General features: G+C 36.7%; 1 protein-coding gene across 3 annotated transcripts; it reads left to right on the forward strand.

Moving 5' to 3' along the window:
- Window positions 1-10,816: 10,816 nt before the first annotated feature.
- LOC149570903 (uncharacterized) lies at window positions 10,817-44,465 on the forward strand. Of its 3 annotated transcripts, XM_089812465.1 has the most exons (15): window positions 10,817-10,954; window positions 11,037-11,152; window positions 11,675-11,836; window positions 11,942-12,079; window positions 40,253-40,334; window positions 40,420-40,496; window positions 40,655-40,770; window positions 40,924-41,041; window positions 41,225-41,341; window positions 41,446-41,537; window positions 42,544-42,610; window positions 42,698-42,779; window positions 43,030-43,121; window positions 43,745-43,888; window positions 44,053-44,465. In XM_089812465.1, the coding sequence occupies exons 3-15, from the start codon at window positions 11,684-11,686 to the stop codon at window positions 44,197-44,199; spliced, it is 1,425 nt and encodes a 474-aa protein (XP_089668591.1). In that variant the 5' UTR covers window positions 10,817-10,954; window positions 11,037-11,152; window positions 11,675-11,683; the 3' UTR covers window positions 44,200-44,465. The 3 variants fall into 3 exon arrangements, with proteins under 3 accessions (XP_089668591.1, XP_089668589.1, XP_089668590.1); XM_089812463.1 differs by lacking the exon at window positions 11,037-11,152 and having other exon boundaries at window positions 10,835-10,954; XM_089812464.1 differs by lacking the exon at window positions 10,817-10,954 and having other exon boundaries at window positions 11,016-11,152.
- The last annotated feature ends 27,624 nt before the right edge of the window (window positions 44,466-72,089 follow it).

Genomic DNA, 72,089 nt, shown 5'->3' on the forward strand with positions numbered 1-72,089 from the left:
TTTCCTTATTTGTTCATCCCACTAAAAAAAAAACATCCTTCAAACTTTTGTTTATTAATTACTCTATTGTTTATTCCTTCTATTGTGGTTTCTTCCATTTTATTGATAAGAATAGGAATTTTCATCCTTGTTCCTTTAAATAATCTTTTGTTTCTTTCTTTCTATAATTCCCAAGCCACTATTGAGGCAACTATTATCCAAATGATATTATACAAAGAATAACTATGTGGATTAGGTTGTGTTATAAGGAAGTTAGTGAGTTGTTGTAGATTTATTGATTTTCATCTTAATTTTTGTTAAGTCATTTCCATTATTTTTGTGGGAAGAGACATTGCTAGAGATTATGATCCACATCTTCTTCACCATTCTCACATAATAAACATCTTGAGGACCCTTAAAAACCAACCTTCGTAAACTAGTCTAGAGTTAAAATTATGTGTTGTATTCCTGCCCATAAGAAGAACCATATTATTGGCAAACCACTATTATCCCAACAAAGATGTAAAGGGAGTAATAGGTTATAAGGAGCATAATTTTGATTAATCAGATTATAGCCTTCTTTTACTACATATTCTCATGTTTTAAATTTAACCCATTTGGTTTTGTCTTCCCTATCCTTAATCAAAATATTTCCAAGTTAAAGGATCTTTTGATGGCCTTCTCTTTCTTTTGGGCTTAAAGGCATACCTTCTAATGATTTCCAATCCCATCCCACAATTGGGTTGCCTGTAGACATTTTTGTTTAATGATTAAGAGTGTCTCCCTAGAGGTCTTTGAGGAAGTTTTAAATTCTTTGATATTTAATTTGTTATTCTAATACTATATATCCTTCCCAGGAGTCTTTCCAAAACAATGTTGAATTGCCCCTTCCTACATCCTAGCTTATATTTAATGATATAATATTTTGTCATTCCAACATGAAGTTCTATACCTTGGAGACCTTAGGAGGGTTGTTAGTTTTAAATATACTTTTTGGATCATTAGGATATATATATTTATTGGAGATAATCCTTACCCATTTCCTATTATGTTCCTTACATAATTGTTAGAAATGCTTTAGAATAACTGAGAGGGTGGGGGGGGGGGGGGGGGGGGTGTTGGTGAATCAGTTATTCAAGGTCCAAATGTCCTATTCAAACTTTTCACTAAGTATAGTGAGCCCATTCAATCATTCATTCATCCAAGCTTTAACTTTTCTAACCAAAAAGTTACTGTAAATTAACATGCAAGCATAACACATAAGAAATCAACACATAACACAATGATTAACGTGGAAACCAAATTTGGGAAAAACCACTAGTAACATGCTACTCAATTCTCACTCTTCTGAAGTGATGCCCTATGAAAGGCCTGCCCTGTTAAAGGCTTACAACACACTATTAAATGTGACCTTATTAGAGGATTTAACCACCATGTTAGAATTGGGCCTAGTTAGAGGACTTTAAAACATTCACTTGGAATGCTATCCTGTTAAAGGATTTACAAATGGCTGTCAGGCCAACCTAAGTCCATAGGATTTCCATATCTAATACAATTGCTAGAGAGTATTAGAAAATCCTTGACTTGACTACAACATACAACTTATCTTGCAGATCTCAGATCACTTCTCAGCTCATACCCTTGCCTGGCCTTCAATCTCTGCAACTCTGACACCTTGCCCTCCTTTCAAGCTTAGTCTTCTTAAGTTTCCATACTCAATGTACTAGTGCATTCATCTCTTCATGACCACTTATAGAAGCAGAGTCTCTGTGCTCTTCCTTCTCCTAGACACCCTTCTAACCACTTCATAGATTTGGTTCTTTAGCAGCAACAATATCAACATCATTTGCTTCTTGGTCTATGACTCCTTAAATAGAAGTCTTGGAGTTCTTTTCCCACTCGATTCTTCCATCCTTTAATTGCAATTCATATGGATTAGGTAGGATTCATTGCATATAACCCATATTCTGTTTCCTCTAAAAACTTCTTGAATAATCCTCTTAAATTCGCTCAAAAATGGTTTACATAGAATTCTGTGCCACCAACTCATCATCCTTATCTTACAACTCATTCACAAAATTCAAGGTAACCACTTTGGCAGCTTAGATTTGGCAAATCTTTGTCATTTGAAATAATGCAGCAGCTCGACACTATTGAAATACTAGTGCTTGGCACATACTGTGTTACTTGGCATCAATTGTGTTTTGTGTTTTTCCTGGTGCTTAGCATCTAAAGATCACTCGGCACCGACTAAGATTTTCTGATGCTCAACACTTGATCTTCACTCGACACTTGAAGATCACTCAACACACACTAGAATTTCCCATTACTCGGCTCCAACTAAGAATTTATTCGGCTTCAACTAATTTGCTCGACACCCACTAATGATCTTAGTTCAAAATTTCCAATCAACCTTGTTACAACTTATTCCTCCAATGTTTCTAACTGTGACCAACCTCTGTATCTTTAAGTATGTTATCAATACATCATTTAACTATTGTCTTAATTGATCCTTGCACTTAATTACAACATCATAACTCAACCTTTCCTTTAGGTATTCTTGTTACATCTTGTTCATCAAATCCTCCTCATCAATCAACTAAGTGATAATACTTGGATCTTATAAGAAAATGTCATTCCTACAAATAGCAGGTTTGACATCAATGAAAAAACAATGATTAAAAACAACAATCTTCCTATTTTGCAACAATATCCCTCTTTGATCTTCATCAATGAGCTTTTCAATCAGATTTCCAACAATAATATGCATACTAGTTTGGCCCCTAGAGCCAAGTTTTGCAAACTTATATCCTTCGTCCCTAACCCTCCTTGATTAGTGGTTGGCAAATTCTATCTTGAATGATAAGAGAAATTTTACATTGGTCAGAGGTACCTTTCCGAAAGAAGGTTCTTAGTTTTTTAGTTAGTTTAGTTCTAGTTGTTTGAGATAGAGGGAGAAAAGACATTTGATAGATTGGGACAACTGATAAAATCGCCTTAATCATTATTGTGTGTAATGTGTTAGAGGGTCATTTCCCTTTCTAGCTATTTATCCTCTTATCTAATTTATATATTATTTTATTCCAACATTTTAAAGGAATGAGCCTTTTTTTCTATAGGCATACCTAAATATTTACAAGGGGAAGTACCTTTATTAAATCTTAATACCCGATAAAGTCTAGTTTCTAACCTTATTAGGGTGTTTAAAAAGAAGATTTCATATTTTTCTCCATTAAATTTTTGCCCAGATTCTCTTTGGTACCAATTGAGAATATTTTTGTATTCCTTGTATTCTAAAACATTGCACTTGGTTGGGAGTATAGTGTCATCTGAAAATTGTTGAAGAGTTCTATCATCTACTCCATTTTTAACCTTAATTCTTGAGGTTCTTCCTTTCGAATGTGTCTTTTTAATCATTCTTCGAAATGTCTTTGCCACAATGAAAAAGAGAAAGGGCGAGATAGGGTCACCTTGCCTCAATCTCCTTGAAATGCCAAAGTATCCTTCTAAGATCCCATTTATCAATGTAGATATTTCTGGTTTGGAAATTGTACAAGGCAAAATGTGAATCATGGATATAAAACCCTAAGTTAATCATATAACCACACTTACATAACTCAAAGAGGGAGTCAAGGAGATTGATCCTTGTAGTCCCAACTCTAAGGTAATTAGATCTAAGAAGATTAGTGTCAACTAAATGATAAAGAAGCACTAATGCAAATAGAGATGTAATGGTTATAGGGTTGGAGAAAGAATATAAATATCCTTAAAATCCTAATGTAGAAAAAGCTATGAAGAGAAATCAAGTAGATGTACAATGTAAGATTTAAAGATAGGGAAAGGGAAATGTGCATTGAAATGAAGAGGGAAAGAAAACTCACCTTATGAATACAAATTTGCAATAAGGCTGTCAACCAGCCTCTAGAAGGATTGATTCCTAAAATTTAGAATAAAAATTGTGCTACATACAAAACTCAGTTATTGTTGGGCAATTTGGCAAGATCAACCACCCTAATCAGGATCGAACAAGAGCATCAGGGTAGATATGGAGCATCAAAGTCAACCTAGTCGGTCCTAAAGGAATGGGTGCAACATTGATTTTGATTTCATAGTTCTGTAAAAATTCAAAATGGGTACTCAGATCTACAACCTATTTGCCAATTTGAGATCCACAACATATAATTAAAAAGGGGTTTTTGTTATTGATGAGGGGTTTTCCTTGGTCAAGACTAACCTTAAATTGAAATAATTGAATTGTAGAAATGTAAAGTAAATGTACAAATTCCCCTTACAATAGTAAAATCTCTTGAGCGTGCTTACTTCACCAATTGATTTGGATAAAAAAGATGAAGATGAATGTATGTAGAAGATACAACAAAGGATCTTGAAGAATATCTTGCTAGATAAGCTCCTTCAATGGATTGAATGCTTGAATCCTTGATCTTCAGTGGAGGAATTTCTTGAATGATACTTGAAGGCTTCAATACTTGAATGCTTGAGCGTGAGTGCTTAATCTTGTGAATGTGTGACCATAGAAAATGCTTGGATGAGAGATGGAGCAAATGGAAGGGCTTATATAGGGCTTAAAATTGACTAACTCCTCTAGACCGACCTACCTAAAGATTAATGCTCCAAAGCTATCTAGACATGGGAACCAAACATAGGATCCAAAATAAGGTCTAATCAAGGATGTAGTTCATGTTAGAAATATGAAATATTGAGAGAGGGGGGGTGGGGGGTGAATCAACATTTCAAAAAGTTTTTCCCAACTATGAATATCCTTTGATTCACTAATCAAAAGTATTTTGTGAAAGATATTGACCTTGTTAGAAGTCTATTACATTTGTATAGTGTCTTGGTCCTTATTAGAGGACTTGGCTTTGTTAGAAACCTCAAACCTGTTAGGAGTTGTTAATACAATTACAAAATGTATGCAAGATGATCCCATTGCCCAAATATGTAATTACAATGATATATGTTGTACACAAAAGGAATATATATATAAATCTTTTCATAATGTTGATATCTACAATATCTGATTTGTCCTTTGTAGCACTCGGTACATAACTTCACATATAATAATCTTTTTCTCTGCTCTAGTATAAAACTCACATCACAAATAAGTACATATCAATGTTACAATCATCACTAAAATATTACACAACTTCACATCCAAAACTCTATCCTTTATATCAAGTTATTTTGTCTTGTCGGTCTTCATGTCTTCACATGTACTCCAAAATACAAAACTAACTCTTGTCCACTTAGGTTTAACATCTACGATGTCATCCCCAATTAGTTAAGTAATTTTTTTGGCAAAAAAAATGTTTCCTTAACATAAATTACCAATTTCTTTAACTTTGTCTCATTCTGCCTGCGCAAACCTATGACTGTTAAACCTTTAATATCTTAGTATGTACTACTCATAGTGAATCGTGTACATAGGTACAATATTATAACACTCTTTTATTCTTTCTAGTAACTATGCACATGCCAAAACTTCATCTGTAAAGTGCACCAACCAAAAAGGTGTCTGTGTTGATAGATAAACTCTGTGACAGACAATTTTCTAAGTCTTCATAACATGTTGACTTAATGTAGAAGATATGTTTCCGCAAATGACAACCTTAACACATTTCCATACTCACCTCTTAGCTAAATTGCCAACAATCTCCCCCTTTTGCATTGATGACAACATATGGAAAAATTGGCTAAGTTCCAAAATTGAAAAAAAATAAAATTGTGAAGTTCTTCACATAGCCATACAAATTTTTTAAAAACGTGGATAATTTCCATTATACACCATGTTTATATAATATATACTCCTTCTTAGTCTATATTTTACTGTATATCTACTCATACATATAATTTTCCATACATTACACTCCCCCTTTGACATCAATGACAAAGGTGAGTCAACACTATTTACAAGCCAAAATTTTGATTTTACCTTTATTCTTTTAGAAATGTGATACAATCAAAACAACTACTCTTTGAGTTGATCAAACCTTTATTCCAAGCATCTTTGACTAAATCTGAAATAGTGATAAGTATGCACAAACCATAAGATGCCAATTCTATAGCTTGAAAGTCTGGATAAGCAAAATGTTCATATGAGATATTTGCCTTTAGATAATCATCAAGTTGTTTCTAGATTGGATCAATTTCCAACGACAAATGTTCTCTTAATAAAGAGACTGTTTGCAATATCTTCTTGTTGGATTCCTCCAAAAATACATGCACATCCAAATCTTATTTATTATCTTCTCCAAGTCAATGACTTAAGCATCTGGTTCCTTATCTCGCTTACCACATTCTTCAATTCATCTTCTTTGTCTTTGATCTTAGCGATGAAGGTCTAAATATAATTATGTGACAAAACACATTCATATAGTTCCTTAACTTCAATGGAGGGTGTACATAAGTAACATGGAAGACTTGCAACACCACATATAGCTCTAGAGGACTACAAAATCAATCAATGGATCAAAAATACTCGTAGGACTAAAGATAGAGCCAAAGAATACAGCATAAATATTTCTCGACACAAAATAGAAACTTTCCTAACTCAATTTAGTCATAGTTTACTATCTGAATGTTCAAAGACAATTGGGCATATTTGTTTGTATTTATAAAGTTTTCATGCTTAATCCTTGTTATTTGATTAGTTAAGGCAATTGATTTGCAATAAAAACATTTTAGAATATAAGTTGTAATGAAAAGTAATCATTTTTTCATATTTTAGGTGAAAGGGTAAGAATACAATGCTTGGAAGCTTTTAGATACCTTTTTACCCATGACCATTTAAGGTGGTATCATCAAGATTTTATCTTTTGAAAATATAAACATATACTATAAATTATTTATTGAAACTAAGTATTAGATATAATGTACAAAATTTACGTTCAACTTATAGTTTCAATTGTGGAATTGTATTTTGATGATCAATGTTATTCAATTGTTTCCGATTTAAATGTTTTCTAGTAATATAAATCTGAATAACATGTATATCTCTATTTTGTGTCTTCTTCCATGTAGTTTATTTATTTAATTGCTTTCTTGAAGAGATTATTAAATTCATTTAGATAAGTCACCCTATTTAAAGCCAAATAACTAGATTGTTTGCACATTTATTTAATACATAAATAAAGTAGTGTCTAACAATTTGAATTGAAGATGGTAAGGAGACACGTATATCTTGTGTAGTTCACTCGAGTACCCACTGGAAGAAAGACGCTCATCATTGATCTCCAAATGGAAAAAAATTGTAGAAAATTTATGCATATCTTCTCATTTCCACATTACGATTGTATAGATTTTGCAATACCACATTACAAGAATCAAGGATATACGATATAAAATACACGTTTTACTCGCATTTATATTTATTAATTACGTCGTAGGCATTTTCTCTATGAAGTTGAGAGGCTTAGTTTGACATCCAACGGTTTGCAGCCATGGAGAGCAAATGACTGCCATTGAGACGCTTTCAACCGTTGATCTTTTTGGCTTTTGTCTCTTTCCGAGTTTAATAAAAGGCAGTTGCATTGACAACGATGGTAAAAGAGCCCTTTGTCCACTTTCCACGTCACAACAGAATCAACTTCTCCTATGCCATTTTGTCATGTTGCGCTTTTACCATGTTGAGATCCAACATATCCTTCTTTGAATTGGTCTGTAAAACGCTTTGGTAGGCAAGGCATGCAGTTCACGTTAACGAAAGTTGTTTGGTGAAAGTGCACATATTCAAATTTTAAACGCAAGCTGCTCACTGTAGAAATGATCTGTCAGAGGAGGACTACAATACATACTACACATCGACATAAAATCAGCTTCTTACATGCTGTCCAATGCACACTGGGGTACGCATGGTCTGTAATGGATGTATACTGCGTCATGAGAATTTGAGCTGCGTTGATCAGGTTTTAGATGTCGACTACCCAAAAGTCTGCATCAAATCTTGACATTTTTAATGAAACTTTCCAGAAATGTTAATTCAGACCAATCCACCACAAAGTAATGGGCAAAGGCACAAAAGAATCTATCAAACCGTGATCTATTGCCACAACCTTTTTTTTAAACAAAATGTTGGGTACTTAAGAGCCCAATAAACCACTTATTGTCACTTCCCACATATAATTTTATTTTCATTGAATGTGTTTTTTCATTTTATAGAAAGTGTTATTTCACAAATGCATGCTACACTCATTGGCAAAACCAATTGCTCTTTCTGATGCAGAGATACTTAAAGGTTTACGATGTTCAAATCCAGATTAAGAACAACTTCAGTCAAGACTCCTCTTATGCGCTGACCAAAAATGGCGCACTTGGACAAGTAAAAGAAATTGCCTATAATGTTGGTGAAAAGCCACCTCAACTCCCTTTATTTGTAGTTGTTGACTTCCCAAACTACATTAGGCCACCCTGGGACCATAACAACCCACAAAATATTTCAGTTCTACCAATAAGTCGTGGCATTCATAGACAAATACCTTTAAAAATGGCATGGGCCCTAACAATCCACAAGTCGCAAGGACTGACACTACAAAGAGCGACAATCGACATTGGGAAAACAGATCGGCAAGGGCTAACATTCACAGCAATATCAAGAGTACGTGAGGCTACTGACCTCTGCATTCAACCCACATTCACATTTGAAAGATATGCACAAATGCAAACAAACCCATTTGTTGCACGAAAGCAAGAATAAGAGAAGTGCCTTCAAGGATTATCAAATACAAGTCCTCCAACAATCTCAAATTTGACACATATACTATAGGTAAGCTTGAATTACTTTTTTTTACACATACATTACAAATTAGACTCTACAAATTCAAAGCTCATAAAAATACTATAATCTACGCAGGTGTAAATTATCTATGTGCTTGTTCATTACCAAACATATTGTATTAAATGTAAAGAACAATTAAAATGTCTCCTTTGTTGTAGTCAGGCAAAACAAATTACACCAAAATACGGCGTACCTATTGCACACTAAGATGCAATTGCTAGTAATTAATAATATAAAAATATAAATTTGGCAGCCATAGCTAGCATCGCGAGATTCTTCCTACATCACGAGAGGGACAATGGCCGCAAAAGTTGACTGACTCATCCAAAACTATTTGGAGCTTGTGATTGCAAAATCTGTAGAGATACCTGAAATCAAACTCAAAAAAAATCAACACATTATTCAAACAAAAACATAGCAAGGCATTTAATGAATAATCTCCTACTTATCAATTGATGAGCTTAAGGGGCTTTCTAATGAATGGTTTATAAGGCACAACACTTGGTGAAGGTTTTGCAAATGGGGTTGCAAGCTTTGGGTTTAACTGTGGAGGAAACTCCGTAGTTAAGCGCGCTCAGGTTGGAGTAGTACTGGGATGGGTGACCTCTCGGGAAGTCCCGGTGCTTCACCCCTGTGAGCATCACCTAGATCCAATGAGTGCTAAGTGTTCCATTTATTCTCATGAGAGATGGATTCATGTTGAATCACTACTCATGAAACATGGGTCATCGAGTTTGACTCAAAATCACACAGTTAAATCCTGATATTCACATCACAATTTGACTAGCTGTGGAAATCATCTCCTACTTATCAATTGATGAGCTTAAGGGGCTTTCTAATGAATGGTTCATAAGGCACAACACTTGGTGAAGGTTTTGCAAATGGGGTTGCAAGCTTTGGGTTTAACTGTGAAGGAAACTCAGTAGTTAAGCGCGCTCAGGTTGGAGTAGTACTGGGATGGGTGACCTCCCGGGAAGTCCCGGTGCTTCACCCCTGTGAGCATCACCTAGATCCAATGAGTGCTAAGTGTTCCATTTATTCTCATGAGAGATGGATTCATGTTGAATCACTACTCATGAAACATGGGTCATCGAGTTTGACTCAAAATCACACAGTTAAATCCTGATATTCACATTACAATTTGACTAGCTGTGGAAATCATCTCCTACTTATCAATTGATGAGCTTAAGGGGCTGTCTAATGAATGGTTCATAAGACACAACACTTGGTGAAGGTTTTGCAAATGGGGTTGCAAGCTTTGGGTTTAACTATGGAGGAAACTCCGTAGTTAAGCGCGCTCAGGCTGGAGTAGTACTGGGATGGGTGACCTCCCGGGAAGTCCCGGTGCTTCACCTCTGTGAGCATCACCTAAATCCAATGAGTGCTAAGTGTTCCATTTATTCTCATGAGAGATGGATTCATGTTGAATCACTACTCATGAAACATGGGTCATCGAGTTTGACTCAAAATCACACAGTTAAATCCTGATCTTCACATCACAATTTGACTAGCTGTGGAAATCATCTCCTACTTATCAATTGATGAGCTTAAGGGGCTTTCTAATGAATGGTTCATAAGGCACAACACCTGGTGAAAGTTTTGCAAATGGGGTTGCAAGCTTTGGGTTTAACTGTGGAAGAAACTCCGTAGTTAAGCGCGCTCAGGCTGGAGTAGTACTGGGATGGGTGACCTCCCAAGAAGTCTCGGTGCTTCACCCCTGTGAGCATCACCTAGACCCAATGAGTGCTAAGTGTTCCATTTATTCTCATGAGAGATGGATTCATGTTGAATCACTACTCATGAAACGTGGGTCATCGAGTTTGACTTAAAATCACACAGTTAAATCTTGATATTCACATCACAATTTGACTAGCTGTGGAAATCATCTCCTACTTATCAAAGCATTTAATGTTCCATGTCTTAAAAGTCATACAACAAACAATAATTTTATACTTGACGTCCAAAAAAACATTAAATAATTGTCTTATTTATATCAGCTATAGTGATCCGGGAGAATGAAAATCCATCTGCTCCCAGATTTTAAACTCTGGTCCTTTTCTTCCTAGAATTTTATTTTATTTTAAATTACCTTTTTCAAATGCAAGATTCTCCCTTTTTCCCAATTATAAAATTCAATGACTGCTCTCTGATCGGATGACAAACGTCGGGATCCAAGCAACTAAGGTCAGTTGCTTCTGTAGGGTACTACATAATGGCTTGTGCTCTCAGAATTGCCACTTGAACTAACATTCGTACAATCATGCAGATGGAATTACATTGATCGAGGAATATAGTTTTCCATTCTCACAGAGCAAAAATAAAATGTCCTACTGTGGAAGTGAAGTAGTCTATAAAATATTCCTGTTTAGCTCTTTTGGATAGGTAAATTTTTTAAGTTTTTCAAATTATAGATGAGATTCAAGGGATCCAAGGAACGACTTCAACTACAATTATAGATGTAGGACAAAAGAACTTCTGATTACTAAAATTTTATGCAGTCGAGAACCAGATTTTGGGGTGTGTCGTAAGATTGAGATGTGCTGTGTACTCTCTCTCCCTTTGATCATTCATCGTAAAAGTTGCAATCCAAAAACTGAACCTCGTGATTTGCTACTCTTGTGTTAGAACTTTCTTCTTGTTGTTTTTCCCGCTTCAACGCTTATTGGCTTTATACAGTTGTTGCCCTGCAATAAGTCCACTATAAAGTTGCCATTTTAGGAGGTAGCATCATAGGTTTCAAAATGATTTAATGGTGCTTGTGGGCTTTGTGGGTGCCCTCATCTTGGGATTATTTTCCAAGAACACATGTTTTCTTCAAAGATTGCTGCAATTTATCCTTTTTAGGATTAACACCCTCCTCCTTGAGTTATATATTTGCCAAATAATTGTGGAAGGATGGCACAGGAAAAACTGATGGAAGAAGGCAAGGTACTTAAAGATGGGGAGATTGATGACAAGCAGATGACTACGCGGAAAGAAGAAGTCGGAGTACAAGATGGTGGTCAGTCTTTGCAGAAAACCAAGCGAGTGGCTACTTTGGATGTTTTCAGAGGCCTTACTATTGTGGTACTTGTACTAAAACTATAAGGTGTAATCCAAGATAAAGATTGAAGACACTGTATTTGATATGCATAATAATGAACTGAAAACATGGTGGTACATATTGTGCAGATAATGATTCTAGTGGACGATGCAGGAGATGCATTCGCGCGTATAACCCATGCTCCTTGGAATGGCTGCAATTTAGCAGATTTTGTCATGCCCTTTTTCCTCTTCATTGTGGGAGTTGCTATAGCCCTTGCTCTCAAGGTATATAAATATCTTTGCTTTGGTCCGTCTATATTCAACCGTAGGCTAGGAGTTTGCTTTTCGCTTTGATCCATCCAATTATATGCATAAATTGTAGACTTGAATTCTGTTTTGGTGGATTCTTCTGAATTCAAATTTCTTCTGCTTTGAAGTATTTGTGCCGGAAGTTGTGTAGATTTCCATAAATTTTATTCTGAAAATTAGAAGATGGCTTTAAATTCAGTGGCATATCTCCGGGTTAGGATTTGGTTATATATAACAACGTTTAAATGGGCGAAACATTTGAGGGTTTAATAGTTTTTTCAAGCAAGGGTACCTTGGAAAAGAGTCAGAACTACTGTAATTTATCTCCGTGGTTGCTGGTAAGGTAATCTAGGCAGCAATTGTCCGTTAAACAATGAAATTGCTAGCTACAGCTACAGTTGTTCACAATTCTGCATCCAACTTACGGATTTCTGAGAAAATTATAAACTAGGCAGAGGCCTGACCCTTAGAAATCCTTAGCTTTATATAGGGCGGCTGCTGTAGATTTGCAGCCCTTTCTTTCGGGCATTAGCTTAATTTTTCCTGTGTTAAGATAGTGGCTCCACTTTTGAGCATTCCAGATTCCAATTATTTCCGCATACTCTGTTTGAAATGTTTCATAGGGCTTTCAGGCTATTTATACGCTGATATGATTGTATTGTTCAGTATTATTACTCTCTCACTCGGCAAATATATTTTCTACATATTTTGTCGCTACAGAAAGGGTTTCTTGTGTTCTCTCTTCTCTTTATCATTCTTCGCTAAGTATCATTACTCTAAATCATTATTTTTTTTATCTAGATTAGTTGCATTGCTTTACTTATAAAATTGATTTGGAAATTTTCTCGTTGAGGTGCATTGTTTCCTTCCATTTAGTATCGAAGCTTGGCTGGCTTCTTAGAACCGTGAGAGGAGTAGAACTTATTTGAAATTTAAACCTAGTTATTTGGGAGTTATGCATAGGAGGATCTATTTTTAAAGTACGGAGCATTGACAAGCTCTAGTGGAGGATTCGAGATCAAAAGCTCTGTGGAACCAACTTTGAGTTTTGAGAGCTCAAGTTGACGGACCAACTTGTAGACAGAGGCAAAGTTTGCAATTTCTGGCTTTAAACCTACAACCATTACCAAATTGGAAAGTATTGGATAAAAAATAAAGATGCCTAGCTAGACTTTGTTTGTTAGATTCGATCCTTTTGAATGTTTTGGGAGAAGCCTTCACTGACCTCCTTTGGAAGAAACTGGGAAACCTAGACTAGACTGGAATCCGTTGTAAATAAGTTTTTTTCTAGGAACAAGTTGTATTACATATGGACGAGTGATATAGACTCTAAACAGATTCCATATTATCATAAGTTAGTTATAATCAATAGTTGTGAAGATGGATGAAGAAGATCAATTCATTACTCCGCTGTCTTTATTGTTAGAATGATGGGACAACCTTGTCATGGTGATCAGTGATACCATCTCCAAATGGAAACTTTAGGAGGCAGTGGGTGCCAAAATGAGTCAAGGTTGGAGTGTCCAACTAGGACTATAAAACCTTGCCAACTTTACTAAAGTGTATTAAGTTAGGTGTATAGGAAATTTAAGAACGTACAAGGAATCCCATGATGAAGAGATTGGTCAAGGCTACCAGAGTCATTGGAAAATGGAATCCAATTTTTCAGCTTAGTCTGGATTTGGAGACAAAATTGCTTTGACAAAGGATGTAGTAAAATGAAATACACAAAACATAACATGATGGGTTAACAGAAAAGATTACACAAATAACAGAATTGTTATTGAGTTGACAAAATAGCTTCATGAACTTGTTGCACAATACACATCAACCTTTTAATTTAAAATGAGTTCAGAGAGATCTCAATACTTTGGTCTACCATTCAGCTGTGCTCCTAGCTGACTGTCCTCAAATGATATCGGTCTTCTCTTTATATAGAGATGTAAAAATGATGCGTTGGCTGGAAATATACTATACCATCAGGGGCAAGTGTGATAAGGACCAGTGGCCCCAAAATTAAATGATTTGATTATTGGTCAGCCTTGAAGCTTTTGGGGCATCATCTCGTGTATGTGTAAGTTTACTGGCGTCATGCATAATGACCATCATTGATGCACATTGAACTAGGATTCTCCAAATTCTATTAGTCTATGCATGTCCCCACTTAGGACTCTTAATGGGGTAGGTAAAATTAAGAATTGGCACAAGGTTTCAAATGTGTAGCACATATTTCAAATAAGTTCTTTTTATGTAGTGATCAGTTCAAAATTGGTCAACTTGTCAAGAGGAAACATGAACATGGTGGTCAGGATCACATGAAATGGATTAGTACACATATGATGCTTTCTTGATCTTATGTTCTCAACTGCAATCAAACATATTCAAAAGCAGCGCTGCATAGCTTGCTAAGTATCCAATGATGGGAACACATAAGTGTGTCCCTGCCAACTTCAGTCCTCTTTGGGTTATGTTGGTTTGAGATAGGGACATGCCCTTGCCATTCCTTGCCACTCCTAGACACTCCCACATGTTCCATGATCTCCAAGTGCAAAAAATAGTCGAAAAGGAAAATAAAAAGCATTTTCAAAAGATTTAAACATTAAATAAAAACCTAAAAATATATTATATTCTTATTTAAAAAAAAAACATATTTTGTCACAAACTCATTCTTGTTTTCCCATTTTTATATTTTGGAAGAGTTATTGTATTTTTCAAGGTAGGACTGAAAATTGCAAGAGGGATGTATCTAGCTTGCAAAAAAGGACTTCTTTTGATCTCTTATAAATATTTTATGCATTCTTTTAGTTGTTCAATAAAGTCTTCTAAATTTTTTATGATTTTTTCAAGTTTTTATTGAAGTCCAACATAAAAAAAAAAAAAAAAAAAAAGGATTTTTCAAAATTTTAGGGAGTTTGTTTTGTTCTTAGATTGGTTTATACATACTATTGTTAAGCAAACACATACACTAAGGAGGGGGCAGGGATGTATTCATATATGCCGATTCCAATTTATCTCAACATTAATTATCATTGATAACTTTTCCGTTCATCACAACTAACTTCAAACTCAATTCATCATCAATAGTATTCATTAATATTTCTTTAACAATTGAGCAACTAATCAAATGATGAACATAAACACACATTTAATCAAAGGAACACTAAATTTATGTGGAAACCCGCCCATGATGAGAAAATTTGCTCGGATCAACTACTTAAATCTAGCCTCACAAAAATACTAAACTACTTACAATGTTTAGTAGCCACCAAACTATTGGAGACACCAAGCCCCAATTACATTTCCAGGCACCAATGGACTAGAGACACCAAGCTCCAATTATATTTGTTGGCACTGACCTACCAATGACACCACTAACCAATTATAGTCATAGGCACCAACTTACAAGGGATACTGATACCCTAATCTAAGATCTGAGCACCATGTCAGAATAAGAGACATTGAACTCAAATACATCAAGAAACAAAATATATGTTATGCAGATCTTTAAGGCTGAACCCAAAACATCTTCCTCTTTTAATCTGCTTTGAAACACTTTCCTACTATGCATGAGACCCTCAATTGTGTTCACACATTGAATGTAAACCCTAACATCTTCCGTAGGAATGACTCCGTTTGGGGTTCTCGATAAACAACCAGCCATATCATTTCAATTGATATATCTGGATACTTCTTTAATTCAGGATGGGGCTGAGATGTTACATCTACTAGAATAGGAGTGGCCATAGCTGAAAATGCAACAAAATAGCAAATCTCAGCAATAAATACCTCTTTCTGATTTACAAACCCTAGGACACAAGTCAATTACCTTTCTTCTCCTTAGTTTTTCGCTTTGAGTGATCAAAATGACTTGTTAGCTTTCCTATTATGCCAATTTCTCAATAAATGCACCTTGTTGCACTAAATATGCCGTAACTCCTTTTTGTGATTAATTTTTCATTGTACAGCTGTGACTTTACCAGATGTCCACAAATAGCCTGTTCACTACTCTTCTTTACTGGAAATCTTTGATCGATTAAATCTATTGTGCTTCCAATCTCTTTACTTTGAAAAGGGAAGAGGCAATTCCTGAACTATCGAACCAGAGAGCTACTGGTTACGGAACTGATGTTTGCACCAGAGCCGGATCCATTATCTTCCATCTTTCTCCATATCTTCTTCATTTCGGCCTTAACATCTTCCTTGTTGGCCTTCTTTGTTGGTTCAGTTGGCTTGATTACATCAGTTTTAGAGAATCTTGCAGTGTGTTGAACTTTATTGCAGTTATAACACCTGTTGGTTCTCTTGTCTTAATCTACACTGATTAGCCTTATGACCAAATGCATAACATGTATAACCATTAAAATAATCGTCTCTATTAGGTTTGCTCCATTAACTAGTGTTGTGACCATAACTATTGCAATTATAACATCTACTGAAGTAAGATCTATCTTTCTGAATCATACTATCTGTACAATTTAATGCTTTATGACCTAATTTATTACAATTAAAACAACGACCAGTAAAAGATACCGGTTTCTTACTTGTTTCTTGACTGGAGACTTACCTTTGTCATCTTTGCCAGTTTTGGTTTTAGATTCTTTTACCTGATGTGGTTCATTGTTTTCTTCAAGTTTACCGATGATATTTGAGCTATTAGTATTTCATCAAGCCTTTGTGAGCTTATTTTGAATTTGTCTTCTGTCTTCTTTGATTCTTCTAGATTTGATTTCTAACATACAACTTCTTGCATTCATCGGAGTTTTCTCTTGATTATATTATTCAGATGTTTCTTGGTCTTTTCATCTTCTTCACTCTTAGCTTTCAAATCAGTCATAGTATCATTTGCAAACTTGAGTTCATTGCTAATGTCTTTTTGTCTTAACTTGAACTTCTGGATCTGATCTTTTAATTTCTGAGTACAATCATCTGCCATTTGAAAATTTTCGGATAGTTCCTTGTTTTCATCTTTAATATTTTCAAGATCTTCAAATATCGACATGAGCTCCATTTGATCCATGGTAGATTTGGGGATAATGTGCAACCTTCTGGATCTCCTTGAGGGATTTGGCTCTGACACCAATTGTTGAGCATCCAGAATATTGAGAGGGGATGGGTGAATCAGTATTCCTGTGAAAAATATTAAAAACTTTTAAACAGCTATCCACATGACATAGTTAAACTTGCAGCAAGGAAATGAACAGAAGCCAAATAACACAACACAACACCGAATTTTATTGCAGAAACCCAAGATGGGGAAAACTTTGGACAGAGTTCACTCTCAAGTATTAAGTAACCAGTTACAGAATACATAGGGGGCTCATTGTTGGGGTGGCTTACTGTCGTGTGGGTCACTTCCCAAAATACAAAAACCAACTATTCCAGCGGAGAGGTGGCTTACTGCTGGAGTATAAGATACAAAATTGAACTGTTACAATTGCTTCTGCATATGCATGATTTCAGTTCATGCTGTAGTACAAAACCTTTCGGTACAATTGCAACACTATAGTGCTATAATACATAAATCAGTTCGCAAGATAATATACATCAACAGATTGCTATAACATTCACATGTCATCTATCATTGTTTTTCTCTTTTGTGTTGATGTTGCTCCTTATATATACCAGATCTGTATATCCATGTCGGCTTGAATCACTACACTATACAATGGAGATGTTGGCTAAGGTAAAAAAGATATCTCACGCTACACCAAATAGGACAGGACCAAAACTTCAGTACACAATTGTATAGACCAAAACTTGTACGGATAACATCGCAAGCAGTAACAGTGCTGATGGATCAAAGGATAGGATGGAAATAAGATGACCAGACCAGTCAATGATATCAATAACAAATATCGACACCAAGGCCATCCTATCTATGGGCAAAATCAACTTTTAAGAACTTAATTTGCTTTCCCCTTTGATTTATTTGTTTCCTTGATGCTTTTTTAGTGCTTTTCTTGCTTTGAAATGACCTTGCATTTGTCCATGCACATGCCACATAAAATTTCCCTCATTCTTGGCTGTTAATTTCCAATTTAAATAATTTCTTAGCATGATTTTTCCGCAGAAATGACCTAGATACATTTGTGTTCATGCCTACTGCCCATGCAAAGGTTTGGCTCTATTTTCATGGTTCTACATGCCATATGTATGACTGGATAAATGGTTCCAAATATTTAACTTTAACCACTCACCTTTGAGATCGATCTGACTTTTAGTTGGGTACTTTAAAAATTAGATTTGTTTTCTCCGAATTCCTACTCAAAATGCACAAACTATTTTGACAATCTGGAAGCACAAAATTATATAATCTGATAAAAAATAATGCCAATTGCCCTTCCAGGGTCACCACCCTCATATGTTACCTCAACTAGCTATCATTTTTATATTATTACTGCTGACTTGAGTTCCGCCCACATATTCTTGTTCCTTTCAAAAATTTGTATGATGTTAAAAAATTCATGTTTCAAGTCTGCCTAAAGAGGTTGTGGCCTCAAGAAGTTTGCTGCTGAAGTACTATTGTGGTGACTTGGTGAGTGCCAACGAGCACAATAGTGGCGACTGCAGCTCAAATAAACTTTTTGTGGAAGATGCAATATAATTCTAAATTGTCGTAGAAGTTAGATTGAAAATTTATTAGACCTTTTTGACTCATCCATTCATGCCAATTCATCAAAAAACCCACACACAATTTCAAAATCTTCTCAACAAGCTCTTATTTTATTTTTGGGTGGTGCAAGATTGTTTTCAAACCCAAATGCTCTTGTATCATATCTTTAGACATTAGATCATCTTTTATTGAAAAACCTAGAGATTGAAGAGAAAGAAATAATGCAGCTGGAGCCAAATATCAAAGAAGTTACACTGGAGACTGAACAAGAAGTTGGGCAAGCACTTATTGATGGAGTTGAAGTAGATGAGAGTTTAGATGAAGTAGAAGAAGAAAAGCCTCCTACTCCTCTGATCAAGAGGTTACTAGGAAAAGGAGGGTGTTTGAAAAGTACAATTATAGTCCATCAGATTTAAAAAATGCTTTTTCTCATTGAATACTAGGGATGACCCCATAAGAATGATGGAGAGATTATAATTTGTTGAAAGTAGTCTTGGAAGAGGGGGCATGGATGAAGAGATGGTTGCAGTAGAGAAGAACAAGACATGGGACTTGATGAAGCTTCCTAAGGAGAGAGAATCTGTTGGCTGCAGATGGATTTCATGAAAAAAATTCAGTTTTAAGGGCAAGATCAAAATATACAAGCAAGTTTGGTGGTGAAAAGTTATTCTCAAATTAAGGGAATAAAATTTGGCCATATGTTCTCTCTAGTTACAAAATTAACTTTATCAATTTATTATTTGTTGTTGCTGGATATAACCTTGAGATTGAGAAAATAGATAATAAGACGACATTTTTGCATGGAGAATTTGATAAGGAAATCTATATGAATTGGCTGAGCCATGTGCTAAGAAAGGCTTAGAAAAACCAGTTTGTAGATTGTAAAATTCTCTCTTTATTGTTTGAAGTAGTTGCCTACGATGTGCTATTAGAAGTTTGATACATATGCTAGAAGTGGGATTTGTTAGAGGAAAAATTGCTTATTGTGTTTATCTTAAGAAAGTTCAGAATTAGTTTATTGTTATTGTTTTATGTGTTGATGATGTGTGAATTGGTAATAATGGATTTGGTGAAGATGCTTAAATATCAATTTCACATAGGACATATGTTGAGATTGAGTATGAGCATAGTTGCCGGAAACTCCTCTCTCTCTCTCTCTCTCTCTCTCCCTGCTTGGGTGCGCGTATCCCTGTATCCAATTTGGAAACGTATCCGGTACTGCCTGGATACACAGAGAATATTGTACTATGGGATTTGATTTTTTTTAAAGATTTGATGTAAATCATCCCAAATTTAATTTTAAAAAAAAACTTTATTAAAGCAATTTATAAAAAAAATAGTATATACTGTAAACAAAATCAGCACCAAATGAGAAAGACAAGTAAAATGTTTTTCTATCGCAGCAACCCGGTTTTTGGGTTATAACTTATATTTTAATGCAAATCTACTATGTTTACATATTGTAAAGTGTTAAATTAACTTATAAATATTTATGTAGCATTTATGTGTCAATGTTGATTTTGGAGTAATGAAAATGTCCTATAATAACTTAGAAAACAGTGTTAAATATATGTATACGTGTTATTTATTAATGTCATGTCCGGCCATATCCATATTGGGGTCTTAAAAAGTGGCCGTATCGGTACCCAATACAGTATCCATATTTGTATCCGTATCCGTATCCATGCAACTTTGAGAATGAGTGATGTTCCTTACACTAGTGCTGTTAAAAGCCTAATGTATGTGATAGTCTTTACAAGACTATATATTGCTAAGTAGTAAGGAGTTCTAATTAAATTTATGTCAATGAAAACGTTCTTTAGATATCTTGATGGCAGTTCAGAGTGTTCAATTTAATACTCAAGAGGACTTAATTTGGGTAAGGACTAGGACACATTGGGTTTTGTTGATGCAAACTATGCTCTAGATATTGATAGCGAAATTTCCATTATAGGCAATGTATTTAATCTGTTTGGTGGTGCAACTAGTTGGATGATCAAGAAGCAAGTTGTCATTGCTCTTTAGACTATTAAAGTTGAATACAAGGCTACTACTCAAGCTTACAAGGAGGCAGTGTGATCTTGAAGAATGTGTTCAGATGTTGGCCTGAAACAAGACGAAATTTGGATTAACAATTATAGCCAGGGTGCAATCAATTTGGCCAAGCACCTTGCTGTTCACACATGCACAAAACACATATGATTTGTAGTATCCTTCAAGAGAAGGTATAAGACAAGCAGCTTTTGATGAAGTCGACACTTTGACAATGTTTCAAATTTTTTGGTGCTGTATTCAAGCATACATAAGTTTTATTGGTGTAGGGAAAGCTATGGATCTTTCAGGTCCTGCCTTGTAATCTCATGGGCATTGCAGTGACCTATGCAATGCTTAGAAGTGGGTGATTGTTGGGAAGGTGTTTTAAACTTTGCATAGCAATACTGATTAGGTATGATAAAATTCAAAATCATGAGGAAATATCAGGAGAAATATGGTTCAGAATAAGGAAATTTTTTAAAGACAAAATCATCTATTTTAATATAGTTGTTGTAATGAGCACACTGTCTGGACACATTTTAAAATAATTCTAAGTGGATGTTAGAACCAAAAGAATGTAACAACCCATAGACCCACTTTACAAGTTTCCATGTTGGTTAGTCCATGCTTTTGAATACCATTAGTATTTTCTAAGTAAGTTAGTTTGTGAAAGGTTTATTCATTAACAATCACAAAGCCATGAGTTAGCTTTGCAAGTTTGAACTTGAAGACAAGCACTGGATTCTTAAAGAGTTTTGAAGATTGCATTGCAAAGTTATGCTGTTGAATTGTCTCCTAAACTGAAGATTGAAGATCTTAGAGTTCATCTGTAGAAGTTTATTGCAATCTTTCTTTGTTGTTAATACATCAAGACTCTCTTATTGCTGGTTTTTTCCTCTCTGTGACTTTCTATGGTATCTCTTCTGCTTTATTTTTCATCTCTTCTTTATTCCTTTCGAAGTATCATTCTCTGCTAAGATTAGTTTTAGATCTGAACTACTTGTTCTGCTTTCTGTTGGTGTACAGTTTATTCTTTTTCTTTCTCCAATCAAGATTTCTGCTCTTTTTGCAATAGGTGAAGAATAACCGACTACCAACAGATGGGAAGCTTTCTATTTTCTACACTTCCCTCTGAATTCAAAGGTACAACTCCCTCTTATATGAGATATGCAATGAATTTTGTTGGATTCCTAAGTAACATGGGTATGCTCTTAACCTGAGAGCAGTAGAGGTAATATCTAGAACATATCTATAAAAGGTTCAGGCAGGAAAATTGGTCTGCAACTGAATTGAAGCCTCATTCACGACTATGAATGAGTTGAATTCCCAAATCTTCTTCTAACTACTCATGCAACTATGATTATTCCACATCCATGATCTGACTAATGTAATTGATTATCTTCTATGCATGCAAACAAGTTGTGAAAGGAAAAAACGAAAACACAACAACACTCTGATTACTATTAGCTTCAGATTCAAAGAAAGTCTCAGCTTTACTTTAAGTTCTAAACCATTAAATTCAATTCATATCCACTTACCATATGCAGAAATTAAAGACAACTAACTATTTGAACAACAAATAATAGTAAAAATTCTCGAGTCTTGCTAAGTTGTCTCAACAACAATGGCAGAATTGGACCCCAAAATTTGTCGATCCTTTCTATTAACTATCAAAATGTTTACATATAGGCCCCATTTCTTGGCCGTTACAAAAACTAAATGTTCGAGAAGATGGGGAGACACAAAAGAGAGCAACACTTGTCACATTACATTGAAAAAGGAGAGAGAGAATTCAAGAAGTGGAAATGTCTCGCCATCATTAGTCTTTTTGGTGCTTTTGAATTTTCCTTGTGAGCTTTCATCGCGGCTATAACGACAACAAGGTCCTCGGTATTTCAAATTTGCACGTTGTCGGTGCATATCATCTAGTAGTCGTGGTCTTCAGATATCTTCTCCACGGAGTTGACTCATGATTGCATCTTTTCTGAAGCCTTCTCTAGCATGCCATCCATGGTAGTCAGCTCATGTAATTCAGAGATCATGAGACTGGATGGGTTCATTGCTTCATCTACGAAATGTTGGAAATTTGTTCAGCACTCCCCTTGAGATTCGTGACAAGGGCTTTACTGCCTCTTGTGTACTATAAGTTGAGTAGTTGTATCGGGCATTGTTAGACCGATCTTTTGGTGCAACGACAACCCCACTCTAACAAGTGGTATCAGAGCTTGGTCATAGGTTCGAATCCTCAGATCCTCGAGTAATGCCGAGGGGGAGATTGTTGGACATTTGTTCAGCGCTTCCCTTGGGATTCGTGACAAGGGCTTAATTGCCTCCTGAATACTATAAGTTGAGTGGTTGTATCGAGCATTGATAGATTGGTCTTTTAGTGCAACGATAACCCCACTCTAACATGAAATTCTGATAAGAAGTCTTCATGCGTTTAATGTTTATGACTTCATTGCCTTTGCCAGTGTGAGACTCAGTATGAAGGGTTGTGAGGTATTTGAAAATGGTTTCTTGCTCCTTTTTAGCGTCTGTTGTGAGGTTCTCACACCATCACCCCAAAATTTTGGGGACCCCCATTTTCGACCTCTGCCTTGACAATTTTTCATGTGATGATTTTTTTTTGGTCGCCTCGACAATTTTAGCCTTGCCCAGATTCGATAGAGTGACAATTCCCCATTAGCCCCCTTAGGCATTTTCGTTTTCTTTTCACCCAGTGTCAACTTAATTTCGATTTTCATGGACTGGCAGTTTCTTCCATAGGCCAGACGAATTCCAAATGACAATTTTTTTTTAATTATATTTTGGCAGGATGAAATTTTGAATTTTGGGACTTAACAGATTTTGGAAATTTGGTAAAATTGAAAAACTTAAAACATTTTCAAAATCAAATTTGGATATCATTGTTTTGAAAATCTTGAAAGTTTTGGTGAAAATTAATTTTTTTGGATGAAATGGATTTCGATTTTAATTTTTTAAAATTGCCTAGATGAATTTATTTTTGCGAAATTTGGATTGAAATTGCAAGTAAAAAATTGGATTTAATGGAAAAAATTCGGCGAAATTTTTAGAGGGCAATTGAGTTGAAATTGAAATGTAGTTTTAGGCTTCTAAATTTTGTTTCAAAGGGATTTTAATTGCAAAATTCATCAAGGGAAGAATTTTGATTCTTAATGGCTATTTATTTCAATTTCCCTTTGCAATTTACAATTTTAGGCAATTCAATTTCCATTTCTTTCAATAAGTTAATCCACTAATGGAACAATTAATTACAATTTAGGCTTAAATGGTCCATTTAATGAGTGTTTAACCCCGTTTAATGTCATGCGGGAGGTTGACTCTTTGGTGAGAGGCGAAAAAGTTCCTATAAAGGAGAACCCCCCTCCCTTTCTCTCCCGCCTTCTCTCTCCTCTCATAATTGTATTCCAAAGTTGGTGTGAACTTCTCCAAGGCAGTACTTGCGATTTTTGGCAGCACTTCTACATTGGCAATTTTGCATGCAAATTAGGGTTTGTGACGACATTTGAAAGGGCATATCAGATCTGTTCATGGGCAGCGAGCTAGGGTTTTGAGGCATGTGTTAGCATCCATTTTTGGCGATAGAGAGGACAATTTTGGCACGTCTTCTTCAGCACTCCATTTTGGCGATTTTGGGCAAGCATCTAGGGTTTTGGTGCCTCCATTGTGGACTGTTTTGGGCAGCATTTGATTCATTTTCAGATCTGATTCTTTGGCGTCAATTCCAGTCTTCATAGGGCAGCAAAATCCATCACATTTGAGCACCTTCATTTTGGGCAATTTGCATGTGCATGTTAGGGTTTTATTGGCGGCAACTTCTAGGGCATTTTGGACAGAATTTGGATAGTGTTTTGGAGGTCTGATTTATATCATTTATGACAAATTTGAGGGCTTGATTTGACAAGTTTTATTGCAGCACTTCATGCCCTAGCTGGGTCATAACCAAACTCTAGCAATTTTCATTGACATCTACTACTATTGGCAACTTTTTTGAAGGATATTGAAGGCAGATTTGAGGACATTGTTTTGTGCCCTAGATCAAGTATTTCAATTACAATTTCCAGAATTTGATCAAGTCTGATTTGGAGAACATAAGAGCAGATTTTCACACATTTTGGTGCCCTAGACAAGGAGTTTCAATAAGCATTTTCAGTATTTGCATAAGGTGGACAGAATTCCAAGGTCTTTTTTCACTTGCCATGACTTCACATTCTTGCTTGGAGGGCTAAATTTTCACATGCCAAACAAATTTCCAAAGGTGCTCTTTGTTAGTAGAAGGACGAACTTCATTCCGTGTTTGGAGGCTGCTCTAAGGGCAAGGTTGTCTCTCTCTTGTTCTTGCTTGGTTTCGTTCCTCTTCTCTTGCTTGTACTTTTCATCCACCACTTCATCATCGCATTGATAGGTTGGAGTTGGGAGATATAAGTGTAGTTTTCATGATAGGTCACTTGGAGAGGCAAAAATAAGCTAGACCACCCTAGGTATTGGAGAGGGAGTCATAAGTGTAGTCCATCCTAAGGCACAAAGAGGCAGAAATAAGTGGTAGTCCCACCCCTAGGTTGAAGATTCGAGATTGATAAGTGTAGTGATAGGACTTGGCTAGGCAGAAATAAGTTAAAATCCATTGATAGAAAGAGGGTTGGAGATCGATAAGGGTAGTCCATATCACTTAGAATGAAGGGGCAGAAATAAGTGTTTACGATGGTAGATGTTAGTGCAAGCAAGAACCCAAGAGGAACGTATACCAAAAAAGACAAGGAAGACATGATGTCAAAGACCGCCTTCTTCTCGAAATTGAAGCAAGTCTGTGAGACAAACAGTGGCACTATAAACATGATACAGTTGAGAGACAAATGATAGATCAGGTTCTCAAGTTCCACCAAGATAATCAAGATGCTTACTTCACTCTCCTAAAACAGATTTGGGTACAGGAAGGCAAGAAGGGAGTCACCAAGGCATTAAGGTTCACCTGATCGGACTTCAAATCAGAGTATGTCGACCTCATTCTGCTGCTCAATTGAGTCATGAGCATCTCACAAGGTATGCAATTCGAGAATTGGATGTATTACTTTATTGATGAAATTGTAAACGGAAAGGGCAAATTTGATTGGGCTAGAATTATAAGTGAAAATCTAGAACTACAACTTAGGGCAGTGCAAAACTAGAAGCAATTCCACATGGGGTCCTAGCCCTTTATTTGATTGCAAGCTGGCCAAGGTTGAAGTGTGAGCTTTGGTGAAGAATGAAATCGGGTGAAGGGCGAATTTGATTGAAGATTGAGATTAGTAGAAGAGATTTGAAAATATTTGAGGCTAGGCAAGGCTTGGCTATTCGTGCAGGCTAGCTTGGTTGGATTCAAATGGGAAGGTTGGAAGATCGGGAAGGTTAAGAAAGGCAAGGATAATGCGGGAGGTTAAGTTCCATTTCAAGATAGTGGCCAAGAGCAAGGCTCTCAAGTTGCAAAGAAGTTCACATCTAGGGAAGCCATTGAGGCCAAGGCAAGATTACCCCAAGTGCATGAAGACCTCATCCTTTCAGGGTCAGGACATCAAGTACAAGCAAGTTTGAGTGGTGATGAGAAAGTTTCTAGGACAAGCTCAAGCATCCAAGGCTTCACCTTATCTCAAGGATTGAATAAATTTATAAGATAAGGTTGATGAGGTGGCACTTTCATGTGCATGCAATCAAATCATGCCAAGTGTCCTATGTTCTCATTGGTTGACAAATTATTGTAATTTTCTCATTGGCCCACAAAGTCGGTGCCCTCATGTAATGGGTTAAATAATGGTAACCCTAATTAGGGTTTGTAAGATATAACCTTGGCCCTTGATTTTGCCTCTTAATTTCGACCATTCATTGTAATTTGGAGCCTCTATATAAGGCCATTTTGCTCTCATTTGTAAGGGAGTTATGTTGGAGAACTGTTGCCAAAATACTATCAAAATTGTTCTTTATTCATTGTTGTGGCTTGCATGGTGGATATACATGATCATTTTGGTGTATTGTACGGTTCTTCTCATCTCTCAAATTAAAGTAGGATTTCATTTCATGTTGTTATAGTAGAAGTAGATGGCTAATTGTATGGTGATGTTAGTGAATGTTTGATAGGGACCTATATACTAGGCCACTAGCATCCTAGTGGCTTGTTAGGAAGCCTTGTGTGGTAATCTAGTCTATAATGACCCCTACCAATAGGCCACTAAAAACCTCTAATGCCGAACTAAGAAATTTTGTCAAACACTTGGCATGCAACTGAAGACTACTACTGAAAGTAAATGCTGAACATAGGAAATTGCTCAAAACCATATGCCATTCATATATCAACAATTTGCAACAATGCCATACATATTTCAGCAAATAATATGATCATCAAACCCTTGGTTGAAAATATAGATAGTCTAAAAATTACAATACTCTTTCACTTGCAAAATCCTAGCCTTCCTTTGATACCAATAATGTCAAATGGCAAACAAAGACAAGTACAATGTAAAATAGTAAAGTGCTGAAGCTATATTTTGTACTTAGTTGAAAACAAACATTTCTCAGAAAATGTGCCAAATGCCAAATGAGAAGTGAAGAGCTTGATTTTAGATGGCTGTAATAATTTTTACCAATGCTGAAGATGCCAACACCCAAGCAAAGTCACCCCAAATCTGAAAATGTACCCCAAATCTGAAAATGTAATTCCTTGCAAATTTTCGAAAATGTCTAGGAGTTTTGAAAAATTCCTTAAAAATAAATCATGGCATTTTGGAACTCCAAAATGTACCTATCTTTATCTCCTCGACGATAGAAATCCGATGCAAAAATACTTAGAATGATATGCTGAGTAATGAGGAAGATATGAATAAAAATGTGGTTCCAAAGCCCTATCCTGAAATTCTGAAAATTGGATTAGACCTGTAGAAAAAACGAACCAGCAGCTATAAATCTTTTCTCTACCACAATTAAGCCTTCTAAAGATGTCCTGCAATCAATCCATGACTGAAAATGAATAGTCCTCAGAAAATGCCCTCCTATAATTTCGGGTCTGCTGAAAAAAGCCTCCTAAAATTTCGGATCTGCTAAAAATGACTTCCTATAATTTTGGACTTGCTAAAAACGACCTCCTATAATTTCGGACCTGTTAAAAATGCCTCCTGAAATGCTGAAAATGGCCTTAGGCCCAATGATGCCCTAGCTGAAGTGACTGTAGTATCACCTCCAAATGTGCAACCCTTCAGAGGATATCTCACCCCCTCAGTTATGCGAATCCAAGGGAGACTCTGTTCCCAAAGACCTAGCGACTATCTGAAACCACTTGGCTCCATAATAGACTATGTGATTGAATCACAATTTGATGTCAAGAGAGAAAATACAAACTGGATGATCAAATGCAAGACCCATAGGGTCTATTTATTCACTTTTCAGTGGCTTCCTCTAGAAGTCACTTAAACATTCTAGAAGCATCCAACTATTCTTATGAAATAAAGTGCACTTTTATAAAATATTACTTTATAATAAAAAGTGCATCTCAACATCAAATTATAAAATTGGGCCTTAATAAAGTAACTTTATAACAAACGTAGGCCCAAATCACCAATCAACTGTAAGGACAAAATACTGCCAAATAGTCACTGCGTGGTCGACTCCCTCCACATCACCACCAATCTACGAGAGCCTGTGATAGACTGCTCTGGCACACTAAACAATGTCAGCCAAAATGGGGACATGATAGTTCGCCCTTCCTGAAATTGCTTGTCCCCAAGCAATGACTGAACAATAAACCAATCAACCCACCTGGATCCAAAATATAGTCATGTACTATATTGCTGTCAATCAACGGAGGCTCCTGCAATATCCTCTGCAATATAACCAAGAAGAATCCATGAATGAAGCGTGAATCACTGCTCAACTGAACTTCAAATCCACTACTGCCATAGTCAGGAACCCACGAGACACAAACTCCCAAAATATCAGAACCCAAGTAGAGTGGAGATCCCAAATTGCCAACATAGTAAATACCTATTCGGAATGTACAATCCAACTCTGTCACAATGGTGGACACTTCCGAATGAAATTGTACCAAGTATAGAGAATCCACACACTGTACACCTATTGCAATCAGCACAACTCTGCAAATCACCGGCCACTGTCTCATAACCATAACTCCCATGGACCGTTGATGGTGAGTAGACATCACAAGATAAACAACAAGAAATAGAACCCAAACCAAGTCTGCCTGCCATCAACTCCTCAACACATGGATCAAATGCAAATTGATGAACATACCCCATAGTATAATGCTGATCAAAAGAACCAGCTTCAATCGACAGCTCGCCATGCACAGGTGATACAACCCACTGCAACTGATCACTAGCTAAGTCAGGAGATGACATAGCCAAAGGAGTAGAATCAATAACAACCGCTGAAGCATCACTCCCAAACTCCTGCTCTAAGTCATGTACTATCAAGCTGTCAACCTCAGAACCTATCGCCATGTCATGCCCATCACAACTCTCATCCCGTGGCGTCAAACCGTCCCATAACTGATGACAAGCACTAGGAACCAAAGTACATCTCCGTATCATGATCTCATCAACATGGTCATCAAAGGTAAATTGATGAGCATTCCTCACAGTGTAATGCCGATAGAATGCGCCAATCTCAGTCAGTGGCTCAGACTGCAATCCAGATGAAACTAACTGCAACCAATCACTAACCAAGCTGGAACTAACTACTACCTCCGAAGACATCGCCAAGGGAGTAGTATCACTAGCAGGAACCATGCCAACTGTCGGCTCACCAACATCACACATGATCTTTGACACAATATCTCTAGTCTCCATGCCATCAGTAGTAGAGGCCATCACCATGTCAGGCATACCACAACAATCTGCTGCAGCACCCAACTCAACTGAACCTGACTCTAGTGGAAATGAACCCGATATGCCAATGCCAGTATCAAGGATGGATGCATTCCCATCTCCACTGTCTTTGACAATCTCGACCATGGACATCCTCAGATCACCAGACACCACAGCCTGTGACTGTACAAAATCTGGTAAAGACTATAGTCGCTCTAACTCCATGGTCACCTTAGCCAAATGAAACTGTGACTCCTCAAAAGCCAACTGTGTACTCTCAAGAATCTCAGAAGTCACCTCGAGCTGCAGAGTAAGCTCACTGACCTCATCTTCCTTGGCCAATAATGCATCGTATGCTGTACTCCTCCACTCCATAAATAATCTTTGTCGGCTACCAACTGCATAATTCTATCTTTGAATTTGGATAGCCTCCTATAAAGAGTAGATCTCTATCAAGGAAAGATAACTGCCTCCCTGCTCATCACTAGTAGGAGAATCCCATCCATAAACTGCTAACAATTGATGAGCAACATCGAAATGCTTGCAAGCAATAGCAATGTCTCGCTCACTAACTCTCAGCTGACTAGACACATGATGGCGCTGGCTAGACTATCTCCTACAAACCTCCTTTGACGCACTGTCCAAAGGAGTATCCTTAAAGTTACTTGTCTTTAGAGTATTACCATCCACATCCTGCGAATCAACTCCAAAGCTCATATCAACATACGGAGTATCAAAAACTGTAGCACCGCTGCCCAATTCCTCTGTACCAAAAGAAATTGCCAAGGAAACTAAGTCCTCAAAATTGCCCACTGCATCCTCCTGGATGTCATCAATGCCAATATGATCCTGGGACTCATTTGTAAACACTGCCAAATATGAAAGATCATCAACACATTCCAGCAAGAATGGTCGACTGAATATATGAACAAAGCCCAACATTGGTGTATAAAAACTAATATCAACATCGGACAAGCTGTTGGCACAAGAAAGGACAACACCGTGCAATCTGCTAATCAAATCCATGATAGCACCCAAACAATCACTACTACCATAAAAGTGATAAAGATCTCCAGTCAATTGAATCCCAAACGCCAATATAACAATCTCGAGTCCATATCCATAAACTAGAATCAACTGGTAACTCAAGTAAACTCCTCACTTGAGTAATATGACTAATACCAACTAACGCCACATACCTGTCTGACACTGTCCCTGTATCCTAGATGTGAATGCAAGATGAACTCACAACATTATCAACGACCACATTTGATCCGCTTGCCGCAGGAAGCTGAGTATTAGGTGTGCAAGATGGTACTAAACTCAACTCCACCCCATGCTCATTCCCATGTCTTTCCAAGTCCTCTAATGCCAATGGAGTATTCACCAAGGAAGCTCGCATGTCCTCAAGCTTGCGAGAAAGCCTGTCAACTTCCTTCTCCTTCCTCCTCAAGGCATTTGAATAGTCACCGGTAAGGCTAAGAAGATGGTCATGATCTGATAGAAGATGTAAATAACTCAACTTCATCGTTCCCATTCCTTCTCTAATCGCCTGTAAGTCAACACAAGAAGACTTTGCCTAAACTCCCTTATGTCTGCCCTGTAACTGAATCATCCGGATGTGATCCTCTATCATATCCCACATCTTGTCATGATGAGATAATGAAGTCACAATATTGTCTTCACTCACCTTCAGCTGGCTGGATAAATCATGCGAAGTACTACTAGCCTCAACATCATGTGACGAAGCATCCAAATGTGCCTGGTATTCCCTCTCAACAAAGTAATGAATACTCAATGTCTGCTCATTTGCACCAGGTATCTCACCATCGTGCACAACAACATCCTCAAAATCATCATTTGAACCCTCTACGCTGTAGTCACTGCCTGTCATAACTAAACCATCCCGAGTACCTGTGACATCACCCTCTGGCGACCTGTATACGACTGTCTCAACTTGAGTATCAAGTTGACCGTTACTATCAATCTGCGTAATATCCTTTACCACTACCTCCTGTGGCGGAGTAGAATCTGAGACCTCTGCCTGTCTGTAAGCTAGTTTCTCGAACTCCTCATGCAAGTTCCTGGTAATTGTGTCATCTGCCTTGTGAGAAGATTTGCCAAATAGAAATCCAGTCAACTTATCCACCTTAGCTGGGTCAGACAACATGTCATTCATCATACAGTGGTGCTTATCCAACTGTTCAAACATGTCATGGTTTATTTTCCTAAGTTCATCTCGAATGTCTAAATAACCATCCTTTCTACTGTTCCGACTCTGGATCTTCCTACTTTGTCTATCAACTATCCAAGATCGTGTCCTTTGAGACTCTGTACTATACCTGTCCATTTTGGATAAAGTAGAGTGCTGATCACTCATGCAAGACGGCTCTTACCCAATAGGATGGCAAGAAAACCGCTCTGACACCACTGTAATGACCCCTACCAATAGGCCACTAAACACCTCTAATGTTGAACTGAGAAATTTTGTCAAACACTTGACATGCAACTGAAGACTACTACTGAAAGTAAATGCCGAACATAGGAAATTGTTCAAAACCATATGCTATTCATATATCAACAATTTGCAACAATGCCATACATATTTCAGCCAATAATATGATCATCAAACCCTAGGTTGGAAATATAGATAGTCTAAAAATTACAATACTCTTTCACTTGCAAAATCCTAGCCTTCCTTTGATACCAATAATGCCAAATGGCAAACAAAAACAATTACAATGTAAAATAGTAAAGTGCTGAAGCTATATTTTGTACTTAGCTGAAAACAAACATTTCTTAGAAAACATGCCAAATGCCAAATGATAAGTGAAGAACCTGATTGTAGAGGGCTGTAATAATTTTTACCAATGCTGAAGATGCCAACACCCAAGCCAAGTCACCCCAAATCTGAAAATGTACTTCCTTGCAAATTTTCGAACATGTCTAGGAGTTTTAAAAAATTTCTTAAAAATAAATCATGGCATTTTGGAACTCCAAAATGCACCTGTCTTTAACTCAACGATAGAAATCTGATGCAAAAATACCTAGAATGATATGTTGAGTAATGAGAAAGGTATGAATAAAAATGTGGTTCCAAAGCTCTATCTTGAAATTTTGAAAATTGGATCAGACCTGTAGCAAAAACGAACCAGCAGTTATAAATCTTTCCTCCACCACAATTAAGCCTTCTAAAGATGTCCTGCAATCAATCCATGACTGAAAATGAATAGTCCTCAAAAAATGCCCTCCTATAATTTCGGGTCTGCTGAAAAAAGCCTCCTAAAATTTCGGATCTGCTAAAAATGGCTTCCTATAATTTCGGACCTGCTAAAAATGACCTCCCATAATTTCGGCCCTGCTAAAAATGCCTCATGAAATGCTGAAAATGGCCTTAGGCCCAATGATGCCCTAGCTGAAGTGACTGTAGTATCACCTCCAAATGTGCAACCCTTCAGAGGATATCTCACCCCCTCAGTTATGCGAATCCAAGGGAGACTCCGTTCCCAAAGACCTAGTGACTATCTGAAACCACTTGGCTCCATAATAGACTGTGACTGAATCACAATCTGATGTCAAGGGAGAGAATACAAACTGGATGATCAAATGCAAGACCCATAGGGTCTATTTATTCACTTTTCAATAGCTTCCTCTAGAAGTCACTTAAACATTCTAGAAGCATCCAAATATTCTTATGAAATAAAGTGCACTTTTATAAAATATTACTTTATAATAAAAAGTGCATCTCAACATCAAATTATAAAACTGGGCCCGAAAAAAGTAACTTTACTTTATAACAAACGTAGGCCCAAATCACTAATCAACAGTAAGGACAAAATACTGCCAAATAGTCTTTGGTCGACTCTCTCCACATCACCACCAATCTATGATAGACTGATCCGGCACGCTAAACGATGTCAGCCAAAATGGAGACATGGCATAGTCCAATCTCTCCTAAGTTCTACTTGCATATCATCTTTCCACTTGTACTTCAAGTTGGGTTGGAAGATAGGTGTCAGTGTGAAAATCCTAAGAGTATCCCTTAGAATCATCGCACCAATGGAGGTAGCGCCGCTGGCCAGCTTTCATTTGGTTAGATCCCCGTCCATTTCTTAATTTCTCCATCCTTAGGAGTAGTAGTAGAGCAATAAGCATTTAGTGGTAGGAGTAGTTGAAAGTGAAAGTGATTAAGGAGGAAAGAACAAGTTAAGCAAGCGAAATACCACCAAGTTATCTTCGAATGAATAACGTAAGCCCACCTATGTGATTACCAGCAAATCACATCGATATACTAAGTTAGTATCCACAGGTGTAAGGAACATTGGAGTTGTTCTCATGTCTTTATGAGTATTAACTTTTCAAGAGAGGAATTGAGTGTTTGATATCCCATATCAAGTGTTCAATTGCTATATGTTATGTAGTGGTACAAAACCGACACTCAACAGCGTCCTCATACACCTTCAAATTGGGTTGGAAGATAGGTGTCAGTGTGAAAATCCTAAGAGTATCCCTTAGAATCATCACACCAATGGAGGTAGCGCCGCTGGCAAGCTTTCATTTGGTTAGATCCCCGTCCATTTCTTAATTTCTCCATCCTTAGGAGTAGTAGTAGAGCAATAAGCATTTAGTGGTAGGAGTAGTTGAAAGTGAAAGTGATTAAGGAGAAAAGAACAAGTTAAGCAAGCGAAATACCACCAAGTTATCTTCGAATGAATAACGCAAGCCCACCTATGTGATTACCAGCAAATCACATCGATATACTAAGTTAGCATCCACAGGTGTAAGGAACATTGGAGTTGTTCTCATGTCTTCATGAGTATTAACTTTTCAAGAGAGGAATTGAGTGTTTGATATCGCATATCAAGTGTTCAATTGCTATATGTTATGTAGTGGTACAAAACCGACACTCAACAACGTCCTCATACACCTTCAAATTGGGTTGGAAGATAGGTGTCAGTGTGAAAATCCTAAGAGTATCCCTTAGAATCATCGCACCAATGGAGGTAGCGCCGCTGACAAGCTTTCATTTGGTTAGATCCCCGTCCATTTCTTAATTTCTCCATCCTTAGGAGTAGTAGTAGAGCAATAGGCATTTAGTGGTAGGAGTAGTTGAAAGTGAAAGTGATTAAGGAGAAAAGAACAAGTTAAGCAAGCGAAATACCACCAAGTTATCTTCGAATGAATAACGTAAGCCCACCTGTGTGATTACCAGCAAATCACATCGATATACTAAGTATCCACAGGTGTAAGGAACATTGGAGTTGTTCTCATGTCTTCATGAGTATTAACTTTTCAAGAGAGGAATTGAGTGTTTGATATCCCATATCAAGTGTTCAATTGCTATATGTTATGTAGTGGTACAAAACCGACACTCAACAGCGTCCTCATACACCTTCAAATTATTTTTTGCTTTGGCAATGCTCTCTCTTGAATTCGAGGGACTGCATCCAATGGATCAAAGGCTCATCCCCAGTTTTCAAAATCCGTAGATTGACAACAGTCATAGTCTTCAGGGCTACTATCTCTTGAATAAACAACATAACATCCTTATATTTGCTTGCGTTCGTCTTCAGTTGTTTGAGGTTGGCGAATATGAGTTCTTCCAACCTATTGCCTCCTTACATAGATTGCCAAGCTTCTTAATGATAGGAAGTCCTTGAACCTTCATGTCTTCGATCTAGGTCCCCCCGATTTGCCAGAAATGCCTTCCTTCTTGAAGCTTGGCAAATAGATCCTTATTCTCCTCCACAAATGGGTGAAAAGATTTCGAACCAGAAGATTATCTTGCAAGACTGGTGAGAGGGGTGAGAAATTGCACAAGGCACTCAGATAATTCTTTATTCGAGGCTTTGAGGTAGGCCTTAGATATCTTCAGCTCCTCTAGCTCCTCCTCTACCTCTTGATTGATGGACTTTCATATTCCAACCCTGCTATCATGTCTCAGAGGCCCCATATCAAATCGTTGGATGTTGAAATCCATTTGGGTGGGGTCAACTAGGTTCCCCTTGGTTTGTGCCTAGGCAATTTCCATAATGAGGATTCTTGTGTTAGTGTCTCTACCCAAGGCTGCCAGGGTAGGAGCTTTCTTAGCTTTTTGCTCCACGGTTGGGGCAATTAGGTCTTTTGGAGGTTCTCCTTCCTCTATCCTCTTCCTCTTCTTCTCAAGTGCGTTCTCCAATCACAATTCTGCACTAAGCACATTAAGGGAGGACTGGAGAGTTGTTGCATTGAAAAGCTTCCTTTCAATAGGGTGAGTGCTTGTCTTTCTGGTAGAGAAAGGAAAAATGATTGTCTGAGAAGAGGAAGCAGTAGTAGGAACATTACCTTGGCTTATCGGTGCTTGATGTGTCTCCTGCAGTTGTGGTCCTTCATCAAATTCACCATCTAGTTGAGCTCCATCTAGATCGTTTAGGTTGATCGCTATTGCAGTGACATTTTTATCTTTCCCAACCTTTGGCTTTGTTTTCTTCTCCTTTTCTTTGTCTTTCTTGGGCTTCTCCGTTGATCCTATGACTGAAGCTGAGCCTCCTTTGCAGGTAGGAGAGATAGGGATGTTCTTCTCCAACGGTTGATCTCCTCCACCTCCTCTAATAGTCTAGGAGAGGCTTGCAAAAGTAGATATTGTAGCAGCCACAGTGTTGGTGGAAGTCGCAAAGGATGATTGAGTGGGGTGGGCTTCTACAGGCGAACCACTCGTCCTCTTTCTTCTACCTTTGGTCCATTCTACCCACTTATCCATTCTTTTGATTACCCCATTTGTCAACGCCTCCAAATTATCAATGGTAGGACTAGGAGGAGGAGATGAATTAATAGGAGTGCCATTGATTTTCTTCAAATATGTTGAGGACTGCAAGTATGAGCCATCATCATCAACTCCTTCAACGTCTATATCAACATTGTACAACTTCAGTTGTTGGACGGTCATCCTAGAAAAGAACCTTTCTCTGCTTTCGAGTTCATCTGCACAATTTGCCTAGTAGTCCTTCAGTGTGGGTACATGCCTCAAAGCCAAGCCCAATTGCAAGTGATTCTTAATATAATCAATTGGATCAAATTTCAATCGGATTACCTTGTACAAATCTGGCTTATACTTTTCGCCGAAGGCCTTAAGCATATTCTTAGCATTTGAATGGGAGGCATAGAAATATGCTCCCATAGTGATTGGAAAAGAAATGCCCGCCTTTCGAGCATCTGTGCACAAGTTGCTCACTTGGAGGATCTGGGAACATAGCTCTAATAGAATAATCCGTTTGTTTGGATACCTCGGGAGCTTCTAGGGGAAATCATCAAAACCCGCAATCTAATGTAGGAGAATGATAGGAACTGGATGAAATAATTGTCGAACTGAGTAACAATAGACATGGCCTTAGGGGAGAGCCGTCTTTCCGAACATCCTTGCAATATCTGGCACAACCTCATTGTGAAGGCGTCGTTTACCTAAATGAACTCTGCGCAATTGTGATGTAGTTGCAGATAGGGGTAGAAATCATACACCCGATTCTCTTCATCAATTTCTTCAACATGTGGTAGCCCAGGCCATAGCTAGATAGTAGCGAGAGCATAGATCGAATACAAGGACATAAAGAATTGTGTTTGATTCTTTGTACTCTGAAGCCAATTGGCTAGGTTGTTGCTTATTATTTGGGCCCAATCAACATACTCTCCTTCGACGTACACCACTTGGACTAGGAAGATGCTAGAAATAGAAAATATTGAGAGGGGGGTGAATCAATATTTCACAAACTTTTATTCAAAATTCGATATCTTTAATAAGAAAGTAAACTAGTTATGTTGAACAGTAAACACGACCATAAAATAAATTAACTCATAACACCATATTTTGTTAATTAGGGAAACCCTGGCCAAGGGAAAACCTCGGTGGGGATGGTACCTACAAAATGATCCACTAAGCAAAAGTATTTGGTTAAAAATATTGACTCTGTTAGGAGTCTGTTACATCTGTATAGTGTCTCGGTCCTTGTTAGAAGCCTCAACCCTATTAGGAGTTGTTATTACAATTTACAAGTGTATGCAAGATGAGCCCACTTGCCAAACATGAAATATACAATGAATATTCAATATACAAAGAGTAGATAAAAAAACCTCTTCACAAACAACTGATATCTTCAATATCTAATATTTTCCTTTGCTGCTCTTCACAAAATTTGATCTTCACAATGCTCTGATCTTCAATCAGAATTCGCATCACATAACATATCATATTCATATCACAAAAAACACACACTAAACTTTGCATTCACAACTTCCCTTAATACCTTGTTTCTTTAGTTGTCGGTCTTCATCTCTTCACATGCTTGGCAAATACAAAATTGATTCATGCTAACTTAGGGTTAACATCTAGGATGTCATCCCTAATAAGTTAAGTAATTATTTTGATAAACAAAATAATTCCTTAACCCAAAATACTTAACTATTTATCTTTAATTTGTTCTGTTTGCTCAACACTGCCACTGTAAAATCAAAATATCTTTTGTCTGTACTATCTGTACAGAGTTGGCGCTTTTGCACATGTCATCCTCATAGTTTCTAGTTGTACCTAACTGCGCATGTGTCAATATTGCTTCCAAAAATGTTCCTATGCCAACAGATGTATTTAGTGACACTTAGACAATTTTTGAGTTTACATCTGAAAACATTATCTCCAAGATCTGCTGACTTAATCTTGAGCTATATGTTGCCATAAATGACAACATCATGTCTTGTTAACCTAGCCAAATTGCCAACAAAAGAAGTATTGCTCTATGAAATTCAGGGAATCCTCATTCTCTTTTAGCCTGTGCAAAAGTACGAGGATATCAACAATTTCCCTCTTTAGATTAGTGTCGTAGAGAGTTTTGAGCACTTTTCTCTTGCTGCTTGAAGGGGGTTTGAAACCAGGTGGCCATCATGTGTCCGCTCCTTGCTGGCTTCTTCTCATTGTAGAGGGAGGCCGAAATCCAGTAATTCATATTGTTATAGACTTCCCTCACCAACAAGTGGAAACAATTTTGCATAGTGTTCCAGTAGATTGTATGTAAGACTTTTTAAAGTGGAGTCTTAATTTGGTGGGTATCTGGGTTGTAACGAGAAATGCACTTAAAGATCAACTCCGGCGCTGGCATTGCTATTGGAAAACCTGCCGCCTCCACCAGACCACTCTCCTTTAGTTTCTTGGTGACATGATGGATTGGATCTGCTTGCAATCTTCTATGTAGATCACCCAGATCATAGAACCCCAGTTGGATATCGCTCGAATTTTTCAGTGTCAGTCGATTCTGTTCAAATTATCATATCCAACAAACTTGGAGGCCATGGTCAAGAACTTATAACAACTGTAGTGGTTAACTTGGCTGCGGTGATAAAAAAAATACCCGTTGAAGATGTGATGATGGAAGAATGCAACCAAATCTTACTTTATAGATCTTAAATTTATGATCGTTGGCTGGAGTTTTTCGCACCCCATGAGTGATCGAATTTGCATTAAATTCGAAAGGACCTTTGGGTATTAACGATCACTGATCAGATTTGAAATAAATGCAGAGTTAACGGCGAAAAATGACATCAGCCATGTCTTATCAGTACAGCTTAACCTTTATAAAGCGGAACTTTTTTAAATTTTGCTGTTTTAAGTGAAGATAACAGACCCTTAATTTTCCAACTCCAATCTACTGATAAGGCAAGTGGCAGCCTTTGCTAAGTTTAAAAATCTGATTTCGTGCATGGCAATTTGTAGGGTGCGCTGATGGTGACATGTTCTTGCTTTTCCTTCATTGCGTGAATAACTGAAAATAAGTTCTCCTTGAAGACATGCCTTGACAGAAACTCTGAAGGCATATTCCCTAGCCTCCGAGTATGCTGCTCACCACAGGGTCACTTTGTAGTTTTGCAGAGTTGCACCGAAACTGCCTCTCCTCCGACCGGAAAAGAAGTGAAAGGGGGGAGATCCCAAAATCTGAATGGTGAAAAATGAACAAAGGGCTAAGACTTCGCTTCTCATCGTGGAGGGACCCTATGACTCTTCTAAGCGTATTGATGCATAACCCAAACAATGTTTCCCGCACGCACCCGACTCAAGCATTTTCCGTGTAAAGCAAATCCTAAAAACCCACACGAAGGGGAAGGGATGCCCGATGAGAAGTTACTTGGCTCAAAACCCGACATTAGATTAAACTCATATTCCAAAACCTGAACTTGGTGACTCAAACATGCTTTAGACAACAAGGAAGGGGAAAGACTCGGAAAAGGTAAGACTGAAGTTAGGGCAACACTTTCCTCTCAGAATAAAGTAGGAAATTGTTGCATTTTGATGTTTTATTTACTTTCAGCTACATCCCATCCATTCTATGAAAGCAAAGGCTGTAACAAAAGAAACTCTAGAAGACAAAACAATGGAACATACGCATGGCTTTGTTTCAAATATGATTATGTTGTTTGAAGGGATGATAAAAGTCATTAGTTAATTGTTAGCAGTGAAAAGATTAAGTAAAGTGATGTTCCCAGAAATGTGTGCATGAATATCATTCTTTTCATTAACATTTTCTTCATAACAAAACATCCTACATAAAGTAATTATTATTTTAACTTGCATGAATGAGGAGCTTCACACATGACAGTTTGTCTTATCTACATTTGCAGAAAATACCCAACCATGGAGCTGCAATAAAGAAGGTTATTGTGAGAACTTTGAAACTTATCTTTTGGGGAATAGTATTGCAGGGTATGTACAATCAAATACCCTTTTTTCCTTCTTCAAAGTCCTTTTTTGAGTTATAAATCAATATTATTGATTCGGGATCTTGCAGGAGGATATTCTCATGCTCCTGACGATCTTTCATATGGAGTAGATATGAAACAAATTCGTTGGTGTGGTATTCTTCAGGTATTAATTGTGTTCTTTTGTTGAGAACGTATATACCTCTCCTGACACAATAATGCATTATTCGCAGATGCATTGAATAACTTGTACAGGTGAATAGAGTTTCTATGTTTATTGATTTCTGTACTCAATGGCATAACAATGAATTATACTATGAACAGCGCATAGCATTGGCTTATTTGGTGGTGGCTCTCATTGAAATAGCAACTACAAAAGCAAGACCTGTAGATCTACCAGCTGGGCATGTTTCAATATTCAAATATTACAGCTGGCAATGGTAAACATAAATTATCACTGTAGATGTTTTGTGCAAACCCCTAAAGTTACATTCAAATGTCTCCTTTTGTCCAGTTATGGGAAATTTTCTCCTCAGGCCTGAAATGTTTTGTTTCTCTTAGACTATTGGTAATTTGGTATTATTGGCTTGTAGGCTTGCTGGTCTCTCTGTTTTCATAATCTATTTTGCCACATTTTATGGACTTTATGTTCCTGATTGGCACTACACATTACATGATGAAGATTCTCCTCAAAATGGGAAGTTGTTTACAGTAAGCAAATTTGACCACTTATGGGACTATTTGTATATAGCTTGTAAGTTTTCAGAATTTTTTGCAGCCTGAGATATGTTTGCTTATCTGGTATGAGTTGCGTATATATATGAGATCTTGTTTCCTTTTATTTTAGTTGTATACACGATACTGACAAGAATAAGTAGGCTTTGTTGATGGCAGGTGAAATGTGGTGTCAGAGGCCATTTGGGTCCTGCTTGCAATGCTGTGGGTTATGTTGACAGGCAAGTTTGGGGCATAAACCATCTGTATAGGCGACCAGCCTGGAGAAGATCTAAGGTGAAATATACATTGCACTAGCTAGAAAGTTTGCACTACTTAATGTTGATTGTTCTTTAGAAATGCTAAGATCTGAACTACACAATACATTTTGATAAACACAGGCTTGTACAGCTAGTTCGCCAGCTTCAGGACCCCTTCGTGAGGATGCCCCAGAATGGTGCCTTGCACCCTTTGAACCAGAAGGACTTCTGAGGTTTTTCACATAAACAAACTAGAATATATTTCTTAAATTGAAGTAAAGATGATGGCTTTTAATTTTTTATTATTTTCAGACTTCTATTGCAATCAAAAGAGTTTGAAAACTAAAATGAAGGATGGTAAATGAGGCCTTAAAGGGTTCTGTTCGTGACCCAAGCAAAGACAGCTTGGATCTTTGAAAATGTGAGCAATAAAGCTAAGCCTTAACTGCAGTGCCTAACTCATTGCAGAAAACTTTAAAGCTCAACTGATCCATGAACATATGAGATCTGTCTCTCTAAAGTCCTTTCTCCACCAAATGACAAATCTTTCTTATCCTACATCTCCCTTTGGGAAAAAATTGAAAACAGCACAATGTGTACACCAGGAAATATGACTGCCTTTACAATAATATAATAACAGCAAATACATGGAAAACACTAGATTATTCTGAACTACGACTGCCTTGCATTCTGCTTGCCATGATAAAAATTACAATGAGGCCAGTTTTATATAGGAAAGCCTTTATTTAAAACCAATAATCCGAAAAATCAGATCTTTAAATACATGGATTATACCATACTCTTTATTAAACAATCTAAATTGGAAACTTTAATCATACTTGATAGGGAATAATTTTCTTCCGATTATCTATTTTAAAAGAAAATCAGAGATCTGTTCTCTCAAGAACGAGTTCCCTCTGTTTTCCTTTTCTTAATGTGCGCAACTTTGATTGGGGGCGAATTCTGTAAATCTGAGGAAAAATAAGAGAGAACAAATAATAAACTCTAGAAGTGCTAAGCATCATGTCTTATTACAAATAAATGAATTCGAAGCAAAAATTTTCAAACTTGGGAACGTTATTCAAACGGATTAATGTTTTGAAAATATGATATTTTTATCTTATACCTTTGATGCCTTCATTAATCTGAATCACAGAGTGTGTTCAAGTGTGCTTGTCTACCAATAACTAATTTAGTAGCAATCTTAATAGATTCTTAATGTGCTTTTGATGCTTGCAGTTCTATATCAGCCATCTTGAGTGCAGTTATTGGCATCCATTATGGACATGTGCTGATTCATTTCCAGGTTATATTAAAATCAATTTCGCTGTTAGTACAACATTAAGAAGCAAGATTTTCAATTATTCTGAAGCTATGCAAAATTCACATAAAGGAACATGCTACAAGGCTGAAGCATTGGCTTTCAATGGGATTTGCATTGTTAATTATTGGGATTATCCTTCATTTTACAGATGGTCAGTTACTACAAGGCTATCTCAGATATTTTCACATGCTATGTATAAGTGGCAGTGTACACATTTAATAGTGGCACTTCTCTAGACGCTGGTCTGTCTTCTCTACGAACACACACAAATTAAAGTTCTTGGGACCTGCATACGAGAATAAGGGCAAATAGAAATAGTCATAAATATAAGGTTTTAACTTAATTTTTGAATTTACACACACAATATAAGGAAGCATATTGATTGTTTTCTGTCTGTGCAGCCATTCCATTTAATAAACAATTATACAGTTTCAGCTATGTTTGCCTCACAGCAGGGGTAGGAGGAATTGTCTTCTCAGCTTTCTATATTTTGGTATGTAACTTGGGCACCTAAATAGCGTCAGGCTTGAAAATCATACTTTCACCGCTTCTGGGTTCAGAAATGGCTTAAGCTTTGTATTTGTAAAACTTAATGTAGGACATTTTAACTAAATCCACCTGCCTCTAATTTTTTTCATTGATTCAAAACATGAAATTCCAGGAGTTTCACGAGATCCAACGAGAGGCCTATATATTAGTCTTAGAAAATTAGATTTCAACAGACCAATGCTTAGACTTCCATTGGTTTTCGAAGCAGTGAAAGGATGAGATCAGCATTGCGTATATTGCTATTTTATGTGTCTATTATCAGTTTGTATACAATCTAGGGATAGGCTGCGCATTTTTTATTTGCTTGCATTTCACATTGTACTTGCCGAACCATTTTGACAGCAATATGATCAATACGTGTGGCCCAAAAATGTTGGTATCTGTAAGTGAACCCAGTTTAATAAATGATTTATAGCAACACTTGTTCATTTAGGAAATTTGAAATCTTTAATCGTTTCTACTCTAAACTATTTTATACGTGGACATCCTTAAAACGCACTAAGCAATTCTTTCAGGCTTTAATTTGTCATTACATGTAACCTAAATCATCTTCGTTTTTTTAAACAGATTGATATTTGGGGATTTAGAATACCGTTTCTATTTCTGGAATGGATGGGGATGAATGCCATGCTCATCTTTGTTCTGGCAGCGGAAGGCATATTCCCGGCCTTTATAAATGGATGGTATTACGAAAGTACTAATAATACTCTTGTAAGTACTTACATCATAGATGGATGTTTCAGTAACAGGGCATGATCTGCAAACATAGTAAAACAAGTAAAATGGAGTTGAGCATGCTGTTTCTTCAAATGTCTAAAATAATTTGTTATTAATAAGATATTTAAACAAGAAACTGAATCCGATCTACTGTACAGGTATACTGGATCAAGAAGCACATATTTTTCAATGTATGGCATTCGAAGAGATTGGGATTGCTCCTTTATGTGATCTTTGCAGAGATTTTGTTTTGGGGTATTGTGGCAGGCATCTGTCACAAACTAGGGATTTACTGGAAGCTCTGAATTATGTTACTTATACTCTGTTTTAGGTCTGAATAGTTTGTAGATGTCTTTGAGCTTCTACTATGTTCCCATTTTTCAATTTCATCATCTTCTGTTTTTCTATGAACTTCTCCATTACATTGAAACGATTCATTTTCAGAATTTGAAACCCCCTTGGTTGCAACCTTTGTCATGTGTTAATGCTACTATGGTGAACTTAGCCTTGAAGTTGTTCTGTATTTTATATAGTATTCACAATGGAAACAAGAGCTCTGTTTGAGCTTCAATCCCTGCCTTTTGTGAGGAGCCCTGAGAAGAGTGGAGGCGAGGAGTAATTTTGAGGAATACATTTTGTATGATTGAAAAGTACCATAATATAACTGTAAACACACAATAAGCATTTAATCAAATTGTATTAAACTAGCTTATATATATATAAAATGCCGAGAGTCATCCTTCTCAAGGCACCTATTTTAATTGAAATCCTATGGTTTTTTTTTTGTGTGGGTTAGAATTTGAATTAAAATAGGTGCCTAGAGAAGGATGACTCTCAGCATTATATATATATATATATATATATATATATAAGCTAGTAGAAGTCGCCGCACACTCGAAGAAATTTTTGAAGATTTTGGATGATAATTTTTTTTTCTATTTTTAACAATTTTTAATTTTAAAAAAAAATTCTAAATTTTCTATAAAAATAGATATTTTTTTAGAACTCTATTATGGATATGGTTGCAATTAGGCTTAGGGTTTAGAGTGCAATTATTAGTTCTATTTTCGTAAGTTAGTACCAAAGTATTCTTCTAGATATTTTAAACATAGTTTATACGTAGTACTTTAGTTGCATAATTTGAACACATGACTGGTTTTCTTCAATTTAGTAAAATGTTATTAATTTATTCAACTTTGAATTATGTGTACCTTTAATTTATATGTTGTATGGTTAGAGTTAGGAACATGGTTATGGACAGGGACACAAATAGACTTAGTGAAAGGATTCCTCATTAGAAGTAGGGTTATAATTAGATTTAGCATTAGGAATATGGCTAAGGGAACAATTAGACTTTGAGTGTTAGGGTTAGGAGTTAGGTGAGATTAATATTAAAGTGGCAAATAGTATTATTATGTTTACAACTATAATTAAATTTTATAATGCTTAGGGTTATAATTATGATTTTGTGTTAGGATTAGGGCTAGTATTAGATTGTAGTTAATTTGGGTTCATATTAAGGTATACATGCATATGGTTAAGGTTATAGAGGCTAGGATAAAGTTTACAATTGGAGAATAAGGTTGAGTTTATGGGTAGGGTTAGAGTTAGAGTTTAGTTATGGTTAGAACTCATAACAATTCATCTAACAATTCATAATCCATCTAAATATACCTTCTCTTAATCCATATAAATATACCTTCTCTCACTCTATTTATCTCCCCTACTGCTAGTTCACTCTATATTGAAAACAAAATATAAGCCACTCTCTCTCTCTCTCTCTCTCTCTCTCTCTCTCACACACACACATATACACCCTTTTCTACTTCGTCTAGATATGCCCCCTAATAACCATCTCTTTTTTTCCACCCTCCCTCATCTTACCATCATTTTCCTCTCTAGCCCCCACTTCTCTCTTAAAAATAAAATATGGCGATCTCTCTCCGCTCCCCACCTAATCATCCTCTCTATACCCCTATCTCAAGTTTTCTTTCTACTAAAAATATAATAGGATCCCTTACCCCTGCTCTCTCTCTCTCTCTCTCTCTCTCTCGACGGTGCACACAAAATTTCCATTTGTCATTTATTACAGTTGTGTAAAGTTGAATTTAGACAATGGAATGCCTTGTTCCATGTGCAACATAATGTTTTGTTCAAGTGTCCATAAAGTCAAGTAAGGTAGAAGTGGCTCACACCATGTGCATGCAACATTTATCTCCGAAGTTGATACATTTATGAGACACGTATTAACTAAACCAAGCTGGCAATTGATGAAGGTGTTTTAATTGATTTCTATTCTATCATTTATTATTTGGATCTCTCTCTCTCCCCCTCCCTCCCTATTAGTTCCCCCTAATTACCCTCTCTCACTATCCCCTTTCTCTATATATATGCCCCCTACTCCCCCCCCCCCCCTCTCTCTCTCTCTCTCTCTCTCTCCTTGTCTTTAGTAATTCCCCCTAATCACCTTCTCTCACTATTTGCCCCTCTCTCTCTCTCTCTCTCTCTCTCTCTCTCTCTCTCTCTCTCTCTATATATATATATATATATATATATATATATATACCCCCTACTCTCTCTCTCTCTCTCTCTCTCTCTCTCTAGATATTCAACGTAATATCTATCTCCTTTTCTCTCCCTCTCTAACTTCTTCCTCACTCTCTCAATCTCTCACTCCCTCCCTTATCTGTTTCCTCTATTTATATATATGCCCCCAATTGCCCTCTTTCTCTATCTCTCCTCCCCTCTCTTAGATCTTTCCATCATATTCCCCTCTCTCTCTCTCTCTCTCTCTCTCTCTCTCTCTCTCTCTCTCTCACTCAAACATAATAAGATCCCTTGCCTCTTTCTCAAGATATGCCCACTAATCTCTCCCTCTCTCTCTCTCTCTCTCTCTCTCTCTCTCTCTCTCTAGTAATCCCCCCTAATCACCTTCTCTCACTATTCGTCCTCTCTCTCTATTAAAAACATAATAGGATCCCTTGCCTCTCTCTACTTATACCTCCTAATCACCCCCTCTCTCACTCTCTCCTATCTTATCTCACCATTATATCCCTCTCTCTACCCCAATCTATAAGATCTTTCTATTAAGATAATCTTTAGCTATTGAAAATGTAATGAGTTCCCATCCCTCTCTAGATATGGCCCCCTCTCTCCCCTCCCTCCCTTTAACCAAGTGTCACTCTATCTTCCCTCCATTAAAAACAAAATATGCGTTAGTGTTAAGACCTAGCTTATTGTTTAAGATTGAGGTTAGGGTTAGTGTTAGTATTAAGACCTAGGTTATTGTTTAAATTTATGGTTAGTATACTGGTTAATTATAGAAATCTCTCTCTAGATATGCCCTTTAATCATCCTCTATCTCACTCGAGCTCCCCTTCCTCCTCTAACCATCTCTCTCTCTCTCTCTCTCTCTCTCTCTCTCTCTCTCTCTCTCTCTCTCTCTCTCTCGTCCCCCTTATCACTCTCTATCTCACTCTCTCCCATCCTTCACCCCCCCTCTCTCTCTCTCGACCCCCTTATCACCCTTTATCTCACTCTCTCCCCTCCACCCTCTCTCCCTCTCTCTCTCTCTCTCTCTCTCTCTCTCTGTGGGTCCCCTTATCACCCTCTATCTCACTCTCTCCCCTCCTTCACTCTCTATCTCTCTCTGGGTCCCCTTCTCTATCTCTCTCTAGCCCCCCTTATCACCCTCTCTCTCACTCTCTCCCCTCCCTCGCATCCTTTTCTCTCCATACTCCTATCTCTAAGATCTCTCTCAATTAAAAACATGTCTCTTAAAAAATAAATTAAATCCCTGTCTCACTTTCTCTTTCATCCCCTTTCTACTATCTCTAGATATGCCCTCCTAATCACACACACACACACACACTCTCTCTCTCTCTCTCTCTCTCTCTCTCTCTCTCTCTCTCTTTCTAACTCGATGATGTAAAAAATACAATCAAAACATATATGTAGAAAAGTGTGTTATAAATTTATTGGATTTATTGCAAATTTATAAATATCAAATTTATTTCAACAATTTATTGAATTTTCTATTTTGAATCATTAATTTTATAATAATTTAAAAGATATTATGAGCTTTAATTTTCTAGTCATACATTGCAAATGAACTTTATTTATATACAAGACCGCAACCAGCTTCTATTAAAAAAAAAATTCTATACATTAAAACCATTCATTGTTATTATTAAACTATATACATTAAAATATATTGAATAAAAAAATACAATTGAAATATATATAAGAATGTGTGGTAGATTTGTTGGATTTCTTACAAAATTAAACTTATTTAATGTATTTCAAAAATTTATTAAAATTTCTATTTTTATTATATAGGTTACACCAAATTTAAAATAAATTAAAATATTATATAATCAAGTGTATCCTAATTTATAGGATTTTTATATATACATTAAAATCTAATGAATAAAAAAATACAATTGAAATATATATGAGTGTGTGGTAGATGTGTTGGATTTCTTACAAAATTAAACTTATATAATGTATTTAAAAAATTTATTAAAATTTCTATTTTTTTAAACTAAAAGAGGGGTAAATTTTTTATTGAATATCAAAGAGCTCTGAACAACACAAGAAACAAAGAGAACTACATAGCTTTATCCTGGTCCACAAGTTGATCTAGCATCTGAGATAAATCAAGGGGAAGCATCCTAGGATCAAGAATGTTCCAAGCCGACCCTTGCTCAGAGGCCCATTTAGCCAGACAATCAGCCACACTGTTCCACTCACGAGGAATATGCATAAAGGACACATAATCCAATGAATTGCATAACTGAATGATCTGTTGAATAATCAGAGCCAAATGCCAATCCACATGCACCAAGTACCTATTATGCAATAAGTTCACAACCACCTACGAGTCAGCCTCACCGAGGATTCTTTTCCAGCCACGTAGACAACACTGTTCCACTGCAACCAAGATAGCCAGGGCTTCCATGAGGTTATTAGTATAGTAACCGTTGTAAGTAGAAAACAAAAACTGGATATTACCAGAACTATCATGCCCAACTCCCCCAATACCAGTCGGACCAGGATTTCTTCGAGAAGAACCATCAGTGTTGATTTTAAGAGTGCCCACCTCAGGAGGAGACCAACGTCCCTGACGATTAACTCGCTGAGGGTGTTGCTTAGCTCGATTCCCAGAGCGGGTGTGGGGGATCGAGGGAGAACAACCTTGAAGAGGAAAGGAGAGGCGAGAGTAAATACCAGCAGCAATAGGATCCAAACCCCCGCCGATGTCACATTTAGTAAGGAGTGTTTCTTGAAGAGAATTAACAATTCTCCCCCATAAGTGCTTGATCTCAAACTGCAAATCATGAAAGATCCTTCTATTCCTCTCAAGCCAAACATGCCATAAAATAAGGGAAGGGCCGATAGTCCAAGCAACTTGAAGAAAAGAAGTCTTGGAAGGGGAATGGCCCAAACGGTCCCAGAATTCAGACAAAGAGGACACATGCCAGCACGTGCATCCCCACACACTCCACCAAAGGTGCCAAATCTGTTTGGCAAAGGGGCATTGGAAAAAAAGGTGAGATACAGTCTCTTTACTATTGGGGCAGAGAACATAGAGGGAAGGCCCCTGGAAGCCTCTCTTGCAGAGATTATCCCAAGTGAGACAACGATTGTAAACCAAAATCTAGAGGAAAAAGTTACACTTAGGCCATGAAAAACTATTCCAAACTTTCTTCCACCAAGAGACCTCCACCTCACCAAAAAGTTGCTTTGTTAGTGCAAGGTACCCAGAAGAAACAGAATACTTGCCAGAAGAAGCACCTCCCCAAGCCAAAACATCAGGTTCCTGCAACGAGCTGCACTCCCTAGAAGCCAATATCTGAGATAATTCCAGCCGATCTCCTAGTGAGCCACCTAGAGGCCAATCAGAAGAATTAGAATTAGAATTAGAATTTCTATTTTTATTATATAGGTTACACCAAATTTAAAATAAATTAGAATATTACATAATCAAGTGTATCCTAATTTATAGGATTTATTAAAAATTATTTGTTTTTTTAAATCTTGATTAGATACTAATTTTTGATTTTTTGATGGAGGGTGATTATATACCAATTTTAAAAATAAATAATGACTTTGATTTTATGATCATATGTTGCATGTGGACTGAGAATTTCCTTTAAGCTTTTTTTATAAGCTAGAAAAGAGAGATTTGATTTTATAGAAAAAAATTAAAAAACTTAGAATGTTTGATTTTAGATAATATATAGAATAAAAATGTATATAATAAAATGTATAATAATATATAACATTTATTAGAAATAATTATTTTTGTCTTAAAGTTATAACAAGTTTAAATAAATTATACCCTTGATTTTCTCACTGCATGGACTAAAAATTCCCTTAAACCTTTTTATAAGCTAGAAAAGAGGGATCTTTCCCCTTAAAACTTTAGTTATAAAGCAGAAAACATTGATATTGCATATTCCGTTACTATAAGAGGAAAGAATGAATGGAAGAAACATGAAAAAAAGAGATGGATTTTGACAAAAAAAATTGGAGGTAGGAGAGATAGGAAATGAAGATCTCATCCAAAGATGCATGAAGGTAATCCATTGTATCCAAGGCTTCATGAGTTAGACAATGTGCAAGGCGTTGATTTTAGGACATTTTGAATCCTCCCCAACCCTTGATTTTGCGCACATGATGATCCAACACTTCCAGTCTGGACTTTTGGCATGTGGTTTTTGGAGCTTCTCTCATGCATAACTCTCTCCTTTCTTAATCAATTCTTTGGCTATAGGAAGGAGCCTTGATCATCACAATCAGTGCAGGTAGCAACACTTCCCATCAAACATGATTCATGGCTTCCTTTCTGCCCAAGACAAAATACATATGATGTTTCTTTCGGGGAACTGTTGGTTGAATCCAATCTATAAAAGCACCCATTCTAACTTTACCATTACTGTATATCATGAATATGTAAATGCCCAAATATCAATCAACAAACACACAATCAGTATTATGAAAATTAGTTCATTTTTTTTGTATTTCTACATTCACAATCCACTTCATAATTATAGGCATTAATGGCACTGGGGGTCATTTCAAGCCAATCAACAAACACTATCATGATAAAAATCAGGTTTTTGCCAAATCTATTTGAATATGCATAATGTATTAATTTTGATTTTAAGTTGATTCTAAAGGCCTTCTCATTTGTATATCCAAAGTAATTAAAAACAAAACTTTTAAAAAGGTCACAATCAAACTTACAATCAAATCTAGAATATTTATTATTTGGATCAACATGCACTTAAAAGCATTTGAAACCATAACTTTGTTTGCCTCTAAACATTTTTGGTAATCTCTATTTGTTGCTACCATAGAAAACCAAAAAAAAAAATCAACTCATATTAATAACATATATCACTGTAAAAAATAACGCGCTGGAGGAACACAAGATGGGTGAAGATAAAACACGGAAGAAGAGAGTCATGATTAATAATCTTCCACCAACATTGTACTCATCGATGAAACAAATTACCTTCCATTACAACCATTTTAGTTGGACTCTTTAAATTCTAGTTGGATTCTTTGAATTCTATTGAAACTATCATAGTATACGAAGAGTTGTAACAGTCGTCTAATCTTTTTTCTTTATAGTTGGGATTTGCTGCTGCCATTGTATATGCCTCTGAGACTTTTTGAATTCTTCAATGCCAAATGGCATTTCATACTTTTATTTTGTTTTTAATATTTAATTCGTTTGTAACTGCCATCCAATCTTTTTCCCTTACATGGATTATTCTTTGGAATATTCTCGTGCTGGGAATTGTTTCTCCCATTGTATATGCCTCTCGACATAATCAATAGGTCAATATATAGACAAAAACAAAGCTTAACAAGCATATGCAAAATCAACCAATGCTAGAGGTATGCCCAAGCAAAATCTTAAATCTGGAGTAATTATAATGTTATAATCTTTAAAAAAAAATTAAAAGTTGAAAATTATCACAAAAAACAAAATAGATAATTTTGAGATATTTGTGATTCTAAGATGAAAAATAAAAGATGAAATTTCTAATTATTTATCTAAAGATGTTAGACTTGAAACAAAAACATATAGACAAAAACAAAACAAGCATATGCAAAAGCAAAATCAACAGATGCTAGAAGTACACCCGAGCAAAATCTAAAACTTGGAGTAATTATAATGTTATAATCTTAAAAAAATTATTCAAGTTGGAAATTATCATAGAAAATAAAAGATATAATTATGAGATATTTGTAATTTTATGATAAAAAACGAAAGATGAAATTTCCAACTACTTATCTAAAAATGTTTGACTTAAAAATCATGTTAAATATGAATCACTCCATAAATTCTTGTCTTCCAAATATATAAATAAGAAAATGATAAAAGTTTTTGTGATTTGAGAAAGACTATTGTTATATATTATTAAATTGCATTGAAACAAAGCCATTTCTATTTCACATTGCACAAATGTAGAAAAGAGAAAACTAGCATTGGTCAAAATTGGAAGTTGAATTGTCACCAAATGATTTGAGATAACTAACTAATGAAGGGAAGAAATGGTAATGTTAGTAAAGACATTAGTTTCAAGGATAAAAAAAGAACTTGAAATTACACTTATGTTAGTTTGGAGAGAGGCTTAATTTTTTATAATGAAATTCTCGATGGAATCGTAATTTAGGTAAAACATTAGAAATCCTAAGGAGTGGGTCTGGAAAAAATATCTATTTTATGACCTGTAACATAGGCAAATGAGTTTCATAAAGAAAAGATAAACATGAAACTATTGATCCATTTCTTATTACATTAATGATACATTTAGAAACACAACTCAATTTTTGAAGTTAATGTTAACAAAACCCTTATTCTTTGAGAACTAGAATTGATTGATTTAACAAGATAACTTTTCCAAAACCATACATTTCAATATTTATCTCTTGAAGAAAATGAAAATTGTATTTGGAATCATTGTGCATTTTGCTAATAATGTCCGTGTTGACTCATCTATGAAATATGGTTGAGAGTTAATAAATTCATATTAACACATATAAGATGTGCAATGATATGTATAATAGCCAACATATCACATGAAAAAAAGGCTAGTCTTAGGGATATCAAATTAGGATAGGGGACAACTGTCTTTTGAGATGGTGCAAGAATTTGATGATCTTGTTGCTCAGGATCGAGCTCCTTGTTGAGCTCTCCTTGTTGTATTCCTTTCCGTCTTAATAAATTTTTACCCCTCTTTTTGCAAAAAAAATTGACAACAACAAAAGCCTATCAATTTCAAATGTTCACAGGAGAAAAATACAATCAATAATTAATAGAGACAATCATAATTATCTTCTTACAACTCAATGAAAGAATAATTTAAACAAGTAATGCCTTTGTAGGTGATGAGGTTGCAGTTAAAATAAAAAGAAATTGGGTAATTTTCACAGTTCTAAAGGGACATTACAAGTTACCATATTTACATTGTTGAATAACTATTTGGTTTTTGGTTTATAAGTGATGCCATAAGAACTCTATTGTTTTAAATTATTGCCTTAATACTCACCCACAAGGAGAAGTACTTTTAGATATGGAAGCATCAATTATCAAATACAGAGTAGTGTTATTCCTCATGATCTACATAAAACCTCTGCTTAGTAGAGCACTAACCCTTTCTAGTTTACCATTATAATCTTACTCCACAGAGTCTTCCATGCTTCGTCAACACATGAGCCATCTTCATCAATTTAAGTGTAGCATAATGATTGAGTGTGACAGGAACTTAAATGGTAGGAAGGACATACCATGATTCCAAAGCCCAAATGCCATAAACTAAATTCTATTTCCCAATCATCAAATGATGATAAATCTGTACTTGTCTATGTCAATGGACCTATTCAATATCAAAGTCCACACGTAAGGAAAATTTTGGTTGTCCAATATTGCCAATTTTACTAGCAACATAACTAGAATGCAACACAAGTTTAGTAGACACGTAGTTTAATTAGATGTTTTCATTTTCGCATCAGATGAATAAGCTTTTCAATGTTTGCTTATTTTATTGTGAATGCAATGAAGAAGGAATAATATTAATCAATGGTCAGAGGGAAATGGGTATGGTTAAGGATCATAAAGTAGGACATTGACCATGACACCAACCTACGCATCTCCAAACGAGATAATATTTGACATGACAAAGGGAGATGCAATTCCCCTTGGTCTATGTGTCTCCATGTGCGGACTTGAGACACTCAAGGACTTTGATCTTGAATATTATAGAATGCCATAGATGCATCTAGATTAATGAATATAAATCGTTTCTCATTGGGTTTGCCTTTGTAGGTTCAAAGTCACAGACTAAAGTGAAGGCCGAAGATAGTTACTCCATATTAGCGCAACCCAATAGTTTAGGTCTGAGACTGATTACCTATTAGAAAGATGTTTTAGTCTATTCAGAAGATGTGAATTAGCAACATTAATATAGAGGAAACAACGCAAAGGAAAAAAACTAGAAACCTCTATAAATAAGGATAATTCATTTTTCATAGAACGAAACCAAACTCTTATGAAGGAAAGGCATTTACAAAGGAATACATCACAAAAAGAAAAAATCATGAAAACAAAATCAAAACAAATAGATAAGAAAACACAACAATTCATAAGGTAGGTTTCATATGCAAGCCCCGAACCCGTTTTTAAAATAAACTGTAAAATGCAGACAACAATGATGATAGAAAATGAAAAGAAGGGTAAACAAAATAGAAACATAAAATTCTTTTACTATTAATACATCAAATCAATGACCTAGACATTTATATACCTTAAATCAACACTATGACAGGAACAAATTTCTTTTGAGAACCAAATAAAAATGAATGATGAAGGCAACCAAGTAGCCTACATATCACGGAATTGAATTACAACTCTTAAGTTGCAATTGATAGTAACTAAAATGTACCAGGCCTCTTTTTTGCATTCACTTGCCCACGTTCCTCTTTCTCATTACGTTGACCACATTTATTGTCAATAGAATGAGTCATAATCCTAACATCTTAAACAAGATATTATTTAAGGTGACCTTATTTAGAGCCATCATCTTCAAACTGTTGCTTCATGAAAACCAAATGTGGAAGCAAGGATGATGCATTGAACCTTTTTATGAATGCCATTGGTAACCTACATGATTTTGTTTAGAGTAATAAAGTATTTTCTTATTAATTAAATCATATTGATTTAATTATTAACTCACTTATTATCTCTAGTTTACTTAAGCTAAATTTTGAGCATAATTAATTCTTTTATTAATTATTATCATGCAACCTAGGTTAGTTACCTGTTAGGGTTTTGATCTCCTTTTATAAGGATTGATCTCTCTTTGTAAATTGATTCACTTTTGATAATAAAAATCTCTCTTTTTGCCAATCAAGAATGTCTCATCTATGCATTTGAGAATTCCAGCCTCCATAGCTTTTGCTTCTCTATTTCTGTGGCAGGTGTTTGCATGCAGGTGATTCTTGGGAGTTGTCGGGTTGATCTTTCATCAACTTCAACATGGTATCAGAGGTCAAGATCTTCATGTCTCTATTCTATTTATGAGAAGTTTGTCTTGGCTTTCAGATCTATGCCTTTTTTTTAGAGGGTTTCAGTTCTTCAAAACACTTTTTTTTGGTCTGGGGGGTCACCATTTCTTGGTGCACTTCAATCCAAAATGTACCTCACTGTGGAGCTTAGAGTGCCCAAAAACCTCTCTTTTCATATAATTTTTTTCCAATTTGGGCACAATTGGAATCTGAGGCAAAACAATATTGCTCCTAGATTGGGCATGTTTCCTGATGCGACGATTTTGTGATCTTTCAACATGGAAATTAAGATTTTATTTCTTCTAAAAATCGAGATTAAATCCAACTTTTTCAGCACAAAAATCAAGATTTTTGGCACAGAAATTGAGATTTTTTGACACAAAAATTGTGATATTTTGGTATTGCAATCAAGATTTTTGGCATGCAAACCAATGCTATTTGGCATGGATCTCAAGGTAATTTTGGGTATTGGTGGGCATGCTTCCCAAGGCATTTAGCACATGTCCCAAGACGATGATTTTCTATTTTTCCCTTCCAACTCTTTTTTGACTTACTTATGGGTTTTTGGCCACATCTTGCTCATCTACAAAAAGAGGGGTAAAAATTTATTAAGACAGAAAGGAATATATCAAGGAGAGCTCAACAAGGAGCTCGATCCTGAGCAACAAGATCATCAAATTCTTGCACCATCTCAAAGGACAGTTGCCTCCTATCCCTAATATTCCAACCGGGATCATGACTAGAAGCCCATTTGGCTAAACAATCAGCAGTTCTATTCCATTCACGAGGAATATACGTGAACCTAATGAACTGAAAAGAGGAAGAGAAGAAAAGAATCTGCTTAACAACAGTGGCTAGCTGCCAACTAACATCCTCAAGCTCTTGCGAAGAAAGCATGTTCATCACCACCTGGGAATCAGACTCACAGATAATCTTACTCCATCCCCGCAAGCAACACTGTTCCACAACATACAAAATAGCATGAGCTTCCATGAGATTGTTAGTATAATCACCCTTATGAATTGAGAAGAAAAATTTAACATCCCCGGAACTACAACGAGCCACTCCGCCAATACCAACCGGACCAGGATTCCCACGGGAAGAACAATCAGTGTTAATTTTCAGAACTCCACAGGGAGGAGGAGTCTAGTGCCCATCCCGGTTAACCCGACCCTTCCTCTGATGGTGAAGCTGCCTGGCCATAGAAGGAAACCTATGAGCTGCAGCCCCATCCTGAAGATCAAAATTGAGGCGATTACAGATAGCAAGATCAACCGGATCCATACCCCCATCAAGCTCACACTTCACAAGAATAGTTTCCTGAAGAGAATGTGATATTTTCCACCAAAGATGCAAAACACCAAGCCGAACATCTTGGAATATGTGACGATTCCTCTCCAACCAGATATGCCAAAGCATGAAAGATGGGCCAGCAATCCAAGCAGCATGGAGAGAAGAAGACTTGGAGGGAGCACTACCCAAGCGGGCCCAGAACTCAGGCAAAGAGGAAGCATGCCGACAAGAGCAACCCCAAGCGCTCCACCAAAGGTGCCATATCTGAGTAGAATAGGAGCAATGGAAGAATAGATGGGAGACAGACTCCTCTCCATTACCACACAAAACACAATAAGAGGGGCCCTGAAATCCACGTTTACAAAGATTATCCCAGGTAAGACAATGGTTGTGAGCCACTAGCCACATGAAAAAATTGCACTTGGACCAAGAAAATTTATTCCAAACTTGCTTCCACCAAGGGACCTCAGCATCCCCAAATAATTATCTAGTTATCTCCTGATACCCAGCAGAGACATGATATTTACCAGACAAGGTACCACCCCAAGCCAAAACATCTGGACCAAGCAAAGAAGAACACTCTCTAGAGGCCAGAATTTGAGAAAGCTCCTGACAATCCATGTCTGTACCTCTAGGAGGCCAATCAGAAGAATGCTTCCATCTGTAACCAACAACAGGTCCCAATTGATAAGGAGTCTTCTAATGAGCCACTTTATCCCATCCAGCGGCAAGAAAAGAGTCACAAAGAGGCTGAAGATGAGGGTATATGGATAAAATGGAAGGGAATCCATCCCAAGCATCAGACCAAAACAAAGCCTGAGAACCTCCTTTACATATCCAGAACATACCCCTCTTCACCAACATCGCACCTGTCTTCAAAGTATGCCAAACCATTGAGCCACGACCTTCAAGAGGAAGTGCAGAAACAGAGCAAGGATCAACACCATGAAAATATTTATGAGTGATAATACGAGCCCAAAGTTGATGTTGTCCAGAGCACCATCACCAATAAAGTTTAGCAGCCAAAGCTTGACTACTCAATAGAGCAGATCGAAGACCAAGACCACCCTCCTTTTTAGGCCTACAAACAGTTGCCCAATTAACCAAACTCCATTTAGTACTACGCAAATTAACACTCCAAAGGAATTGTCAAGAAAGAGCATCAAACTCCTTGAGAAAGTAAATAGGTGCAGCGTGAACTATGCTTCTATAAGTAGGAAGAGCTTGGATAACAGCTTGAAGAAGAGTAACCCGGGCAGCAGTAGAAAGCCATCTATGAGTCCAATGATTTACCTTATCCTGAAGCTTGGTAATCAAATTTTTCCAGAAGATATGTGGCTGCCTGAAAACAACAATAGGAATGCCAAGATAAGTCAAAGGAAGTGATCCTATCTGAAATCGTAGGACACCAACAATCCTGTGCTGAATAGAATCAGGAGTGTTAAAAAAGTAAATGGAAGATTTGTGCTCATTAACTTTCTGGCCTGAAGCTGCCAAATAAATGTCCAAAGCATGTCAAAAGGCTTCAGCTTCTTTGATCTTAGCAAGACCAACAAGAGCATAATCATCAACAAATTGAAGATGGGAAAGAGAAGGTAAGCCATTACCCCACCGCCAGCCTTGAATAGAATTCTGGGACACCTGATGCTTAATGAATCTTCCCAAGCCTTCAGCCATGATGATGAATAGATATGGGGAGAGAGGGTCACCCTGGCGGAGGCCTCTAGAAGCACCAAATAGTTGAGAAGGTTGACCATTAATAAGAACAGAAAAAGAGGTAGAAGTAACACAACTCATAATCCAACTCACCCAGTCAGAGCTAAATCCAAAAGAAAGAAGAATACTCCTTAGGAAGCTCCATTTAACTCTATCATAGGCCTTAGCCATATCCAGCTTAACAAACATGGCTCTCTCCCTTGAAGTAGCCATAGAGTGAATAGCCTCAGTAGCAATAACCACCCCATCCAAAATTTGTCTGCCAGCAACAAAACCACCTTGTTCTTCTGAGATAATAATGGGAAGCCACCTTTTCAGTCTCTTAGCAATCAACTTAGTAATAACTTTGTAAACCACATTACATAAGTCAATTGGTCTAAAAAACTTCAATTGATTAGCACCCTCTCTCTTAGGAATAAGAGTCAAGAATGTAGAGTTCAAAGCTCGAAGCATCTGCTTGCTAGAATAGGATTCTTTAACCACCTCCAACAAATCATGATTAATGATGTCCCAAAATTCATAAAAGAATTCAACTGGAAAGCCATCAGGACCAGGAGCCTTCCCCTTAGGCATGCCAAAGACCACCTCCTCCAGCTCTTCCAAAGAGATAGGACGCATGAGATAATCATTCATTTCTTGAGTGATAAGGGAAGGAATACAGGACAAAATAATATTTTCTTCATTATCAGCAGGAGGAGAGTCCTCAGAGAAGAGGGTAGAGATGTACCAAATAGCCTCCTAGAACAAAGCTGGCAAGGAATTCAGTTGGATACTTTGAGAATTAAGCAAAGAAGAGATAGTGCTCTGATTCCGGCAAGATTGCACTGTTTTATGGAAAAAGGCAGTGTTTCGATCACCTTTCTAGAGCCAATCAACTCTAGCCTTTTGCTTCCAAAAAATTTCCTCTCGAAGTTCCCATTCTTCTAGAGCTCTAGAAGCAAGGGATTCAGCCTTGCCAAGATCTTCTGAGAAACCTCGATCTCTAATCTCCCTTGTGATGACATCAAGATCTTCTTGAGCAAGCCTCTTCATAAAGTGAAGGTTCCCAAAGCATCCCCTATTCCATATGTTGAGCTGCCTTTTAACATATTGAAGCCTTTTAGAAAATGAGAACATTGCAGTACCATATGCAGGAGCACCATCTTTCCACCAACAAAAAAAAAAATCATGAAGAGAGGAGTCACGAAGCCACATCAACTGAAACTTAAAAGGAGGATGCTTCAGAATACAAGCCCCTATAGTGGAAAATTTGATTGGCCAATGATCTGAACCCCTCCAATCAAGGATTTCTGAAGAGATAGTAAGGGTGCCACTAACCCAGAAGCAAGAAACAAGAAATCTATCCAGACGTTCTGAGATAGCAGCAACACCAGTCCTGCGATTATTCCAGGTATAGAGACCATTAGAAGGTTTAACATCAGAGAGATGCAAAAGAGATATGTGTTTTCGAAGAAGAGCAGAAGAAGGCCCCAATCTAGCCAAACCACCATGCTTCTCCTCCAGACTTAAAACTGAATTGAAGTCCCTTGCTAACACCCAAGGATGATAAGAATGACAATTTCTAACATATTGAATATGTTCCCAAAGTTCCTCCTTTCCCACAAGATCAACAAGTGCATACACATTAGTAACCATGATTACCTCTCCTGAGTCTAGAGCAGAAGCTACCATAGAGAGAGTTGAGCGAGAAGACATCCAGCCAAGAGGAGAAATTTTTTGAGGATCCCAAAATATAGCTAAACCCCCAACACTGCCTGTTGCCCCAACACACTGGCATTGGCCACGAGACCAAATACTAGAGGCATGTTGGACCATAGACTCCATAGAGAGCTTAGTGTCTTGGATACAAAAAAATCAGGACTATGATCAACCACCAAGTTATGAATAGCCTTTTGTCTAGGGATGCTATTCAACCCCCTTACATTCCATGAGAGAATAATCATCATTGAGTAGAATTGGGAAAATGAGAATCCAAAGGTTTCACTGAACCAGACTCAATCAATATATCTCCTATGAGTTTAATCTTCTCTTGGTCTGTTTTGCACCCATTCCTTAGAGGGGGAGTAGAGGAAGCCTGCTTAAAGGGTCGAGGCAACAACCCAAAGGGGAGAGGAGATCCCTTGCCCTTACCTGATGGTAGCACATCCTTAACCAAGTCAGCCAAAACAACATCATTATCCTCCAACACTGTAGGAGTCACCAGAGCCTCTGTCATAGGAGCTACAGGGACCTCACAGTTATGATATACTACAACTTGGGATGCCCCACAAGCATCATTAGGAACAAATCTCTCATTTGGGCAAACTGGATCAGAAGAGATAGGAGGAGGAATACCCTCCTCTAGAACCATACTATCCAGCACCTCAAAGCGATTAAAACCTGAATCAGATAATCTTTCTTTCAAAGGCCTCTTTTGACCACGTCCCTTAGCTCGAGGGTGAACAGGGGTAAATCCATCCTTATCCTGCATTTGAGCCTTACCCTTACTTGTAGCATCTTGCGGATTCATCCCCTTGGTAGGATTAGCCATTTGAGATTGTCCTTTCCCTGTAGTATCTGCCAAACCACCAACATTGCCAGCTGTAGAACCATCCACTCCTTTGAAACTCGAGTTACGGGGGCACTGACGCTGTAAATGACCATACTCATGAAAAATTCGGCAACAGAAAGGGAGGGATTCATAATCTAACTGCTGCACCCAAGAAGAATCCCCCAGACAAATTTCCAAAGAATCTGGTAATGGGTTATTCAAATTAATTTCAACACAAATTATAGCATAAGAAATAACCTTTTTATCAAGGGATTGATGTGCGATTGCAGCCGACTTCCCCAACAAAGCAACAATTTGTCGAAGGATGTCTTCACGCCAAAATTCCAAGGGAAGATGAGGCAAGCGAACCCAAACTAGCACTGTTGAAGGGAGATCCTCAGCAGAATTAAAACTTGAATGCCAAGGTTTGACAAATAACCCCACATGGTTGTAGAAATAAGGGCCTCCTTCAAAAACACGATCACAATCACGATCAAACATGCAAGAGAATACAACAAAAAAATAACTATTCCCTGCCAACATAATTTCCATATTGCCTGCCATGAGTGGCAGATCCATGCCTCAAGAGCGGATAGGGAAATCCAAATTCCAAGAAATTTGCATATCAAAGCATGCGTGGTCCAATAATCAATGTCCTCCATTACAGCCATTGGAGGAATAACCAGAATAGGGCGATCATGGCTACGCGGAAAATAACCATTAACTTTTTTCAGCTTGGAGCTCTCCCCTGAGTAAAATGATTTAGATTGCATTGCATGCATAGTTGGAGAAGAACCATCTGTTCTCACCAACGGAGAAGAAATCCCAGGATCTTCCATGCAAACAATAAAACCCCAATCCAAAATTGACTGCAGAAGATTTCCAAAAACACCGACGCAAATTATGTCCAATAGCTAGCAATCCAAACAGAATAGAAAAAATAGTAAAGATCAAACACCAAGAACAGGCTAGGGGAAACACCCTAGCCCAGCCAGCAGCCAACGCTTCTCCACATTCTCCAGTACTCAAATCAATATCATAATCCTGCTCATCTGTACTCTATTTTTATCAAACGAGATATTGTCGAAAAGATGATTCCAAGCTTGTTGTGATAGTGTACTTTATTTGGACATTTGATATAGTTTGGTTGCTAATTTATGTGATCAAAGTTAGAGGTTCTATTTTGCACTCTGAGAGAAATATATTAAGACATTCTATTTTTCAGATTCTATTCCAGGCACATCGTATTCATTTTTTGCTTTTTGCACTTTGGTGGATATCTTGGTTGTTTCAGGTCCAGGGAACAATTTTGTTACTTTGAATCATCATGCATTGTACTGTCTGTTGTACCAGTCTCATGTCTCTTTTGATCTTTGTTGACATTCTTTTGTAGAATTTTTACCAACGTACTGAGATAAAGTGTCACTCTATTGCATTTCAGGATCTTGCACACCTTTCTGTTTTGTTATACTTGCACTACATTATAAAGTGCCTTGGGGGTTTCATGTTGGCCATATTTGTCATCTTCCTTTTTCAAGTGAGTATTCCTTCCATGATATTGGCCTCATGATGTGTCGATGACATGTGCCATTATAGGTGTCTACTTCTTAAGCACTCTCAATGTTCCTAGTTCTTCTTTCTGCAGGAGATATCGCATTCAGTTTAGTGTTCATGTCTTACCTCTCAACATTAGAGGGGGGTTATGTTGGTTATATTACTTTCTTGGTTTGATGGAGTGAGCTATGTATTTAGTATTTAATCCCATGTAGTAGGAAATTGCAATGGCTAGATACCTATGCAATTCAATGAGATGGATCATTTACCATTTAGACATTATTTCATTCTTGGTTTTGGAGGCTATGAAGATACCTTCCATTTTTGATTGATCAACTCTTCAAACTTAGTCTTCTCTACCTGGTCATGTTCTATACAATGGAAGTTCTTCAAATAAGTAGTTTGGTAGTGTTTGCAGCTTCATGCTTTAGTGATATTCTTCATGATCATCTTTTGTTCCTATTATCTAGGATATTTCCTAGTTTGGAGACTTCTTCAGTCCTTCACTAGTTCTTTCAACATTATTTCTATCTCTTTTTGGAGTAGGGTTTTTCCCATGTGGTTTTCTCCATTTCTCCTCTTTTCAAAGATTTGGTTGTGCTTGAGTACTTAATCAAGCTTTGTTGCTGGGACCCAAATTTACTTTCAGTAGTAGTTTCTAAGTTTTTGACTACTCCCTATGTTTATCTTAAGGGGGGGTGTTAGAGTATTAAAGTATTTTCTTATTAATTAAATCATATTGATTTAATTATTAAGTCACTATCTCTAGTTTACTTAAGCTAAACTTTGGGCATATAATAATTAATTATTTTATTAATTATTATCATGCAACCTAGGTTAGTTACATATTAGGTTTTTGATCTCTTTTTATAAGGGTTAATCTCTCTTTGTAAACTGATTCACTTTTGATAATAGCAATTTCTCTTTTTGGTCATCAAGAATGTCTCATCTATGGATATGGGAATTCTAGCCTCCATAGCTTTTGCTTCTCTCTTTTTGTGATAGGTCTTTGCATGCAGGTGGTTCTTAGGAGTTATGGAGTTGATCTTTCATCAACTTCAACACATTTTCCACCAAATTTATTGATTAAAAAAAAAGACTACCAAGAAAATGAGCTCCCACCAATCACAAAATGAAAATAATATAATGAAAAATAAACTATTATAATAAAAATTGCAAGACTATAGGTTAAAAGTATTTGGCACACATTCTGAAGATAAATTAATTGAAAGAGATGCAAATGAAAACTATAGTCTCCTACCTTACAATAGGGACTAATAAAATGCATGTTTTGATCTTTTGTTTTTTTATGAACTCCATTATATTGAAATGGTTCATTTTTAAAACTTGAAATCCCCTTGGTTCCAACCTTGCCACTCTAATATGGTGAGGTTAGTCTTGAAGTTTTTCTCAATTTTATAGTATGCACAATGGAAATAAATAGGTATGTTTTGATCTTTCTACTTGGTTTGGTCTTCTTAAAAACTCACAAAATTATAGTCTCATAATGGAAATAAAGTTTGGAGGATGAAATGACTACTAATATCCGTAAAGACTTATTAGTGGCGGGTGGCATAATTCTAATAAAAAATAACCCCCTCCTAACAACTATTTTGTCCTTAGGTGGCACTACTACATTTGGGCTTGAATTGTAATGGCAAGTTGTCACAATTACGACAGTAACTCGTCAGCCAACTGACATCTGTTAGAATTGGCTCCCATCAGATGGGTGTCAGACTTTTGATGTCGCAAGTTGTGATGGCACGGGTTACCATCACAATTGTGATGGCTATAGGTGTTGTAAATTGGGCTACCATTCTGGCAAACCATTCATTTTCACTATAAGAATTGCGACAAAAAATTGTTAAAGATATTGTCGTAATTGCGACGTCTTTTTGATATAAATGCTATGGGTCCCACAACAAGCCGTTGGAAACCTCTATCATAATTGGGACAAGTATGTAGTAGGAATGTTGTGGGATCGATGGCCAGCCATTGTAATTGCGACCTCATATTGTATTAATAAAGAAAATTGGTGGCAAATTTTGAATAGCAATGATGCAATCATAGGTTAATATTGAGCTTCATTTGGTTTCAAGAATAGATTAATATTCTCTAATAATCAGGGCCAACCACATGATGGTGGAAGTTCATTTGGCTCCGCCTTCCCCCCCACCCAACATCTAAAATATTTAATAAATGATTGATGTATATGTTGGAATTACAATAGGGAAGGTAAACTTATGAAGGGGGGGTGGTGAATCAGTAGTTTAAACTTGGACCCATAAAACTTTCACCACACATCCATCTCATACATTCAATGAGTAAACTGAAATAACATGTAAAACACATACATCTAAATCATGTAAAACATATAAGAAATCACACACATATGACACCAAATATGATTACCCAGAAACCCTCCAAGTGAGAACGTAAAACTAGGGTGGGGATGATACCCACAAATATTCACTACTATAGTAATAAAGTGTATCCAATGAAGGTTACAATGTTTTGATCATGAGACATGATCTACCCTGTGAAAGGTATGCCTTGTTAAAGGCTTACAAAGAATGTTAGGTCTCACCTTGTTAGAGGATTTCAACACTCTGTTAGAAGTGTACCTTGCTAAAGGACTTTAACTCACAACTAAGTAAGCACCCTATTAAAGGATTTCATACAACCTATTAGGACTACTTTGTTAAGAGATTTTGACTAAAATCACCTATTAGCATGTCTCAGCTTTGATCCTGCAATTAGTAGTTGATTGTTTGATAAAAGATCACCTCTAAACAATGTCTTCTTGATCCTTCTTGATCAGATGTCTTTTTGTTGTATCCTTTTCTCTATCGTCTATTCTGCTCTAACTGACTCTATAATGTACTTTCACTTCATAACTTCTAAGCCACCATGAATGCTCTATTTGCACATGAAAACTATTCTCTTCACTCCTTCTACACCTTGAGAGTTTAGGGTTTGTCCTCCTTATGAAGACTAGGTGACTTAGGGTTAGGTATGAATCTATGACTAAGATTCATCCATTTTTATGCTTAATCCTTCTCATTTTCTAATTGGCTGCATGTAATGGCATAGGGAATCCAACTTGAGATTCATCCTTATCTCCAAAATATCAAAATTCAATCTTAAGTTGACTCAAAAGTAGTTTACATAGTTGTTTGTGCCTTTACAAACAAATATGTAAAAATTGTCTTAGTTGACATCTGAAGTCTCTAATGCTCAACATACACTAATCTTTATACTATGACTTGGCACTTATATTGCTTGGCATCCACTGTTCACTCAGCTCCTGTGTCACTTGACATATACTATCTACTTGGTACTTGAGTGACTCGGCACATGAGTGGCTCAGCACTCACTATGACTCAACATGGTCTAATATATACATGTTGTGCTCAACATGTACTACTTGTTCGACATGAACTAAGTAAATAACTTAAGTGTGTTGACACTCACTTGTCAAAACCAATTTGAGATCAAAAATCTCCCCCTTTGATATGAGTGTCAAAAAAACTTGAGTATACATTAAAATCCTTAATGTTACAAACATAACATATCTCAACTCAACTTATATACAAAACTTCAAAATTTCAAAATTTTGTAACAACTTATATACCTCAAAAGTTGATAACTCCCCCTGAGTCAATATGTTTATTCTATAACCAAAATTTTTGTGCTCTTGCTAAGTTAATGTGTCTCTGTTGATACACTTTGACTTCATGCTCTATTTTGCTGATACTCTTTCATCTAATACTTCTTGTATTTTGATGCTTCACCCTCTTTGCTTGCTCTCCCTTATTTCTCACTTTCTTATGTCTCCCCCATTCTCTCATTCTTCTCAAAATATTTCTCCCCATTTATCTTATTCTTCCTATTTTTGACACTTATGTCAAATGGGCTATACACTTACTGTATGTTTGTGCAGAAAAGACTTACGGCCATCCAATATCATTTTCAGAGCTGCATCCCAGTTCTCACATGCTACATCCAATGACTTGATTTGGATTATTAGCTCAACAATAAGGTGAACTAGACCATCTAGAGTATAAAGATTTGGGTCTTTCTTCATTAAGGTTTTGGCATATCCTTTTGAAAAATTTCCATATGAGGGGTGAGAGTGGTCTGGATGCTAGTCAGTTTGGCCCTGATGTTGGCCTCATCTGCTATGAATACAACTAACTAACTTTGGGTTTGAAGTAATGTCTTGAAGTGATTCTCACTTTGAGTTGGATTCATTGGAAGTTTTGCACCTAATGTAGTAATTTGGCTCTCCAGACTTAGAATGTGACTTTTGGTCTCTTGGGTGAAGAGTGATGGATTGCACAATTTAGTGTACAATGAGAATATGTTCTCAAGTACCTTCTTCACATCCTCAACCTTACTTGCCAATGCAACTTGTGTTAGTGCTAGGTCACCTGTTATCTTTTTATTCACTTTGTTTTGCAATTTCTTTTCTAACCATTCAAGTAATTTTGCATTAGTATCTAGGTCTTCATTACTAGCCTTCTCCACTATATATGTCAGTTATTCCATTAGTGGCTTGGTCTCATCCAGAGTTGGCAAACTGAATGCATCTAAAAAGATGTCTTTAATATCTTGTAGTGCATACTTCTGCTTGTGCTCCCTTCTAAGCATTTCTTGATGCTTTTTCCTCACTAGGGCTTGCTGTAGTATACCCATCTATTCTATGGTCATGGTATCATAATCATATTTTTGCAAAATGATTTTTCCATCAATGCTCACATCTCCATATCGAAATACTTCTTCAGCCTTTGATGAACTCAGGCTTGGCACTGAGATTTGCAATGGAGTAGCATCTGTGCTCATCTTTTCAAGAGTATGACTTGATGGAGTGCTAGATACTGGTAAGGTTACCAGGGCTTAGATAGCTATTTGCTCCTTTAGTTGTGGTATCATCTCACTCTCTTTAGACTTGACCTATTCTACCATAATGACCTGACTTGCACCTTGATCTTGTGCTGTAGGTGCAGATAAGTCTATCTGACCTATTTTTTGCTATTCTACAACAACAACTTGTGCTTCCACTATGCTCTTTTCTACTGTATCAATCTTGGTAATTGTATCAACCTTGTCCGATATGGCTTCTGGTATCTTGACCAAAGGTTGTACATTAGTGACTTGAGGGATGATAAAAGGTGGTTCTTGTGGACTCACCTTTTCCCTTTTAGTATAGTCACTGTCTATTATAATTCATCCACACTTACCAAAATAAGATTGTCACAAAGTTTGTCCTGCAGTGTAGACTAATCTAGTATCTTCTTCAAATCAACCTTTGTAAGGGGATTGATGTTCTAAGCTGATAGATTAGAAACATCCTTAACAGTTGTTGTCTCAGCAGTCTCCCTTGTTACATGTTAAGGACTGACACTCGACAATTGTGTCTTGTACACTCTATTATTCTTGCTACTCTTCCTCAGTTATTGCCTTGTCATCTATTGTCATTTTTGCTCCTCCCTCAATAGTACCTTCATTCTTATCATCTTCTTCATCATCCTTGACTTTAATGGATTCTTCCCCACCTTCCTTTGTTGTAGTTAACCCATAAGTAAGTTTCCACATCTAAGTGGTCTTCTTAACAACATCCTCAATATTATTTTGCAAAATGCTAAAGGCTCTATATTTAGGTATAAACCTAACTGCATATTTCTTCACAGCCTTAGAAATTTGTGCCTTAGTAAGTTCAGACATCCCTTGAGCTAGAGATGTTTCTCTAATCTTTCTCTCCAAGTTTAGACAATAGTGTCATTTTTGCTCAACTTTGCCATATAGACTCTTAGGCATTGAGTTGGCAAGTTCTAGTGGAGTTGTCTTGAATTTTTCCATCATGGCATATATGGCCTCCTCCACTTGATTTTTCTCTACTTTACCCAAATTATCAAAATCAACATGACTAAATCTTGATAACTCTGCACTATTCTTAACATTTTCACATAAATTTTCTAAATCTGACAAAGGATTATGACTCACCACCTTAAATTGATTATTGTCATCTGATTCTATTTTCTCTTTATCTGACTTGGCTTGTGCCACATACTTTATTCTTGGCCTTTTCTACTCTTGGCCTCCTTGCTCTACTAGTTTGGTCTCTTTCTTGGCCTTTTGAGTTGTTGCACATGTACTAACTCTTATAGTAGGTGCATTAGGCTTGGGATAACTTGGCTTGGCTACCTTCTTAGCTTTAGTCACTAGTTGGACCTTAACTTTTCTCTTCTTTGGCTTGGTAGGGGTAGGTGCTTCCTCAACTTCTTCTCCCTCAACACCCTTAATCTTCTCCTCTTCTTGGTCTGCTCCCATACCTTGTGTCAAGGCTAGTGGTGCTTGTGCTCGAGTTTCTTCTTTCTCTTCTTATTCTTCTTCTTCTTCTTCCTCCTCGACACCCTCTCCAAATTTGGCTTTCAATTTCTTCACTATCTTCTCCTTTTTCTTCATGGTAGAGGCAATGTTCAATTCCATGGTAATTTTGGACTTTACCATCTCATAGTTTCCAAATATCTTTGCACTTTTATCTACCTCTTCTGTAAGTAATGCAATAATGGCTACAAAGGATTCATCCACATTAATTTCATAACCTAAGGGTCTCAACCATCTCACCCTTGGTGTAGCAGCTTATACATAAGTATAATTAGCATCCACTAGAAAACATACATCATCATAGTATTTCTCTACTAGTAACATTGGTATTCTCAATATTTCCTTCATTGACTTCTTGAAGTCTTCAAAATAACTTGTCATTAAGGATTCAAAATTCTCTCCTAACTATGTATTCACCAATCTGTACTGCTACTGATCTGTTGGTTTTCCATCCCACAGTGGAAAATGAAGGGAATGTGTTTTGCACATAAAAGAATATGCAAATCAATATAGAACCAAATTTTTATTGTGCACTCTTAGTCTTTCTGATTGATCCAAGGTTCTCCATCAATTGTTGCAATTATAACTCTGCTAGATTATATGTGTGATCTTTCTTGACAATTTTGTTCCCACATCCACAGCTATACAGGGCACTCTGTTCAATCCAATAGATTGGTAAAACTTGTGTGAAATCACCCTTACAACAAATTCTATAAGAGGATTAGTAATTGTATCTATTGTCATGCCTCTCTTGTTCCAGACGGCTCCAATATTCTTCTCAATCACCTCCTTTGAATCACTTTTCAGTGTCTTAGGCCAATCTAGGGTTGGGTTACTAGTAACCCTATGAATTATTCTCTTATTAATTTTGATAGGTCCATTGTCCAATCATAGTGAACCATCATGAATTCGGCTAAGCACTATCCTTATCCATTTTGTTTTAAACACATTTAGAAAATCTAGGGCTTGTGCCAACCCTTTCCTCTCAATGATTTTGAACTCTTCCTTCAACATGCCATTATCAAAGAGTCTTCCATATGCTTCCCTAATCTCCATATCACCAATGCTACCAATTTTACAGTTATAGCATTTTCATACATCTTGCACCATTATCACATTCAGTGGAATCACCAAAAGGTTCTTGCTTATAAGAAATGTCAGGAATAGCTTTGAAAATGAGTTGATTGACCTCATTACTCACTAATTGAACATTCAAGACTTCCTTCCCCTCTACATTCTTTGAACTTGATGCCATAATGTGAAACTAGGGTTTACAAAATTTAAACTACATAGCTCGACTCTTGATAAATACCTTATGAAATTTGATGAATTGGTGTAGAATCATTGCTCAAATATTTTGCAATAGCTTTAAATAGATTTCTAGATTGCCTTCTGCTCAGCTTACTCTTTGTCAAATTTGAAGTGATGAAAAATGAGCTAAAATTGATAAAATAACCTTTGAAAACCTTGCAATAAATGTTGAGTGCTTACACAACTATAAGCTTTGCATCAACTAATTTCAGGCTCACTCGGTATCCATTAACATTTCAAACACTTGGCAACCACTATGAGCTTGACATCAAATAACTAGACTATTAGCTCGACATCTTCTAGCATTTCACTCGGTACACATAGGAAATATTTCATGCTCGAAAACAACATGAAAAACTTATAGATTTATCTTGGATTTCTAATAACATCTTGCATCTTTATTGATGCTAATGTAATATTTTTAGTGCTAAGTCATTTTGGAACTGATGTATGATATGACCTTTAAGTATCAGTCCCACATACCTCTTGATTCCCTAGTTTGATGAGGTGTGATCACCTGACCCATTGGGTGAAGTTATCCCTTCTCCATTTTATGTATTGCAATCATCCTTTCTCTTCCATGTCTTGTTCATTTCATCTTTGATATGTTCAATATATAACTTGCCTTTGCCTTTATCAAATTCACAACTTGGTGCCTTTGACAACACCTATTGATGTGACTAGCCTTCAAAGAGCTGAAACATGTGGTTTGGCTCAACCACCTTTGGTAGTTACCTTTGAAGTGTGTCCTGATAAAATTCTCAGGAACATGTCCATATTCTTGACAATAATGATAACTATACCTTGTATTATAATCCTAGTTATAAGAGTTGCCATTATTCCTTACCTTTTCTTTCTTGTTTGATGATCACATGGGTTTGGATCTGCACTCAAAAGATCTATGTCCATACTTTATAAGTTGTAGCAATATCCTTCAAATCTTTGTGTGTGCATGGTCTTGGTTCTGCATTCATGTGCTTGATGACCTTGCTTGTTGCACTTATGGCAGTGAACCATGTTTCTAGGCTTGACATTCTAATTTGTAGACTTGCTCCTACACACATTAGCAATATGTCCTTTCTTACTACAATTATGACAAGTGGGTTTGGAGTTCTTACCTTTGTTGTCCCTTTCTTCTACATTTTTGGATGACTCTCCTTCTTCAATGCTTGTGTATCCCAGTCCAGATGTATCATTATTAGATCTAGGGGATCTCAGTAGTTGCTCAAAGTATTTGATGACTTCATTTAGTTTGTTGAAACTTTCAGCAAATTCCTTTTCCTTCTTTAGGTCATTCTACAATTGCTCATTCTGCAGTTTCAATGTTGTTATCTCAATGTCCTTGACATTCAATTCATAGTTGGCATTAATCATTTGACTTAGAGTATACAATTGCATGTTGGAAATCTTGATTAGTTTTGATGATTTCTCTTCCAGTCTGTCAACCAAAACTCTTTTATTTTCTTCAATCATAGCTTTTTCATCCATGGCTTTCTTCTCTTGTTCAGTCACCTCACATAGTAGTATAGCTTGTGATTCTTGCTCTAACTTGAGATTTCTAATTTCCTCAACTTGGGCTCTATTCTTTTCCACTAGATCTACAACTGCTGCATCAAATTCATTGGAGTCTCTATCTGTAAATAACTTAGTAATGTCTATCTCTCTATATTGTGTGTCATTCTCCACAATAGAAATTTCCTTCCTTCTCTTCAAGAATTTCTTTAGTTCTTCTCTTGTTTTCCCAACTTGTAGAGTTCCATTTCAAGATCTTTCCTCCAAGTTGCAAAGCTCCTCTTTCAGAGGATTAGGCTTTGATAC

Source organism: Cupressus sempervirens, chromosome 2 (assembly GCF_028749045.1).
Source record: "Cupressus sempervirens isolate cs-2001-9-10 chromosome 2, ASM2874904v1, whole genome shotgun sequence".
Taxonomy (NCBI): Eukaryota; Viridiplantae; Streptophyta; class Pinopsida; order Cupressales; family Cupressaceae; genus Cupressus; species Cupressus sempervirens.

Bases quoted from the DNA above. Each gene is read 5' to 3' on its own strand.
- LOC149570903 (XM_089812463.1), top strand. From the start codon at position 10,925: ATGACAAACGTCGGGATCCAAGCAACTAAG. The intron at 40,335-40,419 runs GTATGTACAATC...GGGATCTTGCAG, and splicing joins TTGGGGAATAGTATTGCAGG to GAGGATATTCTCATGCTCCT. The intron at 41,538-42,543 runs GTTTTTCACATA...TGATGCTTGCAG, and splicing joins GAACCAGAAGGACTTCTGAG to TTCTATATCAGCCATCTTGA.